Raw genomic sequence first — 71,703 nt, 5'->3', positions numbered from 1 at the left:
TGTGGCAAAAAATGACCTACATGAAAGATCTCTGTGAATGAGGTCCCGGTGGAAAGCAGGGGCCATCAAAGAAGGAGGTACCTTTCTCTGAAGGGAGTAGAGAACTTCCACTTTGATTATAGCCCTGTCTACATAAGGTCAGAGTTTGTGGACTCAAAAGGTTTCCATAGCCATGGCAGCTCATGACAAGAGCCTCAGGCGATTACTGAACTCATAAATAAGAGTGTTAATTGTTAAATCAAAAACAGGATTCACTGTGCACTTGTTCCCCATGTAGGATCTCTGTCCTTAATGTGTTGTACTATGAGAATTAACAGTAAAACTAGTCTTCAAGCAGTACTTTATACTTTGTGTGTCTGTGTGGGTGCAAACTGTTGAAATCATTGCTTAGTATAGAGTTGGTCTTCTGTATATAAAGATAATTAAAAATGAATCTTAATGAAGAATGGGATGGGAGAGGGAGTAGGAGATGGGATGGTCTGGGGGTGGGAGGGCAGGTATGGGGGGAAGAACCATTATAATCTGAAAGTTGTATCTATGAAATTATATTTATTAAATAAAAACTTCCTATAAAAAAAGAAAGAAAGAAAGGGCTCCCATAAAACGATTCTGAAAGCTCAAAAACACAAGACTGGAAAAGGTAAACCAGAAATACACCAAAACGACAAGCCATCAGGACTTGCAAACAAGGTTGAGTTCCAGGCAAAACATTTGAATAAGTTTTAAAAGAGCATTTTATAAAATGAAAACAAATTCACCAGAAAGAAAAAAATTAGGAAAATCTATGCACCGAATCACACTATAGGAGTAAATGAATAGAACAGAATTAATTGGTACCACTTTTGCCAGATTAAGGGCACAAAAAAATCAAATGAGAATTGAAAAGACTTCAAAATATAATCAATGGGGCAAATCTAATACATCAAACTCTGTGCCCTGAAACAAACATTGCATCTTTTCAAGTGTTCATGGGATGCATGAGAATAATCTTAATATTTCAACAAGTAGAGCCATCTGGATAATATTATCTGATCACAAATCAAAACTGGAGATTAACAATAAAACAGAAAATAAAACATTCCCACTCCTTGGAAAATTTTAAGTGTTGAGGCAACTTTTGGATCAATAAAGGAAACTTAAACCAAAATAGCATCATACCAGAAAGGATGAAAAGCACAGCAGAAATCATGCAATTTAGCTCAAAAGGTTTAAGAGGAGAGTTTATAGGTTTACACTTTTGTATTACTTTAAAAAGAAGAATTGATTACATGAACTAGGCACCTGTGCAAGAAGCTAGAAATGGAAGAAAATAAAATTGTGCAGAGTAGAAGGAAGTAATTTATAAAGGAAAAAGCAGAACACCGTGTTGCGTAGACACAAAAAGATGAAGGGCAAAGATAGAAAGTGTCTAGACGGAGTCTTGTCCCACCTGCTGATCAAAGCAGAAGTGGGTGTGCGAAGGTCTGATTCTGGGGCCCGGAGCCTGAGGGTCTCTGTCCACATTGAATCTGCTCTCTCTCTCTCTCTCTCTCTCTCTCTCTAACTCTCCCAAGTCTCCACTGCGGAGTCCATTTTCTGCCACTTTTCTCTCCCACTTTTGGGTGGAGTTGGGTGCATTCATTCCCAAATCATTCAGTTTACACATTCACAGACAATTTTGACTGAGAGACCGCAGATGCAGCCATGTCCATTGTCTGGGAACCTTTCTGGTTGGATTCTCCAGAGAAAAATCTTACTTCCCTCATCTCCTGGAACATGGAAGTACTTCTCTTGCCTCCATTTCCTATCGACAGTAGCAAATATCGCCTTTATTTCACCAATCGAGAAGCTGAGGCTCTGTACAACGGAGGAACCTAACCCAGATCATGCACCTGTTAGGCAGCATAAGCAAAAATGTCTGGAAGAGGGACAAGACCAAATGGTTCAGGGAACCGAGTAGGACTGAAGAGCAAGTGTGCATAGCAGCCCCTAGACAAACAAGTCAGGATTTTCTCCTGTAGTGCTTAGCAACCTGGAGGGAGGACAGCAGGAGGCAGATGGTAGAATTAGTCAAAGACCAGAAATCCAGGCTTTGATGTGGCTGCTAAGAGGTGGCATCCCATTCTGAAGTGCCTGGGTTTGAGTCCCAGCTCCACTCTCAATTCCAGCTTCCTGTTCACGTGAACCTTGGATGCAGAATCTTCTGAAGTTTTAAAAAAGTTTTCATTTGTCTCCCTCCAATTGGTCTTCCTTCTGCTTGTTTGACAAATCTCTCATCAATGTTTAAAATTGCATTGATTAGGCCAGCGTTGTGGCTCACTTGGCTAATCCTCCGCCTGCGGCACCAGCACCCCGGGTTCTAGTCCCGGTTGGGGCGCCGGATTCTGTCCCGGTTGCCCCTCTTCCAGTGCAGCTCTCTGCTGTGACCTGGGAAGGCAGTGGAGGATGGCCCAGGTGCTTGGGCCCTGCATCTGCGTGGGAGACCAGGAGGAGGCACCTGGCTCCTGGCTTCAGATTGGCGCAGCACACTGGCCACAGTGTGCCAGCCACAGTGGCCATTTGGGGGGTGAATCAACGGAAAAGGAAGACCTTTCTCTGCCTCTCTCTCTCTCTCACTGTCTAACTCTGCCTGTCAAAAAAAATTATCTGATTAGCTGAAAATTAATCTTTTCAATAAGAAATTTATTTTTATTTCATTCTTTTTGTTTTATTAGTATATTTCATTTTAAATGAGCACATAGTAATTATACATACTTAAGGGGTACAGGAAATTTACTTTTTTATTTAAAGATTCATTTATTTATTTGAAAGGCAGAGTTACACAGAGAGAGAGAGATGGGGGGATAGAGCGATAGAAAGAGATCTTCCATCTGCTGGTTCACTCCCCAAATGGCTGCAACAGTCAGAGCTGTGCCAATCTGAAGCCAAGGGCCACCAGCTTCTTCCAGATCTCCCACGTGGGTGCAAAGCACAAGCACTTGGGCTGTCTTCTGCTGCTTTCCCAGGCACATTAGCAGGCAGCTGGATGGGAAGTGGGGCAGCCAGGACTCAAACTGGTGCTCACATGGGATGCTGACACTGCAGGCGGAGGCTTAACCTCCTACGCCATAGCACAAGCCCTGGAAATTCACTTTTCCAAAACATAATTTTTGTGCATGTTTTGCAGCTTTCATTGGGACTTTTTAAAAAAACGCCAGGTTGACATATGCACACCTAAAGTAGTGAGTAAAATTATCCTTTTCCAACTCTTCAGGTAGTGAGACCAAGAGCTTGATTCTGAATATCTCCCCGGCGGGCTCTTGTCTCTCCACTGTGTCTTCTGGTGCAACCCCTGAGAATGTGGAGAGGCAAGCTTTGCTCCAGCACTTGGATCAGGAATACAGCTCTGAGGGCAACCTCACTGTGCTCCCCTGTGTACAGCAGATCGTCAACACAGACCGTGAGCTTATGCGGCACCACTGGGAAATAATTTTTGCTGTGACCTGAGGGTCTCTCTTATCATGGAGCTAAAGTCTTGTGAAGAACAGTGACAGTAATTCCGCACAGAGGTTAAACGACCCTAGGATGGTAGAGAGAATGACTGCCAATTGAATGCTAGCAACCCTTAACATCAATCATCTCATTCATTCCTAATTACTCAGTGAGGCAGGTGTTGTTATGCCCATTCTTCAAAACAGGAAATGAGGCTCAGGGAAGGTAAGAAATTTGCCCAGGTCACACACCTTGTAAACACCTGAATCGTGATGAGAACCTTGATCAGTCTGCCAGAGGTGATTGGGTTGGCACTGGACAGTTTGGTCTCCATTGTCTCACTGGGACTCTCCCATTAATCCACTCTGAAAAAAAAAAAGGACATTTATATACTTTTCCATGTCCCAGGTCCTGGGTGAGTGGCTTATGTATTTTATCTAATTTATTCCTCCCCAAGGTAGCTATCATCAACCTCACTACAGTGGAAGAAATGGCAGCTGAGAGAAGCTATTTCAGCAGAGCGCCTTGGCTCCAGAGTGCTTCCTGTTAGGACTCTTTACTCCAAATCAATGCAACACAGGCTCACAGAGACATCTGAGGCAATGCCTTAGGTTTATGGAATTCCATCTTGTTCAAGTTTCTTTGAAGCTCATACTAGGTCAGCATTCCAGTTACACAATGTTATAGAAATTGAGGGCCGGCGCCGTGGCTCACTAGGCTAATCCTCCACCTTGCGGTGCCAGCATACCAGGTTCTAGTCCCGGTTGGGGCGCCGGATTCTGTCCCGGTTGCCCCTCTTCCAGGCCAGCTCTCTGCTGTGGCCAGGGAGTGCAGTGGAGGATGGCCCAAGTACTTGGGCCCTGCACCCCATGGGAGACCAGGAGAAGTACCTGGCTCCTGCCATCGGATCAGCGCACCGGCCACGGCGGCCATTGGAGGGTGAACCAACGGCAAAGGAAGACCTTTCTGTCTCTCTCTCTCACTGTCCACTCTGCCTGTCAAAAAAAAAAAAAAAAAAAAAAAAGAGTGTGTGATGAGCAGAGAAAACTAGTCAAGTATATGTTATGATTTTTATATTTATTTTTATTATTTTCACTTATTTGAAAAGCAGAGGGCCAGAGACAAAGACACACACACACACACAGAGAAAGAGAGAGAACTTTCATCTGCTGGTTCAAATGGCCACAAAAAGCTGGGAGCCTGGAACTCCATCCAGGTCTCTCACATGGGTGGCAGGAGCCCAGATACTCGGGCCGTTATCTGCTGCTTCCCCAGGCACTTCGGCAGGGAGCCGGATCAGAAGCGAAGCCACCGGGACTTGAACTGGTGCTCTGGTATGAGATGTGGATGTTGCAAGCAGCAGCTTAACTCACCACAGCTCTAAAGCAAAGGCCACTTAAAAGGAGTATTCAAAGTAGAGATTTAAGGGAAGCTATGGTAGGAAAAGGAGGTGAGAGGTGGGCAAACAGTGGAGCAGAGCTCTGGTGGACACAGTACCTTCGAGAAGAGACTCAGCTGAAGACACAGGAAGTCCTGGTTGGCAAGACTGAGAAAACAGAGCAAGCCTGAATGGACACGATAGTTACAACGTTGGAAGACATCTAGGTCAGTCAGCAGAAGGAACCAGTGGAAAGGAACTCACTAGCTGGTATAAGGGATTAGGTGTTTGGAGAGGAGCACGGCTGATGCCATTGATCTAGGCAAGCAGATAGGATCAAATTGTAAGGTTTGTAAGCTGCAGGCCATGCCTTCATCCTGCCCCCTTTCATGATCTCATGCCCTTATCTGAGCTCACCTGGACACCCAGTTGTCAGACTACGTAACTGCTCCCGTTTGGAAAGTTTATAAAAGATTTGATGAGACCATGGCTCACTCTCTGCCTTTGCTTTTCTGCCTGCACTAAGCTAACTGTGGCTGCTCATAATCATATGCTTGCTCCACGTAGCTGCTGGCCTGCTCTCTGCCTGGTATGGCCCCAACTTAGCTTCTAGACTTCTTTCTCCTCTAACTAAAGCTCTCACTTTCCTGTGCATTTCCCTCACTGAATAAAATGCTTAAAAACTTACCACGTTGCCTGGTCTATTTTGAGCTGATATTCAGAATTCTTATCTAAATAGATGACAAGAACCCACAGGACTGTTAATATCTAAAATTATTAATAAGGCTGGATGGTATCACTGTGGCTTAGATGTGGGTTGTCACCACCAAAGTGCATGTTGGTTCCTCATGTAACAGTGTTGAGATGTGGTAAGACTTTTAAGAGGTAATTAGGTTAGAGGGGATCCACCCTCAGTACCCAAGAGTGGGTTAATTATCGTGACTGTGGGTTGTCATAGAGCAAGCTTGACTAACTCCATCACAAGTGTGTTTCTCTTCAGCTTGTGCTTGCCTCTCCTCCCACTTTCCCACACCCAATCCCTTGCTAGAAGGCAAGAAGATGTTGGCCCTACAATCTTGGAATTCTCAGCTTACAGAACCAGGAGCCAAAGCTAAACCTCTCTTCTTTATAAGTTACCAAGTCTTAGGTATTCTGTTATAGCAACAGAAGACAGACTACAACAGGTGGCTACTGCTAGGTTCCATCAACATTCGACAACAACAAGACAAAAACCTGCAGGTCTAAAGCAGGCAGCTGAAAGGTGAGAACCAGAGGAATTCCCCCACAGCTTGCAAAAGAGCTTTCATCTACTAAACAAGCAGCAGGGTAAAGCTGGAACTATGGTCAGCTGGTGTGGCCCTTTGTTTTAAGACACTGCAAAAGCCTCTTATCCAAAAGGACAATGGGGCTCTCCAGAATCTTTTCTCTCCTGCCCCCTGGGCCAGTAGACCTCTAACTAGGGTTGAGTAGCAGCATAATCTAGGCAGGGATTTTGCCCCTAGAGATTCAAATATCTATCTCTGTAACTCTGCAGGTCAAGCCCCCATGACTCTTACTCAGAGAAACTGTCTCCCTGTAAGTCAGAGCTGTTCTGGAAGAATCATCCCCATTGTTACCAGTGGATCTACGTGGGCAGCCAACAAATGTCCTTCTTAGCTTGTACAGATGAAAGATGTTAGCCAGATGGTTGAGGGAAGCAACACCAGTCTAAGGGTGTTATCAGTCCCAGAACCCACTGACAGAAGAGAGTCCTGGTTCCCCAGGAAGAAGGAACCTAAACACAACTGCAATTATACTCAAGAACAATTTCTCAGGCATCTACCCAAGGAGCCTGTGGTTCATTGCTTGGGCAACTATATTGGTGAAAGAGAAATAACCAAACATTCTGGGAATTATTATTGTTGTTGATATCTTCAGCCCTAAAGTGTCACTATGTCATCTCAGATAGCGTGGAGGTACACGCAGGCAGATGATAAATGGAGTCCTTGCCAGGGTCTGACTTACATGAACCCACCTCTTGGTTCAGTTTTCCAGTTTCTAAATTTACAATTGGGATTGGCATTTTTGAAAATGTACACATTCCCCACCATGATTCCTTGGCCTTTGGGGTGAGTGTATCACAGTGGGGAAAGCTAAAAAGAAGATTCTGGGGTTCCCTCCTCCAAAATCAAGGTAAAAAATCAAGCATAGTATCATCTTTCAGGTGCCAAGAAAGACAACAAAGATTAGTGCCTTGTTTAAGGACCTAAAGGAGGAATTGGTTAAGATTTTTGGCTTTCCCACGTGGGAGACCCAGAAGAAGCTCCTGGCTCCTGGCTTCAGATCGGCATAGTTCTGGCCATTGCGGCCATCTGGGGAGTAAACCAGCTGATGAAAGACCTCTCTCTTTGTCTCTACCTCTCTTTGTAACTCTGTCTTTCAAAAAATTTTTTTGGCTTTATGAATCATAATTTTTGTTACAACTTTGCCGTAGAAGCACAAAGATCAGTTGTAGACAATCTGCAAAAGAATGAACACTTCTGAGTCTGAATGAAACTTATGGACACTGAAATTTGAGTCTCATATGTTTTTCACCTATCACAAAATATTATTATTCTGAGTCTCCCCAACCATTAAAAAATACGAAAACTACTCCTAGCTCAAAGACTGTAAAAACAGCAAGTAGACCAGATTTGACTCCTGAGTCAGACACAGGACTGATTGTCTCCATTTTATTTATTTCCATTTCATCTGAAAGAGAGACAGAGACAGAGAGATCTTCCATGTGCTGGTTTAGTCTCCAAATGCTGGAACATCCCAGGCTGGGCCAGGCTGAAACCAAGGAGCCTGGCTTCTGTCCAGGTCTCCCATGCAGCTGGAAAATGAAAACTCTTTGCTTCTGCTTCCCTATCTCCTACCTGCCACAGTGTCTCAAGGTAAAGCAGCAGACTGGCAACCAACAGTGCCAACTGCATCTGCTCTATGCAAAAAGACACATGCACTAGAGAAGATGACTTTATCAAAACATCTGTGATCGTGACCTTCAGAGAAACAGAACAAGAAGTGCTAGAGAAATTTTTTTACTACCCCCAACACACAGATAATTTTTCTTCCTTCTTTTCTTTCCACCAGTTTTTTTTAATCAAAGACATCTTTGAGCAAAAACACATATATCTATTATGAAAAAGTTTGAGAATTCAAATTTAATTTGCTCCTATCCATATGCTTGCCTCTTCTATCATGGTTGATATTCCATGCTGTAATGACAGAATGTAGTTTTTCTGAACCTGAATGTCATCCCAGAAAACAAAGCAGATCTGAAACAACTTCCTCAAATCCCTATTGGGTTCTTCCCCCTCTCGAAAGCCAAAGGCGACTGAATTCTATGCTTTCTTCAGGACAGAAGGGGATGAAACAGAATGAGCCTAGGGTTGAAAGGAACTGTTGGGGTCCACACTTTGGTGTAGCACACAAAGCCTCTGCCTGCAGTGCTGGCATTCCATATGGGTACCGGTTCAAGTCCTGCCTATTCTACTCCAGCTCCTTACTGATGGCCTGGGAAAGCAGTAGAAGATATCCCAAGTGTTTGGGCCCCTGACCATTGTGGGAGAACCAGAAGGAGCTCCTGGCTCCTGACTTTGGATCGGCACAGCTCTGGCCGTGTGGCCATCTGGGGAGTGAGCCAGCGGATGGCAGACCTCTCTCTGTCTCTGCCTCTGTCTCTCTGTAACTCTTTCAAATAAATAAATAAATCTTAAAAAAAAAAAAGAAAGGAACTGTAAGCGCCATCACCTTACAGAATGCTTAAATCTTTCCTATTACACCCACAATATTGAGCTCTTAAGGCACCGAACAGTCCTCTTTCTTTCCTGTCTGAGCGCTGCACCTGCTGAGAAATAATACGAGGGCGTAGGGCCTATTAGCGTATGTTTTAACTTAGCCTCTGGGTGATTTTGATACATTCTAAAGCTTGGAAACCAAACTTCAAAGGATAAATATAAAAGACAGAGGTAGATGATTGCGCCATTTATCTCATTTTTTTAAAAATTGTGCAATGAGTGGGCTGGCATTGTGGCACAGCTGGTTACACTGCCATTTACATCACCAGCATATCATAAAGTAATGCGTGTTGAAGTTCCACCTACTCTGTTTCTGACCCTGTTTCCTGCTAACGCACTCAGGAAGACAGCAGATGATGGCCCAATTGTTGGAGACCCTGTACCCAGGCAGGAGACCACCATGCGGTTTTTGACTCCTGGCTTCAGTCTGGCCCATCCCTGGCTGTTGCAGCCATTTGGGGAGTAAATTAGTGGATAGAAGCTACCTCTCTATCTCTCTCTCCCTCTCTCTATTTGAAATAAATCAATAAACACATCTTATAAAAAATTGAATAATGAAATTTCTAAAAGGTTTTCCTCCATCCAGAATGTATATAGCATTTAAGTATTGCAATTTATTTTATGAATGTGGTTTTTCCTGACTACTTGTGTCCCTGGAGTGATGCATTTTCAAGCAGATAATGTCTTCTTCATGCAGCTCGGGCCCCCTCTGCTCCTTTGTGCTTTTTAGGATTAGGTGTAGTCTCTCAACACTGGATTGTTATATTCAGTGTTTACTGACTGATCTTCAGGCAGCTGCTTCAGTATTCTTCGCCAAGGGAAACAGTCAAGATAGAAGAAGGAGAAGAAAAGCTCCAAGCTCTAAACAATATTTGACATTCACCGAGTTAAGTAATTGGCATACAAGTCTGACTAGGAAGTCTTGGGTTTGGTCCAAAGATGGGACAGTGACCAAATGTCCAAGGCAACACTTTGCCTCTTTGTTAGCATGCTTCTCAATGAGAAGGCATTATTGGAAAACGCTTTTTGTAAAGATCTTTAAATCCCTCCTGGAAAATTGCAGGACAGAATGGATAAAGAGGTTCAGTTTTGGACCTCTGCTTCTCACTCCACAAGTCCAAGAGCCAAGGAAGCTCAGTTTATTCCAACAAACATTGACTGACCAGCGACTCCACGTTAATTCCAGGCCCTGGGACTTCATCTGGTGACTCCTGTTTTCACTTTGTTGTCCGTGAATATGGATTTCACCAGTTTCCCATTTTCTGTATGCAGACTTCTCTTTTATCAGGATTGTGAGTCTCAAACAGGTTACATGTGTGACCATCTCATTTCCTCAACAAAAGCTTGAAGCCTTGTACTTCACATCGACAGGTTGAAGTGGGGAAGACGTGTGTGGAAATGAACAGGGGAACAGTATTACAAAACAAAAACCAACGGCATCATCAAAGTGTCATAGCAATGTGTTTCCCAGTTTTTATTCCAGACTCCTGTCCCCACATGATACAAGAATTCAAAGCAGAGGCTTGCGATAAAGAGAGGAGAATTTAGGCAAAGGAAGAGAGGGCTGCTTCCGGGTTCAGTGGTTCCCTTTATGGGCTAAGGGGTGGTACCCTAACTGAATATACAAATGGGGTGGAGTTTGGGTGGGATTTAGTGTGAGTGAGGTTTCCTGGGGGCTTCCTGGCATCTCCATGTGGAGTTGAGTTCACACATGTTCATCATGGTGTCTCCTTCTCAGGGCAGGGGACACAGGTGCACCATGAGAAAGTGGGCATACTGGATTGTCATTTAAGGGGGTAGAGTTAGGGTGCAAGCCTAGAGACAGAAATTGTGGGAAAATCTTCCAGCTCATTTTTCCCCAACTCCTGGTCTATTCTGGGCCCCATAGCAAAAGTGTGTGTGTGGGAGGGGAGGTTGTAATATATATTTAAATCCATTATTTTGTGGAAGTTTACTTCTCTGTGTTCTTATTTTGCTACTCACTTTGAATTTTGTTCAAAATAATTGACTGCAAGGTGAGATTATAAAATAACTGTCAAAAATTCATCATACGTAGACTCAAGAGTTGATGATAATGCCACATATTCTAGTTGTTTCATTTTTTTTCAATTCCCATTTTTCCTTTTACATTTGCAGACTTGAACCTTGCAGAAGCCTAAGTCAGGATTCTGTCCATGCTGAGAAGGATCCTTCAGCTGGTTCCCAGCTAATGTCACTTCTTCAATCAACTGTCATGGTGAACAAAGGAACCTCATCCATGGTCAAGGGAAACACTTACTGCGTGTTAACAGAAAGTAAGTTTTATATCTTAGGACCATTATAGGAAAAGTGATTTACAGCACCATTGTTGCTTCCTTCAGAATAAAGACAACATCAATGTAGTGTATCCCTTTGTTAATCAATTATCAAGTCTGTTAACTATTACCAGGAGATCTTCAAATTTCAATGAGGTCTTTTTCAGTTTTTTTTTTTTTAAAGATTTATTCATTTTATTTTAAAGACAGTTACAGAGGGCCGGCACTGAGGCTCAATAGGCTAATTCTCCGCCTGCAGCGCCAGCACACCAGGTTCTATCCCAATCGGGGTGCCAGATTCTGTCCCAGTTGTCCCTCTTCAAGGCCAGCTCTCTGCTGTGGCCCAGAGTGCAGTGGAGGATGGCCCAAGTGCTTGGGCCCTGCACCCCATGGGAGACCGGGAGAAGCACCTGGCTCCTGCCATCGGATCAGCGTGGTGCGCCAGCTGCAGTGTGCCGGCCGCGGGGCCATTGGAGGGTGAACCAACGGCAAAGGAAGACCTTTCTCTCTGTCTCTCTCTCTCACTGTCCACTTTGCCTTTCAAAAAAAAAAAAAAAAAAAGACAGTTACAGAGATGGGGGAGGAGGGAGAGAAAAAGAGAAAGAACTTCCATCTGCTGGTTAAGTCCCCAAATGGCCACCAAGTGGGCCAACCAAAAGCCAGGAACTTCATCTGGGTCTCCCATGTGTGTGGTAGGGCTCCAAGAACTGGGGACATAACGCCACTGTTTTCCTAGTCTCATCAGCAGGAGCTAGATCTGAAGTAGAGCAGCCGGGACTTGAATCAGTGCCCATACGAAATGATGCCGTTGCAGGTGGAGGCCTAACCCACTGTGCCACAAATGCTGCCCCCCCTCCTTTTTTTTCAGGATTTATTCATTTTACTTGAAAGGTAGTTACAGAGTGACAGGGAGAGGCAGAGGGGGTGTGAGAGAAAAAGAACATCTCCATTTTCAATGCTCTTGATAGCTGCACATAAATCTGTATTGTTTTAAATCTGATTCAATGTATGAACTCTATTTTTTAAGATTTATTTTATTTATTTGAAAGACAGAGGCACAATGAGAAAGGGGGGGTGGAGAGAGAGAGAGAGAATGAAAATGAATCTTCCACAAACGGTCACAACAGCTGGGGCTGGGCCAGGCTGAAGCCAGGAGCCAGGAACTTCTTCCAGGTCTCCCATGTGGGTGCAGAGGCCCAAGCACTTGGGCAATCTCCACTGCTTTATCAGCAGGGAACTGCATCAGAAGTGGAGCAGCCAGGACATGAACTGGTGCCCATATGGGATGCTAGCGCTGTAGGCACGCTCAGGCCTGCTGAACAGCCAACCCATGTTGCAGTGTTTTTACTTGCTATTTATTTATTTATTTATTTATTTTTTGACAGGCAGAGTGGACAGTGTGAGAGAGAGACAGAGAGAAAGGTCTTCCTTTGCCGTTGGTTTACCCTCCAATGGCCGCCGCGGCTGGCGCGCTGCAGCCGGCACACAACGCTGATCCGATGGCAGGAGCCAGGTGCTTCTCCTGGTCTCTCATGGGGTGCAGGGCCCAAGCACTTGGGCCATCCTCCACTGCACTCCGGGCCACAGCAGAGAGCTGGCCTTGAAGAGGGACAACTGGGACAGAATCCGGCACCCTGACCGGGACTAGAACCTGGTGTGCCAACGCCGCAAGGTGGAGGATTAGCCTAGTGAGCCGCGGCGCCGGCCTTTGCTTGCTATTTAATGCCTTGTTCCTTACACAGGAGACACTTGCTGGGTTAGGGTTGTGAATCGCCAAACAGAGCACCTGTGCCCAACCTCTCTGCAGCCCCTGCACTGGGTCCAGGTCCCCACTGGAGGCAGAATGGCCAGGCCACCATCACTAGTTCAGTAATCTGTAGCAGGAAGTAGGGTCACATATGAATTGAGGCATCAGGCCCATAGGTCTTGCTCCACTGTCTCCTAAGACTTTCACTTACAAAACACAAAGTCAAAGACAAGATTACTAGGAATTTAAGAAGGCCACCACAGACCACTTTGCAGAGCCCCATCAGATCACAGGGTCTTGTGCAATGACATCGCTGCATGCCCATGAAGCTGGCTGTCTGTAGTGACCAGGATGAGGGCAAGAGTGGTGTGAGCAACACTTAGGGAACAAGAATCAGAAACGACCAAATCAAGAGTGCAGAATAACATGGGTTTATCTGGCAGGGGCAGCATATTGTGATCCAAGGGGATTCAAGGTAGGATAAAGCCAATGATGGAAAGGAGGAAGCAGGAGAAAAAGCTTTTGTGGTCTTGAGGGTGTTGCAGTTTTAAGCAAATAAACACAAAAAGGGGTTATTAAAAAGCAGAGCAGTCACCATATCTGCTCTCTGTGAGGGTGACAGCAGGAGGAGGAAGACAACACAAATCCTTAACAGTGTCAGATCTCAGGGGCCCCACTGCAGCCGGAGGATTTACGAGGTGTGAAAAGTGGGTTGTACAAAGCAATCATAAAAAATAGCCCCAGATGAAAGGAAAGGACTCCTTTTCTGTTTCCTGAATAAAACTGGCCCTTGAGACATGTGGTCCGTTAGCTGGGGGAGCTGCAGCATTGGTCTCTGGAGCAGGCAGACCGAGTGTTCAGAGAAAGCCGGAGGCAGATTGGCCTTGGCAAGTGGAGTCCTTGCTCTTGAACCTATGTAGCCATTGCACTCACGCACTCAGTGTGCCATTTTCAGGGAGGCTGATGACAAAAGCAGGCTGATTCATGTTGTCTAAAACTTCGTACGTTTTATCCACTCCCACACTTCACTTCAAAAGTCTTTGTCTCCAATTATGCAATATTTTTCCCTTCCAGGATCCTGATTAGGCAGTTCTCAGGCATCTACCTGTATTTTCATTTCCCTTCCACACATGATGATTGCTTTTGTTTTAAATTTCATTTTTTATGAGATTGGTTAATTTTTTTGAAAGGCAGAGTTCAAGAGAGAGAGGGAGAGAGAGAGAAAGAGATCTTCCACTTGTTGGTTCTTTCTTCAAATGGCCACAATGGCCAGAGCTGGGCCGATTGAAAGCCAGGAGTTAGGAATTTCTTCTGGATCTAGAAATGGGTGCAGGGTGTGCTGCCTTCCCGGGTGCTTTAGCAAGGAGCTGGATCAAAAGTGAAGCAACTGGGACTTGAACCAGCTCCTGTGTGGGATATTAGTGTTAAAGGCGGTGGCTTAACCTGCTGCACCCCAGCACTGGCCCCTCATTTTAGATTTCTAACCACAAGACTTAAATGGGCCCTCTGCTCTACCTGCTGACCCTATTACATCTTCACAGTAGACTCACTCTCTCATTCACGCTGTAATAAATCTGTATTCATGTCTAAGCATTCACGCTTCTCCTTGGAGTACATTACAACTCTTTCCTGGCGAGTCCCAACACTTCCCATGGCAAGAGTTTTTCTCTCCACCCTATTGGTGGCATCCTGTGCCATGGGGCTTGCTTCACTCAATGGCAGGTGATACAGCAAACCAAAAAGAAGTAAGAGCATTGTGTGCTTCAGGGGAATGTTCTCAGTTCTTTGAGTCACAAGACTGACATGTGCTAGACGGGCTGGTTTTTCTTCCCACCTGAGAATTAAGATGGTTGAGCTGGTGGAGAGTTTTATTCTACCTGCATTAGAGCCATGGCTCAGGGCAGAGCTATTCACTCTCAGTTCACACGAAGCAGGAGTGAGAAATAACTTTTTTTAAAATTGTAAGCCATTTGGGATTTGGAATCAGTAATGACTGCGGCAAAATTAATAACCACTTCTCTACCTCCTTAGATCTACCAGAATGTACAAATTTCATGAAAGTGAGGGCATGATTTTGTTCATTGCTATTTCCATGAGTCCAAAAATGGTGACTGGGCACGTAATAGTTGCTCAATAAAGCTTGCTGAATATGACCTTCTCCTCTAACACCCCTTGCCCTTGCCTCTCCTTGATTCTCATTTTACTGAGAAAATTAAGAAATCAGAAGAGATCCACCTCACCCCACATCAACGCATTTGCCAGCTGGCCCACGTCTGCCTCCTTAGCAGGCGAGAACGGTGCCTTTCCACCAGCTACGGGGAAGGATGATCTCCGGCTGATTCCTTCAGGATGCACCAGTGCTCTGGAGTCTCCAGCTCAAACGTTTTGCTCCTGCAGTTCTTCTCTCCTCAGTGGTTCTCCTCAGCATACCACTACACGGTAACAACTCCCTTCATAGAAAACAAGCTGTTTCTTTTTTTTTTTTTTTTTTTATCTTTTATTTAATGAATATAAATTTCCAAAGTACGTCTCATGGGTTACAATGGCTTTCCCCCCCATACCGTCCCTCCCACCCACCACCCTCCCCTTTCCCACTCCCTCTCCCCTTCCATTCACATCAAGATTCATTTTCGATTATCTTAGTATACAGAAGATCAAAACAAGCTGTTTCTTAAAAATTTCAGTGTTTTTTCCCCAGCAGGTTGGAAGGGGAAAGGGGTGAAAAGGCCGAGCACGGGAGAACTTTAGGGCAATGAAACGGCTCTGTCTGACACTGTGATGGATGATGCAGGTCATTGTGCATTTGTTCAAGCCCATAGAATGTGTGACCCTGAAAGTGAACCCTATTGTAAGCCATGGACTTTCGGGTGACGAGGATGTGTTCATGTAGGCTCATGGATTGTAGCAATGGACCAACATGGTGTGGGTGTTGTTAATGCTGGTGCCATGCATGTGTGAAGGCAGAAGAGATATGGGAAATCTACCTTCCACTCAAGTTAACTACACACCTAAAACTGCTCTGGAAAGAAAGTCTACTTTGTAAAGATTGATTGGTTGATTTGAAAGACAGAGTGATAGAGAGGGAAAGAGACAGGGACACCTTCTACCCACTGGTTCACTCCCCATATGGCTGCAACAGCAAGGTCTGGGCCAGGCCAAAGCCAGGAACTCCATCTTGGTCTCCCACTTGAGTGGGAGAGGCCCAGGTACTTGGGTCATCTTCCCTCTTCTTTCCCGGGTACATTCGCGGGAAGCTGGATCAGAAGTGGAGCAGCCAGCACTCAAACATGGGATGCCAGTGTCACGAGCAGCAGTTTAATCCATGTACCACAGCACCCACCCCCAAGGAAATCTGTTTTTTAAAACCTTCACTGGTTGCCCACAACTCCTCATTGAAGCTCCTGCCTTGTTTGTACAGTCCCTGCTCTCCTTAGGAACATAGTTCCTCAAATGAGGTATCTACCTAGCATCTAAACAATATCTCCAGTTATATATCAATTACCATGGCCAAAACACAATTCTTTTCGTAAAAAATACTTATTTGCTTGAAAGGCAGAGTTAAAGAGAAGGAGAGACAAACATACACACTTAGAGAGGGAGATCTTTCATCCCCTGGCTCACTCCACAATTGGCCGCAACGGTCGAAGCTGGGCTTTGGTGAAACCATGAGCCAGGAGATTCATCTGAGTCTTCCATGGGGGATCAGGGGCTCAAGTGCTTGGGCCACTTTCTGCTGCTTCCCCAGGGGCATTAGCAGGGAACTGGATCAGAAGTAGAGCAGCTGGGACTCAAATTGGCACCTAAATGGGACGCCAGCATCACAGGTAGTGGCTTAACTCGCTACACCATGTCATCTGCCCCAAAAACACAATTCCTAATTACACCTCATCACTCAAGCAAGTTTCTACTCATCTTCTCTATCTTAGTAACCAGCAACATCTTTCACTGAGTAGTCAAGCCCAACATCTGAGACAGTCTTGATTCTTCTCTCTTCCTTATACACATCATCCAATCAAATAAGCAAGTACTCTGGGCTCTAACTTTATATATACATACATATATTTATATACATAATTTTTATTTTTTTATTTTTAAAGAGAGAGAGAGAGAGATCTTCCATCTGCTGGTTCACTTCCCAAATGCCCTCAAGGCCAGAGCTGGGCCAGACCAAAGCCAGGAGCCAAGAGCTTCTTCTGGGTCTCCCACATGGGTTCAGGGGCCCAAGGATTTGAGCTATCCTCCTCTGCTTTTCCAGGTGCATTAGCAGGGAGCTGGATGGGAAGTAGAGCAGCCGGGCCTCGACCTGGCACCCCTATGGGATGCTGGTTCCACATGGGGCAGCTTTACCCACTACACCACAGTGCTGGCCCCTCGGCTCTACTCTTAAAACAAATCTCAAAGTGCCCATCATTTCCACGGCTGTAGTCTCTGACCACATGCCCAACACCTTGCTTGGACAACTGAAAGAACCCAAGTGCTTTATTCCTCTGCTCTCAACCTTCCCATAGCTTCCCATCAACTTAGAATAAAATTCCAAACTTCTGATCTGCTCAATTTTCCAGCCTGTGTCTCCTATTTGGCCCCTGGCTCATCCACTCCCATCAGCCTGCTTGCTCTTCCTAAGACTTTGGAGCTTATCCCCAGCTCAGGAATGCACTTCTTCCGAATAATGACCAGATTTGTCCCTCACTTCATCTGGAACTCTCTCCAAGTGACATTCCTTGGAGATTTTCCAGTCTTCTTCACCCAAAAAGGGCATCCTATCTAGTCCCTTCCAGGCATTTTTTTACTTACCTGCATTATTTTCCCTTTTAACAGTTATAATCACTGGACATTACCCTACTCATGTGTTTCATTACTTATTGTCTGTCTGTCCCAACTAAAAGACCACAATAATGGCAGAAAGTTTGTCTGTTCTGTTCTCACTAACACCAGTGCTGGCCACCTTGCACAGAGTCATGGTAATGGAATACCCATGATCAGTGCGGCAGAAAAGGAGGATTTGCCTTATTTGTGTGAAATCGGCAGGAAGGTCATCATCATGCAAAAATATGGGCCAGAACAGGAGAGAGCAGTGTTTTTCAGAAGAACAACAAGACACGAGACAACTAGAAATGCGTACTGTCTCCACCATGGATGAGATGAACCCGGTCTCAGCTCAATCTCTTCATCTATTAACAAGAAACAGGGGAGAGGCTGGGGAAGGGAAAATGAGGTTACTCAATCAAAAACTTTCAGAGTTCTCAGAAAAAATTAATTCCGTCAATTCAAGGTATTGTTAATATCTATCTGGCCATGTCTGATGAAATACTTGGATTCCATGAATTTAACCACTTGCTAATGTCACTCTTGGTTCTTTAGGCCTGCTGGCAGGTGGCTTGCTCCTTTGTTCTATTTTAATCCTCCAGCTGTCATGCGAAAAAATTTGCCTGTTACGAAACAATCTCTTGACCTCATTACCCAGAAAGTCCCTGTTTTGTTTTTGTTTTATCAAGCACATTAGAGGTTTGTGGTGAAAGCTGCATTTTTACGGATGGATAAAAGTTTACCAGAGGCTAAAATAAGGAGGATGTTAAATACTTGACCTCCTCACTTGCCCCCGTGTCTTGTGCTCAGGAGACAAAGCTGCTCCATTCTGTTCCTGGGGCCTGTCTGCTCTTAAGAAGAGGAAAATGCAGAGTGCAAGAGAATATACTGAGTGCCTAAGTGAAATAAATGTACATCGGCAGGCCAATAGCATCCAGTGCCTTGGGTCCATGGTTGAGCCTACTGACAACCCTGTCTCCTGATCCTGAAGATCTTCTCAAACATTTTAAAATTTATTTGAAAGGCAAGCAGATAGGCTTCACTTCCCAGATACTCACAACAACCGGCGCTGGGCCAGGCTGAAGCCAGGATCACAGAACTGAATCTTTATGTGAGGGGCAGGGACTCACCACCTTCTTCCCCTAAGGATGCCAGAATCAGAAGCAGAACTTGAACAAGGAGCCAGACGTTCTGTTACGTGATGCTGGTGTTCCAAGACTGTTCCTAACTGCTTTGCCAAACGTGCACCTCCGGCAAGAGCTGAAACCAACCCCGTTCTATTATGTGATTGTGGACTCTTGATTCAGCATTCATGGGATTCTTTCCTTCTCAAATCTAATCCCTTAAAGTAAAAATCTTATGAGATATAGTTAAAGCTAACATCCTTTTAGTTACATATCTCAAAGCCACACTCTTGAAAGGATTCTCCACACAATTCATTCAATGGATGCTTACTGACTATCTCTTTTGTGCTGGGTGTTACATTTAGCACTGGGAATAAAAAAGTGACTTAGAGGCATATCCTTTCTTTAAAGAGACATAAAGCTTAGCTGTAATGAGGAAATGTTTCTCCAGAGAGCTAAAACGCATTCATCAATCGACAAATGCCCTGAGAGTGATGGAACAGTGGTGTGTTTAAAGGTTATTTAGGCCTAGACATCACACCAGTCCTAATGAATTATGTGTGGGTGTTTTACAACCACAAGGAGATGCAATTACTTCATTTGTAAAATGGAAATTGTGATAGTACACCTGCTCCCTTGGACTGATGTGAAAAGTCAGTGAGATACTACATACAAAATGCTCAGCACAGTGCCTGCCATGTACTATGTGCTTAATAAATGCTAGTGGTTATTTTCAGTATTATTGAGATGCTGATAAGGTAACAGCTCAAAGGAGAGAAAAGACTTCCATTTGGAGGGATAAGGCAACTTCCTTTAGGAGGTAGTATTTCAGCTGTTTTTTTTTTTTTTTTTTAAGATTTATATTTATTTGAAAAGCAGGACTGAGAGAGAAAGAGACAGAAAGATGGAAAGAGAAAGAGATCTTCCATTCATGGATTCATTCCCCAAATGACCACAATGGCTTGGGCTGGGCCAGGCCAAAGCCAGCAGCCAAAACCCCATAAAGGTCTTCCATGCAAGTGGCAGGGGCCCAAGTATTTGGGGGCATCCTCTGCTTCTTTCCCAGGTGCATTAACAGGGAACTGGATTGGGAGAGGTTTTGCTGGCCCAAGCTGGATCTTAGAGTAAATCAGACTTGAGTGTATGAACTCAACATAGAGAACAAAGAGAAGGTTGTGTTGGGGGAATGATGAACAGTTGGTGATTTTTGTTGTATTGTGTGTTGTGTGTGTGTGTGTTTGTGTGTGTGTGTGTGTATTTGAGCTAGTTTTGTAGGAAAGACAGCATGAAGAATAGTGGAGAATTCATGTTGAAGAGATAGGCTACAGCAGATTACGAAGGATCTTGAATGCTAGGTTGAGGAATTTGTGCTTAATTTCAAAGACATTATAGAAATTCCTAAGACTCTAAGTTTGGGTTAGAAAAGGGAAAAAATAGTGTTATTCAGGAGGATTGAACTGGAGGTGATGGGTCAAGTGCTCAGCCTGTTTGTTAAGATGCCAGTTAGGATGCCTGTGCTGGACCTCAGCGTGCCAGGTTTGATCCCTGGCTCCAAATCAGGATTTCAGTTTCCTGCTAAAGTGGACCCTGGGAAGCAGTGGTGATGACTCAAGTGATCTGGTCCCTGCTGGCCTTGTGACATACTTGCAATGAATTCTTGGCTCCTGGCTTTTGCTTAGCTCAGCTCCGGCCCTCATGGGCATTTGGAGAGTGAGCCAGAACATGAGAAATATTCTCTTTCTCTCTCTCCTCTCGAATCAGTCACAGAGGAAAATGATGTGAGGGGATGCACTTGAATCAAGGAAGCCAAGCGGAATGCTATGTAGATGTTTAGACAAAAAGTGATGCTACTATGCTTTCCCCTCCCTCTGAATGACCACAGCCCACAGAGCTCATCTGGAGCCAAAGAATCTTTGCTGTAGGCAGTAGCAGTGTTAGAGATAAGCTTTATTGTTGCCCATCCTTGAACTAGAATTACCATAGAAGAGGTGAAAGAGTTGTTGATGGTATATATCCAGCAAACACATCCTGCACTCAAATGGAAAGGGGGACAGGAATCCGACAGTCACCATAAGTCACAAAATGGTAGCAAAGTCTATTGCAAATTGTCAGGGATGGAGGTCTCAGTTTATGATTCAGACAAACCAACTGTTCTCTCCCAGTATTTTGACTAGTGGGGTAATTCACAAGTCGAATGGTCCCTTGGGACCTAGATATTTGAGCAAGGGTGGGTTATATGATTCATAGTGGATTTTGGCTTTCCACAGGACTCCTGTGCCTCATCTAGTAAACTCTGATGGAAATTACAAACTGTAGAAATTCAACCCAGTGCCACAATAACAGGATGCACCTGTAGATTTCGTAGAATTAGCAGCAGCATTCTACCAGCACCAGGTTGACAAGAAAGAACACCGCTGGCAGAGTGCCTACTGAAGCAGAACTTGAAATGTCCAAAGTTTAAAACCAAAGGCCACTTTTAGTATCATTCTTTAAGTCACAGGAGTGGTGAACATCTGGCTCATGGGTCATATAAGGCCTGCGAAATCATTTGTTCTGGCCACGCTAAGGCAACCACAGGTAGAACTCAAAATTCAGTAACTGTATAGCAGGCTAACTCTTTAGTCGATGGTTTTGTAAGGCCTGCAAATGATGTTCTAAATACCCAAATGGTTCCCCATGCCTGTGAGAGAGAGCCAAGCTTGGGGGTAATATTGCTTACAAAATGACAAGGCCCCTTCAGGAACCCAGGACACCATGGTTAAGCAACTGATTCCGAATCTTAGGTCACTCACCACTTGGCCTCTCAGTCTGTTGCTTCGTTCTTACCAATCTGAATATTGGAAACTAACCCTGAAACCACTAGACTATTGAAACAGATCTAGAGTCTGACAACTTTAGGAAATGCTGGTGAATTGCCAAGGATGTCCCTCCACACTCCTGCTCAACTTGCATTTATAGCTCCTGAGGGCTCTGCTGATTCCCCAGGGAGCTGCAAAGCTGCTGGGCGTGGTTGGGGGGCTGCAATTTACAAAATGCTAAATGAGCCCACTGCCAAGAAGTGCTTGCTCACCCCTCCTTCAACGGCAGGGGGAATCTCCCTTTCCTTTTATGGGTGAAGCTGAAGAAAGGATTCATAACTGAAGTTTAATCCTTCTCACCAAACCCAGCCCACACCTCCCAGCAATTGAACTTGAAAAAAAAAAAAAACTCGTTTGAAAAATTACCACAAACTATATTGTCATCAAAACACACACACACACACTCACTCACACACACACACACACACACACATACACTTCCTATATTTGAGATCAGAGACCAGAGTGCTAGGCACAGTTTCCTGGCTGAACACACCAGTCTAATACTCACAGGGTACAACTCCTGTCACGGAGACTGGTTGGAACGGCAAAGATGACAGCCCTGGCGGGTTGATCTTTTCATCCCATATCCTCCCAGCGTAATGCAGTAAAGAGGCTGACGGACAACCCAGTATTCTGCAACGAGACGGCCTCAAGCTGATTCCCAGCGCCAGGGAGATGGAGCCACGCTTGCTGCTCTGGGGATTAGTCACGTTCATCATGGTGCCTGGCTTCAGGACAGGTAAGGTCATGGGTGCCCTCTGAGTCTTGGGAAGGCCAGTGGACATCACCTTCCCCGGACTTAGAACCAGAGGGGACTCCTAAGTAGAAAGTTCCCAGAGGGGTTGAATCTTGGGTTCCACAGCTTGTGTATGATTCCCTGGGGCCTTCCTTTATGCCTCAGGGGTCACCAGTCTGTAAAGAGAGCTTGGGATGGGGTTAGGCTCTCCTGTCACTCACAGTCCTTGACAGCTGATTCTGGGAAATATAGAATGGCATGATGTTTGGAAATCAACAGGCCACTGATGAACAGATTCCTTAAGAAGTTCTCTTTCATTTTCCAGTGAAGTTGATTTCCCACTGCAAGTCCCTACCCCCCAGTCCCAGCAGTAAGATAACACTAAAAAGTTATTTGGAATCTCAATTGGCCTGAGGCATAAGTAACTTGTATATGGAACACTGGGATCATATAAGAGCTCAGAAAAGTTTACCTTCCAGAACATGTACTGTGCTTTGACTGCTTCTGGAAATTGTACTTAGGAAGCTCCTTAAAACTGCAACTTAATAGAAATGTTAAACAATAAACATACTTATGTCCAGACCATTACTTTTTCCTAGGCTCCTACAAAAATGTACATTGTACATGTGTGCTCATATATATATATAATATATATACACATATATGCAAATTTTGATTCATCCTGGGTTTTCTCAAAGACTATTGTAAAACAGAAATCAAAAAACCACCAACTCATACCTCAAACCACCTTTCCTAATTGAGTGTAAATTCTCTAATAACATCTTCCCTTGCTAAACCAGAAAGACAGATATGAAAGTATAAGGTCTTTTTTCTGAAAGTCTATAATTTCATATCACGAGTTTCAATCAATTTAATGCTAAGTGACTATATTAAAATGTGTCAAGAAGTGCAACATGATCATGCATAGGAAGAGCTTGTTTCCTTGTTTGGTGAAGTGGCCAATTTGTGGAGTGCTGTGGGTTGCCTCAGGCGTAGGAACTTCTCTGCTTTGGATTTAAAGTGGACATGATTCTAGGAAGGTTTACAGAATAATTTCTGCCTCAGTAGGGATGTTGTCAAATCAATCCAAGCCACAGCAGCAAAATCTGCACAATTACTCTCGCCCTATCTTCGGGAAGCACATTTCAGGCAGTCTTGGCGCTGTTACCAGCACTGGTGACTCCTCTGAGGATCTGAGCAGTCTCATTGGCAGCGAGCCCAGTGGAGTATCGTGCAGACACTTTCTCTCAGTTCTCTAGAAATCCATCCCCCACCACCTCTCAAGCCCCTTTTCAACACCGCTGAAAATACAAAGTCCTGGCCCTTAGGAGATTGATGGCCTATGTGGTAAGATCTACAGGAGAGTGAAGGCTATCAGAGAAGGCTTCATGGAAGTGACAGGCAAACAGAGCCTGAAGGGGCTGGCGCATGTCCACAAGGGTGTCAGGGAACAGCACGTGGTCTGCTGTATAAGCTCCCTGCACTGGACAAGCGTGTGGAGAAGCGGGAAGTAAGACTGGAAAAGCAGAACTGGGTCGAATGAATGATCCAAGGTCTTAGATAGCAGGCCAAGACTTTTAAACCTCACATCATAGCCAATAAAGAATTAATAGAAAAGGCTGGCGCCGCGGCTCACTAGGCTAATCCTCCGCCTTGTGGCGCCGGCACACCTGGTTCTAGTCCCGGTCGGAGCGCCGGATTCTGTCCCGGTTGCCCCTCTTCCAGGCCAGCTCTCTGCTGTGGCCAGGGAGTGCAGTGGAGGATGGCCCAAGTGCTTGGGCCCTGCACCCCATGGGAGACCAGGAGAAGCACCTGGCTCCTGCCATCGGATCAGCGTGGTGCGCCGGCCGCGGCGGCCATTGGAGGGTGAACCACAGCAAAGGAAGACCTTTCTTGCTGTCTCTCTCTCTCACTGTCCACTCTGCCTGTCAAAAAAAAAAAAAAAAAAAAAGAATTAATAGAAAAATTTTTAAATTACTCTTTATGGAAAACCTTTTATGTGCCAGGCATGTAAGTCATTTATTTTTTTTAAGACTTAGTTATTTATTTGAAAGGGAGAGTGACAGAGAAGGCGAGAAAAAGAGAGAGGAAGATTTTCCATCTCATGGTTCACTCTGTTAATGGCCCCAACAGCCAGTGTTGGCCAGGCTGAAGCCAGGAGCCAAGAACTTCATCCAGGTCTCTCACGTGGGTGGTAGGGGCACAAGCACTTGGGCCATCCTCTGCTGCCTTCCCAGGCACATTAACAAAGAGCTGGATCAGCAAAGCAGCTGAGACTTGAACTGGACTCTCATATGGAATGCCTCCATCACAAGTTGTGGCTTAACCCACTGCACCACAGTGCCACCCCTAATCCTTACTTTAATTTTCATAACCACTTTGCATGTGGATGTCATGAGCCCCTAGATAAAGAAATACCCTAAACACAAAACCTCAGAGGCTGAGGCAGTGCCAGGTCTCAAACTGCCTTCCCTAGGTTGTTCTCTTTCCTTTCACTGAAAACAGGGTCAGAGCTTTTTTTTTTTTTTTTAACTTTTATTTAATGAATATAAATTTCCAAAGTACAGCTTATGGATTACAATGGCTTCCCCCACCCCATAACTTAACTTCCCTCCCACCCACAACCCTCCCCTTTCCCTCTTCCTCCCCCCTTCCATTCACATCAAGATTCATTTTCAATTCTCTTTATATACAGAAGATCAGTTTAGCATATATTAAGTAAAGATTTCAACAGTTTGCAGGGTCAGAGCTTTTTGAAGATGACTCTAGCATAGATTAGAGAGTGATCAGGTTCAGGGAGACCGGTCATGAGACTCTGAAATTGTTTGATCCAGAGGTAAATGAGAACTCAAAGGCTGAAGCAAATGAAATGGATTGAGTTTCTGGAATGAACAGAGGGGCTTAGGGCAAAAAAACCTCACTCAGGCTTTTTCCTCCAATAGGAATCTGGTCTTAAAAGCTATTTATCTTTTAATTTCTCAGGTGTGAGAGCTCTCTAATGAAGTCAAGCAGACTGTCAACAGATGCAATTTCTAGCTGATTCATAAGGGAGATTTTCATTCTGAAAATTTCCAAAGCCACCATTTCAAATCGTGATGGAGTATGGGGGAGGTATTAGTCAATCTGGGTGTTTTTAGTCTCTATATTACTGGGTCCTGGGATGTGGTTAAAAAGAGAATTCTCCAGATGTTGCCAACACAGAGTGTTATTAAAGGCACCTTTCATAGAACTGTGGAAATTCTGATCACCAACATGTCCCCTGGCCATCTTTCTTTCATTCTAGGAATTCTGTGATCAAAGCTTCATCTCCTAGACATTAAAAAAAAGTGCAGAAAGAGATATGTTTGTCTAATTATCCCTTTTTGTAAGACTCCTGCTCACACTGGAATTTCCCATCTTGACCTTCATCATTCAAACACAAAATGTTTAACTCTTCACATTTAAGCCTTTACATAAAGCCTTCACATAAAGCCTTGCTTTAGGAAGTATCACCAGTCTTACCTTGCGCATCTTTAAGATAGACTTTGGAAGATAGGGCTTTGGTAAGCAAAGGGCATATTGTATAAAGCAGCAGCTGTTCTCTATAAAATGGTGTGCTTTTACTAGTCTGATGTATCACCCGTACATATACTCCAGTTCAGATTTTAGAGTTGATAAAAGAATTGACTTTATCATTCTGTCCAGAAAGAATTGACAGTGGTGAAGAATGGCTAATGTGCTCTACAGCTGTCCACCACCCCGTCCACCTCAGAAGTATTCTCAGACTTTTTTGTTGTTGTTGTTGTTCTTAAAGCCTCTGGTATTCTGGATAATTCTGTGCAATTTCCTGTTGCCATAATCCTTGTAACATAGCAATAGACATCAGTAAGGCAGGTGATCTTTCAATATAGTGGCCATTCGAGTTAATTTCCTGCTCCCTTCATTGTTCAATGTGCAGTAGAAACTTTATAAATAATTCCCACAGAAAGTGGGACATGTCACCTGCACTCAGTGGGAAATATAATTAGGAAGAAAATGAACTTTTCAGGAACCCAAAAGTGGACAAAGGTATCTCCTAGTGACACTGTTGGAGAACCAAAGAGGAACCATGGAAAAGGACACAGTGTCTGACAAACTTCTGTCCACAAAATGAAGAGATTGAAATTTCTGACCATAAAATGAGGTCTTGGAATGCCCATTTCTATCACTCTATGGCAAGAAATCTGAAAAGGAAATAAAATAAATTCTGCTTCATAGGTACTTCAAACTGGGGTACTTTGGGTTGGAAAACTTTCCCAACTGAAGACAGACCCATCAGGGTCAGGCTTGAGAGAATTCTGTCATCAGACAAAAGGCTGACATCTCATTGTAGGTTATTTCCAGCTCTGAACAGGTACTGCCCTGCACTTGAGGGTGGCCCACTCACTGCTTCTGCAATTTCTGTGGTTGTAGGTGTCAGGGCAAAAGCACCACTAATCGGTGATGAGGCCTTCTGCTGTTTGCTTGTAGAGGGAGTTTTTGCCTTCTGACAGTGTCCTTGTTCTTCATAGGAGAGGTTTTACATACACAGGGACCTGTTTCTCTTCTCTTTATTCCAGGTCATTCCTTGCGAGAAAACAAAAGACGATCTAAATTCAAACAATTGCTTCCAAAAAACTGTTATCCCTTCATCCCAGAAAGCATTCAGATAGAGGCTGGATCAGAATCCAGGACCCTTAAATTTCAGTCCAGTATTCCCTACACATCTTCACGGTGATGCTCAGTGATATACCTTCAACTATCCACTCATGCACTGGTATTAGAGGGATGAAAAATGAACAATCCTTGTTCTCAAACTACTCATCATTTAACAACAGAGATGTAACATCTGCTAGGCAATTTCTGTCTTGCAAACTGCCAAGGAGAAGCCAACAGTAGTTGCCAATGAGTCAACATCATCAATGAGTCCCCCAACATGGTTTCAAGTAAGTCACTCATTTAGGGGAAAACAATAATATAATAATCTCTTGGATTTTTGGGTATTTTCCACTCTTAGGTTACTCAGATAGTGTCTGGCCAGCTGATTGATTTTAAGGTTTCCCTGGGATTAGCCTCCATCAAGAGAATACAAGTTACACTGGGAAAAGTCTTAGTACAATGGTTCCCAACACCAGTTGCACATAGAAGGTACATCTAAAGATTAATGCATTAAATGATGATGTCAAGACTAATGAAGAATTAGCTAGTGAACCAGCGCCATGGCTCACTTGGCTAATCCTCCACCTGTGGCGCTGGCACCCTGGGTTCTAGTCCTGGTTGGGGTGTCGGACTCTGTCCTGGTTGCTCCTCTTCCAGTCCTGCTCTCTGCTGTGACCCAGGAAGGCAGTGGAGGATGGCCCAAGTGCTTGAGCCCTGCACACACATGGGAGACCAGGAGGAAGCACCTGGCTCCTGGCTTCGGATCAGCTCAGTGCGCCGGCTGTAGCGGCCATGTGGGGAGTGAACCAAAGGAAGGAAGACCTTTCTCTCCATCTCTCTCTCTCTTACTGTCTAACTCTGCTGGAAAAAAAAAAAAAAAGAATTAGCTAGCCTCTCTGGGGGAATAGAACAGGCCATAACAACAATATTTTGTCTAAGTTCCTCAAATGATTTAAGATGCAGTTAGGGCTGGCACCACGGCTCACTAGGCTAATCCTCCACCTTGCGGCGCCAGCACACAGGGTTCTAGTCCCGGTCGGGGCACTGGATTCTGTCCCGGTTGCCCCTCTTCCAGGCCAGCTCTCTGCTGTGGCCAGGGAAGTGCAGTGGAGGATGGCCCAAGTGCTTGGGCCCTGCACCCCATGGGAGACCAGGAGAAGTACCTGGCTCCTGCCATCGGATCAGCATGGTGCGCCGGCCGCAGCGCGCAGGCCTCAGCGGCCATTGGAGGGTGAACCAACAGCAAAGGAAGACCTTTCTCTCTGTCTCTCTCTCTCACTGTCCACTACTCTGCCTGTCCAAAAAAAAAAAGTCTATCACACTAGAGATAGAATAGATTCCCATTGCTGTCTGATTCCATCATTTCATTTCCATGCACTATGAATAGTTTCCCTGGAGAAGCACTTCTCCAACTTGAATTATGTACAAATCACTTGTGGGTCTTGTTATAAAGCACATTCAGATTCAAGACATCTGGGATTCTGGTTCAAACACGGGGTCTGTGTTGTTGGTGCACAGATTGCATTCTGAATAGCTAGACTATCATATGAGAGAAGAAACATATGTTACTTCTTTTGTTTTTTATAAAGATTTATATATTTGAAAGACAGAGTTTCAGAGAGCGGGAGAGAGTAGGGGAGGGAGAGAGAGGGAGAAAGAGAAGAGAGAGAAGGGGGGAGAGGGGAGAGAGAGAAAGAGAGATCTTATATCTGCTGGTTTATGCCCCAAATGGCCACAAGGGCTGGGCCTGGGCCAGGCCGAAGTCAGGAGCCAGGAAGTTCATCCTGGTCTCCCACACACTGGGGCCATCTTCTGCTGCCTTCCCAGGGGCATTAACAGAGAGCTGGGTTGGAAGTGGAGCCTTCAGGACTAGAACTGGTGCTCTGATATTGGATGCTGGCATTGCAGACAGCAGCTTAACCTACTGTACTTCAATACTGGCCCCAATATATGTTACTTCTATCCTCACAGAACTCGAAATTAAAAAGGGAAAAGCGGGACTGGTGCTGTGGTGTAGTAGGTTAAGCCTCCACTTGTGGTGCCGGAATCCCATGGGGGTGCCATTTCATGTGCCAGCTGCTTTTCTTCTGATCCAGCTCTCTGGTGAGGCCTGGGAATTCTGATCTAACCTCTATCTGAACAATTTCCAGGATGAAGGGATGCAGGGAAAGAACAAATGTGGACGACTGGACTGGCAGCAATGGAGTCGCTTTGCCCAAGAGAAGAAACAGCCAAAGTGTCTTTAAAAAATAAAAAGAAAGTTAAAAAGAGGCTGTGGCTTCCTTTATCTTAATGAAATAGATGGATCTCAGGGCCACAGTGAGAGAGAAAGAACAGATTGATCTAAATTGTTCTATATTGAACTATATTCTGCCGCTGTTAAGATTTGCCAAAGGGATTCAAAACTCCGTGGAAAAAATGAAATTAGAAGATAAGTTTATTTTGATGAAAAGATTTTGAAATGTACACATTTTTTTTTTTTGATGATACACATGTGGAAGATGGCCCAAGTGCTTGGGCCCCTGCACCCACATGGAAGACCTGGAAGAAGCTCCTGGCTTCAGATCGGCCCAGGCTCGGCTGTTGTAGCCACTTGGGGAGTGAACCAGAGGCTGGAAGACCTACCTCTCTGTCTCTCCTTCTCTCTGTCTTTAATTCGCTCTCTCAAATAAATAAATAAATGAAATTTTTTTAAAAAAAGGAAAACCAAGATGATTAAGATAAATATTGATCGAACATTTCAAAAGATATTCAGCAAAGCTAGTGAATGCCCCCAAGGAACTGGCACACGGAAGCAGCATGCGGCCTGGAGAGTTAGGGGAAGCTTTGTAGAGATGGTGGCCTTGGGACGGATTGGCTCTGCATGGTGCTTCTGAGTATCTGGGTGGGGTTGGCAGGGTGGCATTTTGTAATGATTGCACTAGAAGTGTGCACTTGATATTCCTGCATCTATCCATTCATGCGGTAGGATTTCCAGGGATGATAGCAAACTGGAGACTGAGGAGTTTGCCAGGACAACTACATAAATGAGTCAGATTGCATTCCTATATGTGAGTCTATGCATCTTCCTGGTGTGTGTGTTGAGCAAAAAGGGTCTCAAAAGTGGCTAGTGATTTTCTGACATGAATGAGTACTTCCACTCAAAAAGGATCTGAGTGTTCTTCACCTCTAGATGTCCCTGGTCTCTGGTGACTTCTTTGCCTTGATGAGTTGCTAATCAGCACCACCAGTCCCCTGGAGAATAGTTAGCGAGGTCCTGCGTCTTATTCCCCTATATCTAAGTTTTTCCCCAACTCAGCCCCTGCCACCTGCATTCTACAAGGCCAGAGTCCCAAGCCGCCTGTCCTGACAGCTCACTTTTACACTCCTCTTCCCCACCACACCCATTCATAGGACTTTTGACCTGCAGCTTATGCCAGCACCAGGCATCCTGCCTACAGAAGATTTCAGGCAGCAGAAGTGTGGGTGGCATGGGCCAGGGTTGACCAGGAGGTCATCGTGCTGAAAGGAAGATGAATGGAAGCAGGGGAAGAGGCGAGATACTGATTACGAGTGTTCACATCCTGTGGCACCAAGTCGGCCTGCCCTGTGTAGACTGTGTGGTCAGATGTTCCAGGCTAGCCTGCCTTCTCCCCTTTTCCAAGGCTCCCCCTGCCCCATGATGGATGCAGGGAAAGAACAAATGTGGACGACTGGACTGGCAGCAATGGAGTCGCTTTGCCCAAGAGAAGAAACAGCCAAAGTGTCTGTAAAGAATAAAAAGGAAGTTAAAAAGAGGCCATGGCTTCCTTTATCTTAATGAAATAGATCTCAGGGCCACAGTGAGAGAGAAAGAACAGATTGATCTAAATTGTTCTATATTGAGCTATATTCTGCCGTTGTTAAGTTTTGCCAAGGGGACTTCAAAACTTTGTGGAAAAATGAAATTAGAAGATAAGTTTATTTTGATGAAACGATTTTGAAATGTATGCATGCTTTTTTTGATGATACACATGTTCATGATTGTTTTAAAGACTTTTATGCATAGATGTCAAAATTATCCTGCATCAAAATGTATCTTTAATTCCATTCTCCACAGACTTTTTGAAATACCCTTGCGTATTATAGCATGGCATTAATCTAGTGAATTCTGAGAACGAGGTAGGTCCTATCTATAACCCCATCATACACATGGCAAACTGAGGTTCACTAAGGTCAAGTGGATTGCCCCGTGTACCACAAATAGAACAGAGCTAGGATGTGAGCCAGAAAACCTAATTCTAAAGCCTGCACTCTGTACTGCTGTTCTAAACTGCTGGTCAAAGACAGGTGTTCCATGTCAACAAAAGTCTCTTTTTACTTTTTTAGAAATCGAAATACATATGCCATGAAACATGTCCTGCTGTTCTTGCAGCTCGGCATAAACTAAGAGTTCCTGTGGCTCCAGAACCAGAATGTCTGATGCTGGGTAGCAGCTCTGCAGTCTCCTCACTACAGAGCGGCTGGCCTCTCACGGGATCTCTTAGGGGCCCAGCTGGCCCTTGGAGTCTCGGCTCCCAAGACTGTGATCCTCACCCATAGTCCTCCTTCCACCTACAAAGAGCAGCTTGGGGTGCCTTCCTTGCAACTGACTATGCTTCAAAGAAAAGCATCTCACTGAAGTCTGCCCAGCAGCCCACAAAGCAGAGGAAATTCTGAGCCCCTGGGGCATGAGTCACCACGCCGTGTTCAGGAATTGCCATTTCTGCTCGCGGAATCACCCACTCTTTTCTGTTTGGGACCAAAATAGATCCTCCTTCAGAAGCCGGCTGCCTTGTGCGCTCTTGGTGACGAAGAGCAGAGGAAGGATAGGTGTGTGCTCCGAGGCGTGGTGGTGGGAGTTACTGCTCCGCGAAGCTTTGCAGGGTGGAAACCTCGCTGCCTCAGGAGATGCGACACAGGGGCTGTGGGGCAGGCACGAGAAGGAAGTGCTAGTCCGCTGAGGGCGAGCTCCTGCTTCTGCTAGGACGCCAGTCCTGCGCCGGCTGCTGCTTCCACTCATCCTTCAGCGAATGCTAACTGAGCAGCTGGGGGGATGATGCCCGACCTGGGGTTGAAGATGCAGCGATGAATAAAGCCCAGCCCGTGGGCCTCCACAACCAGCCTCTAGGAGGAGAGAACCACATTGCCCCAGATGGCGACATCGTACCAGCTGGGTTCTGAGATTCAGGTTTAAAGGAAATCAATGAAGCCAGTCAGGTGTTCCCTCCAGCAAGCCCTTGCAGCTCCTAAGTAGCCGTCTGTTATGTGCGTTAACAATCGGAACAGAGAAGAGCATGGAGGGCATTGTTTTTAAATACGAAAAATTATTAAGCTCAAACACCAATGATTTTTTTTAAAGATTTATTCATTTATTTGAAAGTCAGAGTTGTACATAGAGAGGAAGAGAGAGAGAGAGAGAGAGAGAGAGAGAGAGAGAGATCAGTCTCCCATCAGCTGGTTCGCTCCAGGAGCTTATTCCAGGACTCTTACGTGGGTGCAGGGGCCCAAGGACTTGGGCCATCTTTTACTGCTTTCTCAGGCCATAGCAGAGAGCTGGATCAGAAGTGGAGCAGCCAGGACTAGAGCTAGTGCCCATATGGGATGCCAGCATTGCAGGCTGCAGCTTTACTGGCTAAGCCACAGCAACAGCCCCAACTGATTTGGAATTTAGAATAAATTAAATGGGATTGCTGTTTTGTTTTAGCTCTGGAGATTCCTTTACAGAGATGGGAACACTTCAGATGGGAGCATTCAAATTCCTTTAACAACACACTCTGTGATTGCTCCCACAGCCCCCCAGTGACCTAGAATTATCATTTATAGACAGCTCTGATCGATTGCTACACTGCCCAGCAGCATGCAACCCACTCTGTGATCCTAAAGCCAATGACAGAACCTCAAAAGTCCAGTTTAGGGGCTGGCGCCATGGCACAGCAAGTTAATCCTCCGCCTGCAGCGCTAGCATCTCGTATGGGCGCCAGTTCTAGTCCCGGCTGCTCCACTTCCAGTCCAGCTCTTTGCTGTGGCCTGGGAAAGCAGTAGAAGGTGGCCCAAGGACTGCACCCACGTGGGAGTCCAGGAAGAGGTGCCTGGTTCCTGGTTTTGGATCAGGGCAGCTCCGACTGTTGCGGTCATTTGGGGAGTGAACCAACGGAAGGAAGACCTTTCTTTCTGTCTCTCCATCTCACTGTCTGTAACTCTAACTCTCAAATAAAATAAAATATTTTTTTTAAAAAGTCCGGTTTACATTACTATACTTTTAAAAGCAAAATAGTGGTGTTTCTTTAAATAAATGTGTGTGTGCATTTTCATGAAATGAACCATTTTAGGGAACTGGCCCACTCTTCCAAGACAGAGCTGTTTATCACGTTATTAAGTGTTCATTTCTCAAAGTTTTGTTTGAACTCCCCACAGACTAAGTTGACGTCAACCTCTTCCTGCCGCAGGGCTCTGAGAGTTTCCCGGGAGTTTTGGGGATGGTGACTTGACCCCAAGCTGTGTGCGTGACACTTGGCCAGTTGTGGGTAGGCTGTCGCGGGCGTCCCCAGCTACTGAGGAGCCTGTGCCCCAGCTGAGCGCCGGTGTGGTATCTGCTTCCGGCCCTTGTGGTAGTAACACCTCTGTTGAGAACCTGATTTAGAACAGAAAGAACCTTTGTGAAGTGAACACTCCTTATTTTAAGTGGAAAGCAAAACAAACAATTACCATCCCCCCTATAAAAAAAAAAGCCTTTTTAGAATACAAGGGCAGTTTCTTTAGACGTCCTGCTGACACCCAGGCAGCACTGGCTGCTCAGTTGTCAAGGCGTTTATTTCACTTCTGGCTTTCGCTGCCTCTCATCTGCCAGACCATCACTTTCACTTTCTCCCTCCCAGAGTTTCTCAAGTTCGCTTCTCGGGCTCCATTTGCAATGGCAGGTGCAGTGGAACCGCATGCCTGGTCGCCCCCTAGGGCATCCAGCTGGCATCATCCTCATGCCCTGCGATCACAGGTCCAGGGCTACACGCTCTGCTCTCACTCACGGAACTCTCACGACCACCCCAGGAGGGGAGTGTCATTATCACCATTCCCATTTCACAGATGAGGAAACTGAGGCTGCTCTCGCTCTGTACACAGGAAGCAACGTGTCACCTATGTCACGGGCTGCTTGGGCAAGTCTTCAGTCTCCTGATCTAAGTCACTCTTGGATCCGTCCCCAAATCAATCACTCCTGCAAGCAACTTTCAGGGAGATCTCTGGCCAAAGAGCTGCACTCACTGCCCACTGCCCATTTCCTCTGCTGGGCATGCCATATTCTTTCCAAGCTGCCCTGTCCCTCTGTGTCCTTGGCAGTTAGTGCCCCCAACCAGCATATCTCCTCCTCTCCTTAATATGAAACATCCTAATTTGTGACTTCAGAGCTTGATTTCTAGGGGCAAGTCCCTTGTTTCTGAGGACACCTAGAATCTGTCACCTCTCGTGTGCCTACTGGAATTCCTCCCAACCAGGAAGCACTTGGGGAGAGGGGAAAGGTCTCATGACTTTGGGAGTCTGACAGGCTTGAATTCAAACCCTAGCTAGTACCTGAGAAGTCCCACTTTCCTTTATGAAAACCTCAGCATGTCACTTGGTGCAGGCAGTCGCCAGGCCATGGGGATGGGAGGGCTACGGAGCCGGAAGCACTGTGTAAAGAAATGGCAGGAGAACCTGAGGGTGCAGATGAAGGCTGAAGGAGGGTGCAGAGGCTTCTTAAAGAAAGACGACACCTAACAGGAGGCCCTGCAGGGCAAGCAGGGCTTAGGGAGGTAGGAACTAGTCGTTAGGCACTGCAGGAAAGTGATTGCGAATTCTGCGCACTGGACTGCACCAAGGGACACCCAGCTGGTCTGTGAGAGTGTCTCCAGAAGAGACGGGCATTTGAATTGAATACACAGGAGTGAACTTTGAACTGTAGATGGAGTCAAGAAAATCACCCTCACCTGTGTGGGGTGGAGGTCATCCCATCCATTGAGGGACTCAACAGAACACCAACATGGAGGAAGGGTGTATTTTCTCTGTCTCCCCGGATTACAGCCATCTTCTCCTGCCCTTGGACTTGGGAGTTTCTGATTCTCCAGCCTCCAGACCCAGGATTTCCACCAGAGCCCCCACCCCATTCTCAGGCTTTCAGCCCCAGTCTGATTGGTGCCACCAGCTTCTCTGGGTCTCTAGCCTGCAAATGGCCCTCTTAACTGCATGAACTAATTCCCATTGTAAATCCCTCCTTTTTAAATATCAATATGCAAGTATCCCACTAGTTCTATTTCTCTGAGAACCCTGATTAAGACAATGAACAAGGTCAAAAGCAAAATCACGTGCACAGGTTCTTCAAGGCTGGAACGCACATTTCTGTGTGGTAGGAAGTGGAGGTTTTTTAGGGCTGAGTGTGAGTTATGTCCTGCAGCCTTCCATGTGCGGGGATTTTGACTGTGCTCTGAGTGTCACAGAGTGGTCTCGGGTAAGGAACACATGAGCATTTCCTTTAGAGAGATGGCATTTAAGAATAAGTGAGGAAGCCGGTGCTGTGGCTCAGCAGGTTAAAGCCCCAGCATGGAGCGTTGGCATCCCATATGGGCACCGGTTCAACTCCTGGCTGCTCGACTTTTGATCCAGCTCCCTGCTGACGTGCCTGTGGAAGCAGCAGAGGATGTCCCAAGTGCTTGGACCCGAGTAACCACGTGGGAGACCCGGAGGAAGATTCTGGCTCCTGACTTCAGATCTGCTCAGCTCTGGCTGTTGTGGCTATCTGGGGAGTGAACCAGCAGATGGAAGACCTCTCTCCCTCTCTGCTTCTGCCTCCCTCTGTAATTCTGTCTTTCAAGTACATTTTTTAAAAAATAAGAACTCAAAACAATGTTGAGTGGTCTAGGTGGGAGCTGCTGGTTGGCCAGTTTTAACCTCTGTGGGCCACAGTTTCTGTTAGTATAAAGTGGGCAGTGGGAGTGATGCAGTGCCCCACTGGTTGCTGTAAAGCTACACAAGAGAGTCTGCCTAGAGTATATATAATAGTCGCTCAATAAAAGTGGCTCCCTGGACTTCTCATCCACAGGGCCAAAGTCCCCCCAGTGTCTCCATGTGGATACTCACAGGCTGGAAAAAAATACCACGTTCAGAACTGATGCCTGTCTTTCTCATTCTGATTTCAACTAATTGAAAAACTACCATCCATCCAATCCCCAGGAAGCTCGGGCAGAATCCTGTTTCTTCCCTTTCACTCCTTCTGTGCACCCAGTCAAGCCCCATTTTCTGATGATTCCAGCTTTCAAAGTCTATTCTAATAATTAATATTCTCTAATATGTAGTATATTTTCATTAATTATATTTATGATACATAGTATAGGATGAAATAATAATTATATGTATACTATTCTATATGTTAATTTTGTACCTTTAATTATCTTATTATAATATAGAACACATTTCTTCAAATAATAATGACATTGATCATGGCATATGGTATATTTTCCTTTTTTAAAAGATTTATTTACTTATTTGAAAGGGAGATAGAAAGAGACAATCTTCCATCTGCAGGTTTACTACCTAAATGGCTGCAATGACTGGAACCGGGCCAGGCCAAAGCCAGGAGCCAGGAGCCAGGAGCTTCCTCTGAGTCTCCCCTGTGGGTTCAGGGGCCCAAGCACTTGGGCCATCTTCTGCTGCTTTTCCAGATGCATTAGCAGGGAGCTGGATTGGAAGTGGAGCAGCTGAGATTTGAACTGGTGCCCATATGGATTGCTGGCATCACAGGCAGTGGCTTTACCCACTATGCTACAATGCCAGACCTTACATTTTTCTTATTATGTATGTTTATATTATGTATTTAATTGTCTTCTTTTTTTAAATTATTTTCCTTTTTAAAATTGTATTTAAGATATACGAATTTCATGTATTTCCTACATACAGGTTCCGGAACATAGTGATACCACTCTAGCCTGCCTTCCGCCCACACTCCCACCCTTCTTCCTCTTCCTTCTCCTGTTTTCATTCTTGATTTTTATGAAGATCTATTTTCAGTTAACTTTATACTCATAAAATTAACCCTACACTAAGTAAAGAGTTCAACAAATAGTATGAAGAAAAATACACTGTTCCTCAACAGAAGAGACAAGAGCTGTAAACAATCACCAAATCTCAAATGTCAAGTTCACTCCTATACATTACCTTTTGGGTACTCACTGTTATCACAGATCAGGGAGAACATATGGTAGTTGTCTTTTTGGGACTGGCTTATTTCACTGAGTATAATGGTTTCCAGTTCCATCCATTTTGTTGCAAAAGAGAGGATTTAATTTTTTTTTACCACTGTGTAGTAATCCATGGTGTAGACATACCATAATTATATATCAATAATTATATTGATTATGGCAATTTATATATTTTCCTTATTGCATATGCTTATGGTATGTCTTAATTATCTTCAAATGGTGGCATGCTTTATACAACTGTAGTCGTCAGCTATCGTTAATATTCATAATGACCTTGTTTGTCAGGTGGCTGTGAAGGCGAGAGTTAATGCCAGTGCTGAATCTCAGCAAACTTGATTGGTGGCATCAGTGGCCCAGAGGAACAGGAATGCATGCTATTGTCAGGCACAACTTGGGAACAGGGTTGACCCAAGGGCTTTTCTTGGGTGTTCAGGCTTCTGCCACCCTGTGTGTGACACACCAGCCTTTGCCAGCCTTTTGTTTCCCTTTGCATTTGTCCTGTGTGCTGGTGGATAATCCCACTGGGCATGGTGAAGTCGGGAGAAGATGTTGTCAGCCGGCCCTGAACTTGTGTGCCAGATGTTTCTTCCTGCAGGTCACTGAGGGTCCTGGTGCGGGCATCCATGCATTTTTCAGGATTTCCAGCACACAGAAACATACACAGTGCACCCAGAAACTTGAGAGACCTTGGACACAGCTGTGCTGTCTCTCTGCAAGTGGACAGGTAGATACGGAGGGTCTTTATGCCTCTTTCAGCCCTCACATTCTGTAGTTTCATCCATACCCACTCAATGGCTGAGTAAAAGACAACACCATGCTGAAGAGGACACTGAACCTCCTAGCAAGGCTGCAGGCTGCATCTTAGGTTCCCTTAGCCACCTGGGATTTAAATTCTATGAGGTAACATTAACGGCCACTGCAGGAGCAGCCTGAGGTCACACCTACCAACTTTTTTTTTTAAAGAGTTATTCATTTATTCGTTTGAGAGGCAGAGTGTCAGAGAGAGAGAGAGGGAGAGACAGAGAGAAAGGTCTTCCATCTGCTGGATCACTCCCCAAATGGTCACAATAGCTGGAACTGGGCCAGGCCAAAGCCAGGAACCAGGAACTCCATCCAGGTCTCCTGCAAGAGTGTTAGGGGCCAAAGCACTTGGCCTTCACCTGCTGCCTTCCTAGGGTTGTTAGCAGGAAGCTGAATTGAAAGTGGAGCAGTCAGGACTTGAACTGGCACTCCCGTATGGGATGACGTGTGTTACAAGCAGTGGCATAGGCCGGCGCCACGGCTCACTAGGCTAATCCTCCGCCTACAGCGCTGGCACCCCAGGTTCTAGTCTCGGTTGGGGCACCGGATTCTGTCCCGGTTGCCCCTGTTCCAGTCCAGCTCTCCGCTGTGGCCCAGGAAGGCAGTGGAGGATGGCCCAGGTGCTTGGGCCCTGCACCCACATGGGAGACCAGGAGGAAGCACCTGGCTCCTGGCTTCAGATCGGCACAGCGCTCCGGCTGCAACACACCAGCAGTAGCGGCCACTTGGGGGGTGAAGCAATGGAAAAAGGAAGACCTTTCTCTCTGTCTCTCTCTCTTTCCCACTAATTTTGCCTGTCAAAAACAACAACAACAACAACAACAATAAAAAGCAGTTGCTTTAACCCACTGCACCTTGACGCCACAACACCAGCCCCACATCTATGGACTTTGAGGTACCTATTGAAAAGAACAGAACTTACCCTCCGAAACCATCAGAGATCAGGATTTTGTATGTTACTTAAGTATTTACAGAAGGCTGGAGTAGTTTAGAGCCAATACCTTAAGGGTATCTCTGGGGAAACTTTAAGTCTGTGTTTCTTTTCAGCACTGGCCGCGGGAGAGGGGCCTGGTTAACAGATGAGATGTTAGAGCAGCCCACACAGGCTGACCACATGGACTGCACTCAGCAAAAGCCTTTAGGTCACATGGGTGTTTCCGAGCACAGGAAGGGGCTTTTGTTGCTACTTAACCTACAGTCTTAACATAACCCAATTCTGTGTCACCCATCCCAGAAATGCCACCCACCAGACACGTCATCGTCCTTCCTCTCCAAACGAGGTAGCACCTGTCGACACAGATTTAAGGATTACTTGCCTGCTGCTGGATGTCTGTCTGTCTGTGCAAACCCATCTGAAGCAAAATCAAAGCAGACAAGCAGGTCGAGGTAGTACCCCAAGCCCCCAGAACCCTGGAAGCCACATCAATGTTTCTTCCTCCCCAGGGTTTGTGGCAAACATTTCCGTGTCTAGATGGCCATTCACCATGAAAGGGTTTGGTCCGTTTCTAGAATGCATAGTTATCTACGAGCGGTCTTGCCTAAAATTGTGAATCTGGGCGAGTAGGAAGGAAAAGGGGTACAGGGGGCAACTCTGGGAGATAAGTGAAGCAGTGAGAAAGGGCGAGAGAACGGCTGGGAATGTCTGAGGGACATGCAGGGCCCGGACACAGGGACCTGGCGTTCCTGACACGGTGACGGTTTGAGTCAACAGGACTGCCCTTGGCCTGATGTCTACCTCGCTGGGCCACAGTCCTAAGAAGCCACCCTCCAGCCACAAGATTTTCATGTTCCCTTCTTCTGGTCTTCAGTCTCTACCTGGCGTCACAGCTAGTTATCTGGTCTTTCTTTAAAATCGCAGGGGAAATCCCACTGAGATCCAGTTGCGAATCCCCTCACTCTTGGGTCTCATTTCTCAGAAGGCTCTCATCGCAGAGGCTCTCTGTGGGCGGGGCTGACCAATTTAGCCTATTTCTGCTAAAAATATGACTGTCCCAAGAAATCGGTTTCGAAGAGTGGAGGGAAAACTGCTTTTTAGATTTCAGAGAAAGAACACGAGTTATTTCTACCTCCTCTTCTTTCTCGTTTGATAACCCTTTAATTTTAATCAGGGGGACATTCTGCGGTAAACTTGTGGTTAACTCTTTCACGTACGGAACCTTGTTACCGACTCAGGAGACTCCCAAGGAGAGGAAACCAGTTTGTGCAGAAGTGTTGCAGAACCCCACATGGCAGTTCAGACTGAAAGAGTTTGTTGGAGGAGTATTTTTGGTTCTCTACCATTTTTCCTTTTTTAAAGTAAGTAGAGATTAACTAGATTAACTCCCCACTCTGATTTTGATGGATTGATTTTTTTTCCGGTGACACATATTAAGGCACAAGCTTTTCTCCAAAAGGATCTCACCCCGTGAATCACTTATCCTTGGCTTGTGTAAACTCTGGACTGTTTAAGCCAGCCTGGGACAGCAAAGCCTCAGAACCTGCCAGCCAGAAAATGCAAATAGGCCCCAGATGGCTGATCTAATTGCTGGAGAACCCTGCCCAGGCGCCTGGAGATCTCCTCAGAGCTCGTGTCCGTCCCTCTCCTTCTCCCTGGGAATTAGGCGTCTGTCTCTGATGCTATAGGATACCTTCCCTCTTCAAGCCCCAGGACAGCACTTTGCTTCTGTCACATTTATGCTTGCAGCATGAAAGAACAAAGGTGGACGTTTGGGTAAATTCGTGGGTAGTGTCCATGTCAATGCTAAAAGGCCCAAGTGTTCATTCAGTGCCTACCACAGCCCATTCAGAGGGAGCTAAGAAGCCAAACAAGGCTTCTGCCCTCTTCCTTGACACTGATCTCGCCAAAGACAGTGATGGAAGGTGGTGCAATGTGAAGTCCCCATACCACCACTTGCACTCTGCACGAGCTCATTTTTGTTCTGGTCCATGCACACACAGAAAATACTAGATTGGTGGAATCATTCCATCTTAAGAGTCTGCTTTCCAACTCCTCTAGGCAGGTGCTAAAGCCTTAGTCATTTTGTTGATTTCAGCTTCTGAGGACTGAGAGAGGTGACAACGACAGTCAACATGAGAAATAAACCTGGGACTCCGACCTCTCTGCTCTGGGTGTGTCACTGAGTAGGGACATAGCTTTTTCTCTTCTGATAAATGCCCGCAACCACAAACCAAAGGAAAAGGCCCTGAGCTCGTCACCTCCTTTGGAAGACACTTTAGAAAAGAATTAGTTATCCCAGGAATAGGCAGTTTGGCAGGAAAAAAAAAAACACTGGTTTTCTAAATACTTTAAAATTATTAAAATGTCAAGGGCTGGCGCCGTGGCTCACTAGGCTAATCCTCCGCCTTGTGGCGCCGGCACAGCAGGTTCTAGTCCCGGTTGGGGCGCCAGATTCTGTCCCGGTTGCCCCTCTTCCAGTCCAGCTCTCTGCTGTGGCCCGGGAGTGCAGTGGAGGATGGCCCAAGTTCTTGGGCCCTGCACCCGCATGGGAGACCAGGAGAAGCACCTGGCTCCTGCCATCGGATCAGTTTGGTGCGCCGGCCGCAGGGCACCAGCTGCGGCAGTCATTTGAGGGTGAACCAACAGCAAAAGGAAGACTTTTCTCGCTGTCTCTCTCTCTCACTCTCCACTCTGCCTGTCAAAAAAAAAATTTTTTTTTCTCCTTTTAAATAGTGAATTACATCAAGAGATTTTCAAAGGTTAAACCATTTGTCATGGAATACATTTTTTTTTTTTTTTGAAAAGCAGAGTGGAGAAGAGACAGAGAGAAAGGTCTTCCTTTACCGTTGGTTCACCCTCCAATGGCCGCTGCGGCTGCACTGCGCTGATCCAAAGACAGGATCCAGGTGCTTCCTCCTGGTCTCCCATGCGGGTGCAGGGCCCAAGCACTTGGCCCATCCTCCACTGCCCTGCCTGGCCACAGCAGAGAGCTGGACTAGAAGAGGGGCAACCGGGACAGAATCCAGAGCCCCGACCGGGACTAGAACCTGGTGTGCCGGCACCGCAGGTGGAGGATTAGCCTATTGAGCCACGGCGCCGGCCAAGGAATACATTCTAATATATAATATAACATATAATATAAATTTCCCAAGTATAGCTTTTGGATTACAGTGGCTTTTCCCCCCCATAACTTCCCTCCCACCCGCAACCCTCATTGTGTCAAAAGTATTCTTAACTTTAAAAAGTCTGCACTAATAAATGTGTTTTCCAGTTTTAAGCTCTTGTGTTCAGAGCTTAGAACATTTCTGGCCACAAAGAATTAACAGCTGGTTTTTGAAAAGTATCATTTTCTGATTGGCTGTTGCTGATTTCTGGAAAATACTGAATTTTTAAACTGATTTTGTATCTTTCCACCTTACCGAAATCTGAGCAGTTCTAGTACCTTAACCATCCTGGGTCTTCTAAGTATACAATTAAATTGTTCAGACAAAATTGTTATTCTGTTTTCACTTTTCCAATAGTCATACAACTTATCTCTGCAGCCAGTTTTATAGAATCATCAATAATGTAGGTCCTTTTTAAAGTTTATTGGAATGAAAAAATCCAGATACCATTAGGTCTTTGGTGGTGGGGGTTGGGGGGACAAGAGGTAGATTTAAGAAAACAGAGACAAAAGACAAAGTGAACAGCTCAGATATTAGTAATTTGGTATAATGTAGTACTGGCAAAACAGAGAAAACTTTATACATGTCTGCAATAGTTTCAACCAATAGTAGATGATGTAGGCAGCCAACAGCAAATAAAGATGACATGAAGTATTCAAACTCAACCAATATCATCTGGTTAGTAGTGACCAGGTAACTGTTATATTTTAGTGGATTTGAGGTCCATTAGCATCCAGGTCTCCCACGTTGGTACAGGGGCCCAAGCACTTGGACCATCTTCTGCTGCTTTCCCAAGTGCATTAGCAGGGAGCTGGATTAGAAGTGCAGCACCTGGGACGCCAATATGGGATGCCAGCGTTGCAGGCATCTTTGCAGGCGGCTTCTTAACCCATTACATCACAATGTCAGCCCCTCCATTATTTCAACTGATACATTTCTGTCATTCATGCTCTTATAACTCCCATTCCAGCAAAACCACTTTGTGGTCCCCTGAACACAGCACACTGTTTCACACATTCCCTGCACCAGATGGCCTCTCCTGCCTCCCCTTCCAAAAGGCAATGACTTGGCATGTCTGAGAAGCTCCTATGGCCTTCATGGCTGGCTAATGGCTCCAGGGAACCTGCCATCTGCTATTTGATTGGCAACTGAATGCCCAAAATAAAGCAACAAAATGCAGTCAATACTTCCCAACTAGAAACTTAATCCATGTTGTAGACAAACCCACCTCCTGGATCAAGAGAGAGCAGAGCAAGGCTTTTGCTTCTTCTTGTAATCAAAGACAAGTCACAAGGTTGGATGGCCTACTGGACTTCACCTGTAGGCTGTTAGTAGGCCACCGGTGCAGCCAATTCTGCGTTTTAACGTAGTTGATTTGTTGGTGTTTTAAAGGCATGCTGGAGGGTGTGAGGAGACAAGTAGATGCAGGTGAGCAGTCAGAATGCCTGTAGTCATGCCTTGCAATTCAGTGGAGGGGCTGGCACTGTGGTGTAGTAGGTTAAGCCTCTGCCTGCAGTGCCAGCATCCCATATAGGTGCTGGTTCTAGTCCCGGCTGCTCCACTTCTGATGCAGCTCTCTGCTATGGCCTGGGAAAGCAATAGAAAATGGCCCAAATGCTTGGAACCCTGCAGCCGCGTGGGAGACCTGGAGAAAGATCCTGCCTCCTGGCTTCAGATCAGCCCAGCTCCAGCTCCAGCTATTGCAGCCAACTGAGGAGTGAACCAGCTGATGGAAGACCTCTTCCTGTCTCTCCCTCTCTCTGTAACTCTACCTCTCAAACAAATAAATAAATCTTAAAAAAAAAATAAAGTCATTAGAGTTGAAGGGAGTTGCCAATAGGGAAGCAATGACTCCTGGGACATGAGGCCAAAGGGGAAGTGGAATTGATGAGGATGCTGGAGGTTCTAGCTTCAGTGACTCTGACAATAGGAACAGGAGAGTCATCGAGAGAAAGGGACAGGAAGAGAAACAGAACTGTGTATTTGTTTCTAACTTTTTATTGCAAGATCCTTAGATTCACACGTTGTCTTCTTTGTCCCAACTTCTTCCGGGTACCTTTTGTATTTGCTATTTAAAAGAATTTCTTAAAAGTAGCAGTGACAGTTTTTACAAGGCAGAAATGAGAACAGTGAACAATCAAAGACTTTCCTGTGGCTCCAGTCCCATCATCCTGAGCCGTATGCTGTGGGCAACTCAATCACTCTGAGCGTCAGTCTCCTGGGATGGGAAATGGGGATGACAACCTCCATCTTCCAGGGTAATCGTGGATATCATCATTGGGGGTAACAAATACCATGCAGCAGCAGGGCTGAGCAATCACAGTGATTATTATACAAAGAACCCCAGATAGAGAACCCGGGGCCTCTGCCTTCTGAATCAAAACCACCACATCACACAGACATGCCCCTGCACCTAGACAGTTTAGACATGGCTCCACCACTAAGTGAGAGACAGTCAAGGACAGAGGGGGTGAAAAACCCACTCTCTTCCTGGAGGCTGTGATTTTCTGTGATGGAGAAGCATTGGCCTGGGGCTCAGGGGACCTGCCTGTGATCCCAGGATTGCTGCAAACGTGAGAAACGACCACAGCTTGTTCCCTTTTCTATGCTCTTCCAGTTTCAGCTCCTGTGAGCCTCTTCAAAGGGATATTCACTGTGTTCTATGGTGTGTTACTTTGCACTCAAACCATAACATCTTACAAAGGAGGCAACATTTGACAGTGTAGTGGCAGTTCTTATTGGATCTGGCACAGAAGATAAATGACTTTAGGGTAAAAATGAGTTCATGTCTTTACCAGGTGACCAAGCTCTTCTTATTTTTTTTTAAACTTTTATTTAATGAATATAAATTTCCAAAGTACAGCTTATGGTTTACAATGGCTTCCCCCCCCATAACTTCCCTCCCACCCACAACCCTCCCCTTTCCCGTTCCCTCTCCCCTTCCATTCACATCAAGATTCATTTTCATTTCTCTTATATACAGAAGATCAGTTTAGCATATATTAAGTAAAGATTTCAACAGTTTGCACCCACATAGAAACACAAAGTGAAGAATACTGTTTGAGTACTAGTTATAGCATTAAATCACACTGTACAGCACATTAAGGACAGAGATCCTACATGAGGAGTAAGTGCACAGTGACTCCTGTTGTTGACTTAACAATTTGACACTCTTGTTTATAGCATCAGTAATCTCCTTAGGCTCTTGTCATGAGTTGCCAAGGCTATGGAAGCCTTTTGAGTTCACCGACTCTTATTATATTTAGACAAGGTCATTCTTCTTATTTTTTTTAAAAAAAGATTTATTTATTTATTTGAAAGCCAGAGTTACAGAGAGGTAGAGTTAGAGAGAGAGAGAGAGGTCTTCTATCTGCTGGTTCACTCCCTAGATGGCTGCAATGACCAGAGCTGTGCTGACCAGAAGCCAGGATCCAGGAGCTTCTTCTGGGTCTTCCCACATGGGTGCAGAGGCCCAAGCACTTGGGCCATCTTCTTGTGCTTTCCCAGATCATAGAAGAGAGCTGGATGGGAAGTGGAGCAGCCAGGACTCGAACTGGTGCCCACATGGGATGCCGGCACTGCAGGTGACAGCTTTACCCACTATGCCACAGTGACGGCCCCCCAAGCTCTTAATGTAGTCACTTTTTTGTCTTCTAGTAAATTTAGGTTGGTAAATCCCCCATGTAGAAATTTCCACACTTCGCCAGTTATTCTAGTTTTTGTTCCTGATATCTATTTTCCAAGTGGCAAAGAGCAGAGGCACAACGCTGAAGCCATTTACCCAGAGCTGGCTGGGCTCTGGGTAAAACAGCTTGACCTTGATTCACTTACAAAGCAGTCTTAGCTCAGGCTCAGTCCACATCCTTTTGAAGCCTCTTCCTTTTCTGTGCCAACAAGGGCCAGATGAGTTCTCTCTTGTTTTGAACATCAGAGGAAAAACAACAACAAAATCATCACGGAGCCCACAAACGTTTTTCACCCACCCACCTTCCCTCCAGCCAACAGAGTTTCATTGCGCCCTGTTAGGTACTGAGTCAAGTGCCTGGGCACAAAGCACTCTGCTGTGCAGATTCAGCAGTAACTGAGGGCCCCAGTTCCCCATGCACTAAAGTGCTCTCAGGTCCTTAAGAAGGGGACAGACACAGAAAGAGGATGATGAGCCACCAGGGCTTCATTCTGTCTTAACCTTTTCTCCTCTAAACCTGGGCTCCAATTGGCTTTGCCTTCATCTGTACCGGGAACTCCTGGGAGGCAACCAATCTACAAATTCACCAAAGGGAAGAGGCACCTGTGATGACAATTCAGGGACAGAGATGGAGGTGGGGGGTGCGAAGGATAGGAACACGGGGGATCCTGCCTGTGGCTTTCAACTGACCACAGGCAAACTCGGACATGAGATGTGAGACAAGAGCTTGGTTTAATTCTCTCCTAGTGCAAGCCCCAGGCAGAGAGGCCCTTGGCATGTTCAGGGTTAATAATAACTGCTGACTGACTGTTTTTCCCTCTGCCCACATAAAAGGTGCACAAGCTATAAGGCAAGGCCACATCAATGGCCTGTCTGTGGTAGGACTCTCCTGCTGGGGGCCCCACCACTGAAGCTCTGAGCATTTACCCTGCTATCTCTCATCTCCAAGTCAGTTATGCCAAGCTTTCCTGCAGCCCGTAGGCACCAGACACTTCAATACTCTCAAAAAAGGAAATGACAAAGCAATCAGAGATTTTCTGAAGAGTAATGATAGCTAAACAGTGAATAGAAGAACACTGCAACAGGAATATTTACGCATCATGAACTATGAGAATATTCAAGGAGGAGGAGGCAAGAGGAAATTTTTTTTTGACAGGCAGAGTGGACAGTGAGAGAGAGAGACAGAGAGAAAGGTCTTCCTTTGCCATTGGTTCACCCCCCAATGGCCACCGCAGCCAGCGCGCTGTGGCCGGTGCATCGCGCTGATCCGATGGCAGGAGCCAGGTACTTATCCTGGTCTCCCATGGGGTGCAGGGCCCAAGCACTTGGGCCATCCTCCACTGCACTCCCTGGCCACAGCAGAGGGCTGGCCTGGAAGAGGGGCAACCGGGACAGAATCCGGCGCCCCGACCGGCACTAGAACCCGGTGTGCCGGCGCCGCTAGGTGGAGGACTAGCCTAGTGAGCCGCGGCGCCGGTGCAAGAGGAAATTTTTTTAAAAAGATTTATTTATTTGGAAGGCTGAATTACAGAGAGAGAGAGAAAGAGAGAGAGAGATCTTCCATTGTTAGTTCACTCCTCAAATGGCCATAAAGGCCAGGGGTGAGCCAGGCCGAAGCCAGGAGCCAGGAACTTCATCCAGGTCTCCCACATGGGCACGGGGGTCCAAGCACTTGGACCATCTTCTGCTACTTTCCCAAATGCATTAGCAGGGATCTGGATGGGAGGTGGAGCAGCCAGGACTCGAACTGGTGCCCATATGGGATGCTGGCAAGGCAGATAGTGGCTCAACCCACTATGCCACAGTGTTGGCCTCAAGAAGAGATTTTTTTAAAGGCAAAATACGGAGGATTTTATAAGATGTTTTTGGTTGGAGATTTTGTACAGCTGTTGATGTCATGACACTACGCTGAGAAGGGCTGAAAGACATCCCAGCTTTCTCCCAATCAGACTGAAGAGAAACAGCTGCAGGGCCTCCTATCCCACACATTCTTCCACTTTCGATCTCTGGAACACTCTTGGCGAGGCCTCTCAGGGAAAAGGAGTATAGCCAGTTCTTTACAGGTTACTCAGCTCCAGACCCGGAAGCATCAATGTTTCTAGATTTCAGGAAAGATTCTTTTATACATGGGAAGTCTGTAGGAGTAGAACTTTCTGAAATTTCCCCTTGTCCCCAGATGACCTCAGACACTCAGGATAATTTATGACTCTGTACATTTCCATGGCCTTATTTAGAGAAACACACCATCATATACTGGAAGAGTTTCTAAGGACACAAATTTGTCTCAAGGACAATTCATCTGCCTTTTTATTATTTGAAAGATTTATCTGTTTATTTGAAAAGCAGAGTGACAGAGAGAGACAGACAGACAGACAGGATTTTTCCATCCCGTAGTTCATGCCCCAAATGCCCGCAACAGCCAGGGCTGGGCCAGGTCAAAGCGAGGAACCAGGATCTCCATCCAGGCCTCCCTAGCCCCAAGCACTTAGGCTATCATCTGCTGCTTCCCCAGGTACACTAGCAAGAAGCTGATCCATCCCAGGCATTCAAATATGGGATGCAGACATGTCTTCATCTACTGGGCCACATCTGTCCCCAACTGCCCCTTTTCAAATGTGTATGCTTAGAAACTTTCTTGGTTAGTAGTTGAGAGACAAATTTCCAAATGCATCTGAGGTCAAAGCTTGACTATTTGTGCCAATAACCAGTGACCAGAGAATTGTTAATTATACTTCTCATTGATTTTTCTAGATGAAAAATTACTTATAAAAATGTATGGAACTGAAATATATGGATCTGATGAACTTTGGTAAACATGTGTACCTACTTAAGCAATGTTGTCATCACCTTCCTGCCTCCCTCCAATCACTCACAAAGAAATGAGAAGCAGGGACAGGCTCTGTGGACAGCAGGTTCAGCTACCACCTGAGATACCTGCACCCCATGTTGGAGTGCCTGATTCCAGACCTAGCTTAAGTAACTGCTTCCAGTATACAGAATTAACTATGTGTGATTTCTGTAGATTGAGCTTACTAAACTTACTAAGTTTTAGTAGCCATTTTGTAGAAGTAATTTTATATAAAACAGCCATCTTTGAACAATGTTCCTTATCTTGAAAGATACTTTCTGACATTAGTAATTCACAATAGTTTTTACTGATTATCTTTGCATAACATATCTTTTTCTATCCTCTTACTGCTAACCTATCATTGTCTTTGCATTTGTAGTGTGCTTTCTTTTTTATTTTATTTTATTTTTTGACAGGCAGAGTTGACAGTGAGAGAGAGAGACAGAGAGAAAGGTCTTCCTTTTGCCATTGGTTCACCCTCCAATGGCCGCCGAGGCCAGCGCACTGCGGCCCGCGCACCGTGCTGATCCGATGGCAGGAGCCAGGTACTTACCCTGGTCTCCCATGGGGTGCAGGGCCCAAGCACTTGTGCCATCCTCCACTGTACTCCCTGGCCACAGCAGAGAGCTGGCCTGGAAGAGGGGCCTGGAAGAGGGGCAACCGGGACAGAATCTGGTGCCCTGACCGGGATTAGAACCCGGTGTGCCAGCGCCGCACTAGGATTAGCCTAGTGAGCTGCGGCGCTGGCTGTAGTGTGCTTTCTTGTAGACAGCAATGTAGTTGAGGCCTGCTGTTTTATCCAATCTGAAGTTTCTTTCACTTTATATTTTTTGTCCATTAGTGTTTAGTTGTAACTACTGGTATAGTTGCCTTCTACCATCTTGCTATCTGTTTCCTACTCTTCTCATTTGCATTTTTGTTACTTTCTTTCAAGTAACCAAAAAAAAAAGTTAATGCTCTATTTTAATGCTCACTTAATACTCTATTTCTATTGCCCTTTTAGCTGTATTTTGCAATACTATTTGGTGGTTTCTCTAGGCTATTCAGAATATATTCTTTATAGTCAAATTGTACCATTTCATGATATAAAAACTCAAGACAGTAAAATTCCATTCACTCCAGTATATATAACTTTACTGTCTTGAGTAACAGTTGTTATATATATTTTACATTTACATATGCAATAACTCATTATACAATATTATTTATTTTAAACCATCATCTTTCAAACCAGGATCTCCAGGAAAATATGGTCTTTTCATTTTTGTAAATATGTAAAAATATTCTTCATCCTTTCCTATAGGTCTGTGTTTCTAGCTTGTATGGTTTCCCTCTAGCCTGGAGAATTTCCTTTAAGAGTTTCTTTTAATCTATACAAAACGCAGATTCACTGGTGACAGATTCTTTCAGATTTCGTTTATCTGAAATCATTATTTTCACTCTCACTTTTGAACAATATTTTCTCTGTGTAGATTCTAGGTTCACAAGTCTTTTTCCTTCTGAATATGATGTATCATTATTTTCTGGTTTCTCTTGCTTCTGTTGAGAAGCCGGCTGTAACTCATCATAGTCCCTTGCACGTGTCACTTTCCTCTCTGATCTGGTTTTCAGAATCTTGGCTATGCGGTGTCTAGGAGTGGTTTTCTTTACACTTATCTTGCAGAGCATCGTGGGTCTGTAAATCAATGTTTGTCCTAAGAATTTGGAAATTTGGGGCCTTGTTCTTTCAAATGTTTTTTTCTTCTCATGATATCTCTCCTCTCCCTTTGGAATTTCTATTAAATTTATATTAGACTATTATGTGACATTATCCCATGGGCCACTAAGGATCTTTTCAACTTTTTAAAAAAACCTTTTCCCTGTATTCATCAGCTTGGATAAGCTCGACTGAGATTTGTCATCAAGCTATAGTCAAGCTAATTTTTTTTTTTTTTTTTTTTGGACAGGCAGAGTGGACAGAGAAAGAGAGAGAGACAGAGAGAAAGGTCTTCCTTTGCCGTTGGTTCACCCTCCAATGGCCACGGTGGCAGGCGCGCTGCGGCGGGCGCACCGCGCTGATCCAATGGCAGGAGCCAGGTACTTATCCTGGTCTCCCATGGGGTGCAGGGCCCAAGGACTTGGGCCATCCTCCACTGCACTCCCTGGCCACAGCAGAGAGCTGGCCTGGAAGAGGGGCAACCAGGACAGAATCCGGCGCCCCGACCGAGACTAGAACCCGGTGTGCCGGCGCTGAAAGGCGGAGGATTAAAGCTCATTTTTAAACACTATACATTTTGTTCTAGAATTTTCATTTGGTTATTTTAATAGTCTTCAATTCTCTATGGAGCTTATTGGTTCACTCATTATGACCGTTTTCCCTGTAGATTAGCTGTTAGCCATTTTTTTCTAAAAGGGCCAGAGTAAATATTTTAGATGAGGAAGCTCTGTATTCTCTGTGGCAACTACTCAGCTCTGCCATTATAGCAGAAATGTCTACGAATGGTCATGACTTTGTTTATAAGAATGAATGGCAGGCCGGCGCTGCGGCTCACTAGGTTAATCCTCCGCTTTTCGGTGCCAGCACTCCGGGTTCTAGTCCCGGTCGGGGCGCCAGGTTCTGTCCCGGTTGCCCCTCTTCCAGGCCAGCTCTCTGCTGTGGCCAGGGAGTGCAGTGGAGGATGGCCCAAGCACTTGGGCCCTGCACCCCACGGGAGACCAGGAGAAGCACCTGGCTCCTGCCATCAGATCAGCGCGGTGTGCCGGCCGCGGCAGCCATTGGAGGGTGAACCAACGGCAAAGGAAGACCTTTCTCTCTCTGTCTCTCTCTCACTGTCCACTCTGCCTGTCAAAAAATATATATATATATTAAAAAAAAAAAAGAATAAATGGCGGCCGGCGCCGTGGCTCAATAGGCTAATCCTCCACCTTGCGGTGCCAGCACGCCGGGTTCTAGTCCTGGTCGGGGCACCGGATTCTGTCCCGGTTGCCCCTCTTCCAGTCCAGCTCTCTGCTATGGCCCGGGAGTGCAGTGGAGGATGGCCCAAGTCCTTGGGCCCTGTACCGCATGGGAAACGAGGAAAAGCACCTGGCTCCTGGCTTCAGATCAGCGCGATGCGCCGGCCGCAGTGCGCCGGCCGCGGTGGCCATTGGAGGGTGAACCAACGGCAAAGGAAGACCTTTCTCTCTGTCTCTCTCTCACTGTCACTCTGCCTGTCCAAAAAAAATAAAAATAAAAATAAATAAATGGCAGCTTGGGGCTGGAGTCGTGGTGCAGTGGATGAAGCTACCGCCTGTGAAGCCAACATCCTATATATGAGCGTCAGTTCAAGTTCTGGCTGCTCTACTTCCAATCCATCTCCCTGCTAATGTGTCTGGGAAAGCAGTGGAAGGTGGACCCAGTGCCTTAGTCCCTGCCACCCAAGTGTGAGAAGAGACCCAGCTGGAGCTCCAGGCTCCTGGCTTTGGCCTGGCCCAACCCTCACCCTTGCGGCCATTTGGGGAGTGCAACAGTGGATGGAAGTCCTTTCTCTTCCTCAGTTTTTAATTCTGCTTTTCAAACAAATGAAAAATTTTTAAAAAACATATAAATAAATGTCAGCCTCTCTGCAGGCTCTGGTTTGCTGCCCCTTGTTTTACATCATTGAGCACAACGACTTTAAACTCCTTTCTTGGTAATTCTGAATCCTGGAGGATTTTTGGGTCTGTTAATATTGACTGTGTTTTTAGGTAGGAAGTATTTTTCTGTTTCTTCATGTGTCTAGAAATTTTTTATAACTTGCTCAGTATTATGAATTATACATTAGAGAGTGTCACAGAGAATTTGGATTGTGGTGTCCTTTGAGAGTCAAGGGCTTTGTTTTTGTTTTTAAAAGATTTCTTTATTTATTTGAAAGTCAGACTTACACAGAGAGAGGAGAGGCAGATAGAGAGAGAGAGAGAGGAAGAGAGAGAGAGAGAAAGGTTTTCCATCTGCTGGTTCACTTCCCAGTTGGCAGCAATGGCCGGAGTGGTGCCGATCTAAAGCCAGGAGCCAGGAGCTTCTTCTGGGTCTTCCCACATGAGTGCAGGGGCCCAAGCACTTGGGCCGTCTTTACTGCTTTCCCAGGCCACAGCAGAGGGCTAGATCAGAAGTGGAGCAGCCGGGACTCAAATGGCGCCCACATGGGATGCCCGCACTGCAGGTGAGGGCTTTACCCGCTACGCTACAGCACTGGCCCCCAAGCTCTTAATGTAGTCACTTCTTTGTCTTCTAGGAAAGGTTGGTAAATCCCTCATCTATAAATTTCCACACTTCGTCAGTTATTCTAGTTTTCATTCCTGGTGTCTAGCAGAGAGCTGGATCCATAGAGGAGTAGCCAGGACTTAAACCGGCGCCTGTATGGGATGCCGGCACTGCAGGCGGAAGCTTTAGCCACTATGCCACAGCACCAGCCCTCGAGGGGCTTAATTTTGTTTTAGGAGGCACTTAAATGCCTGGTGCATCATTTTGTCTGTCTGGCTTGGTTTTGTTTTTCTACAGGCAGATCTGCTCTGGATCTGAAATTCATCTTAAGAATGTCTTTTCCACTGGAGCGGGATGAGAAAATCTGTAGTGCCCCAGGTCATGTGCGCATTCTGTAATTGAAGTTTGGTGTGACTATTTTTCTGTCAACCCCTACCATGGGCCATCCGTGCTCAGTCTCACTGAGTCCTGCCCTGTTTGTGTTCAGCCCCGCTCTTGCCACAGAACCTGAGTTGGTCTTCCATGCTCTCTATGGGGCCTGCTTTGTGCTATGTTCCCCTTTCCAGAGCTCCTCGCTGCAAATGTCAGTCCTTGCCGGTCAGTAGACCACCAGTTTGCTTGGGATTTACTTCAGTGCTGCACGGGAGGGAAATTCCCTAGGAAGAAAGCCGTGACCACTGTGAGCTCATGTCATGCTTTCTCTCCTCCCAGACGTAGCTCTTGTTGACCTGTTGTTCCATAGCTGCACACATTTTGTCTGGTAGAGGTGTTTCCAGCAGACAGACAAGTTTGTGCCCAGTTACTCTGTCATGGCTAGAAGCAAAAGTCCTCATTGGTTTTTCTCATTATTATTATTATCCAAATCTTGGTTTAGCAACAGATTAACCTTCTGGCACTTAAAACATTTGTTGGTGTTAATATAAGTAGCAGCAAATTGTACTGATAATGCAGGCAGCAGGCAGAGAGAGAGAGAGAGAGAGAATGATGACCTTTTCCAAGAGTTAAATGTTAAGGTAAACTTGAGCCTAGTCTCTCTCTGAATTTCCATTTTCTTTTTCCGACAATGAAAAATAATGAAGGCAGAAAAACCAGCAGTTACTATATACCTATATTTGCCAGGCACTCTGCAACTTACCCTAGTATGCTATCTCACCATCAAATCTGTAAAATTATGATAATTACACCCGTTTTACAGAAAAGGAAACTGCCCCCAGGAGGAGTGAAAACAATAAGGCTTCGTAGCTAGTAAGCTGATAAAGCAAGAATCTAGAAACCCATCTTTCCTCCCCTCGTCACCATTCTGCCTTTCCTGCCTTATAATGATTATCAGAATTTACTGAATCTTCCTGTTACCTGTTCTACTGTAATTGCTGGCCCCCTGGACTCATTCAAATTGCTTTTGTTCGGCCCCTTCTTGGTTAGAGCGGGCCAAGCTGTCCAAGTCCTACCCACCTTCGGTTCTTGGCGGGAAATCAGGAGAGTGCTGAGCTGCTCGATATGGGTTGTCTCCATGGCTGAGAAGCTGCTGGGCGGGTCAAAGGGCACAGAGAAGCTTCCCTCCGACAAAAAGATGTTCCCATGGATGGCATGCTCACTGCTGGCGGCTTGTGTTCTCCCAGCTTTTCCTGCCCTGCCTCCCCCATCCATGTGATTAGGAGGGAGAGACATTTATAGACAGACATGCATGTGCTCAGCCCCTTGCTGGGTAAGGTACTGCCCCCCCCCCCCCGGACTCTGCCAGCTAGAAGACCACCACCAGATGAGGTGCCAGATTTTATACCCTTAGAATAATGTGCCTAAATAAATGTTTTCCTTTGTCAAGTTAGCCTGCCCCGAGTATTTCACTAGAGTAGGGAAAAGCTGACGTCTGTGGTCATCCTGGTATGACAAGGCAGCTGGTGGACTCAGAGGCCAGCAGGTGGGTGGGAAACACACATTTGCTACTTTCAGATATTGAGCAAAAGCACTTTATGTACATTTCTCAAATGTGGTACAGAATCATTCGTTAGCGAATGCCTGGCAATCCTTATTTCTGAAAAGCATTTTACACACACACTTTTCTTCCCTCACATGAATTTCCACAGCGTCCCTCAGATTCCTGGTGCTCATCTCTCCCTATGCTTGTGCGACAGGAAGCACACGCAGAAGAAAAGCTCACTGCTTTGTGCACACATTTGATTTGAGCTGTTCTGTACGTGGTAGAGGAACTTGGTTTGAACTAAACTTTTGAGCCACCTCTGACACAAAGGTTTCCAAAGAAAGACCATTAGCAGACTCAGTTCTTTTCTAGGAAAAGTAGCGCGTATACAAATTCACTTTAGAAATGAAGACATATGCGATTATGTTGCTCCGCGACGAGACCCGTACCTGTGTGACTGGGACTTCCCAAACTCTCGACATGCCTCTCTTTCCTTCGCAGACTTCTGTGACGATCCGCCACAGCTCAGCAAAGCCACCTTCAGGGCCCTCGCCTACAAGATCGGCACCATGCTAACCTGTGACTGCGAGGCTGGCTTCCGCCGAGTTAAATACGGGTCATCCTACATGCTTTGTACAGGAAACTCCAGCCACTCTTTCTGGGACAACAAATGTCAATGCACAAGCAATTGTAAGTCATTCCTTTTGTCATGGCCTGAGGAAAGGGAACCTGCTGTGAAGACGGAGGCAGAGTCCAGCTTTCATTCACTCCGTCCTACAGGCAAATAGTAGCCTGTTCAGTCTACAGAGTACGTGGTTTCAGTGGTTTCTAGAATATTCACCCATCAAACAAATATTTAATGAGTGTCTACCAGTTCTAACAATGGTTCTAGGCACTGGGGATATAATCAGCCACGCCCTCAGTGAATTTAAATTTCCTTTGGGGTATAGTTGGGGGTGGGGGTGATGGACATTGCACTGAACAGTTAAAAACAACTCTAGCTCACAATATTATGAATGTATTTAATGTCATGGAGTTGTACACTTAATATGGTAAATTTTTTGTTATACATATTATATAAAAATATTTCATGAGAAATATTCTTCATGGAAGAATCTTCACTTCCCATAAAGCTGAACATACTCTCTTGTAGGCTTATTTGTTTCCTGATTCCTAAAGCTCACACATCATTTTGGGTTGAGGGAAGGCAACATTGTCAAGGAAAGTATTGCCAGTCCAGTGTCAGGAACCAGCGTCCAGAGCACCAGGAATGTCCCCCAAGAGACTGGGATACTGGGTGTGGAGGGATGAGGAGAATGAGGAGCCCACAGGTAGATCAGACTGTTATTGGGTAATACTACAAATCAGCCTCAGGGAGAAAGAGAAGGTTATTCTCATTGAATCTTTTCATTTCTGGACATCAAAACATAGCTTGAGAGTCTGGTGGTTGGCTGGCACTGTGGCTCAATAGGCTAATCCTCCGCCTTGCGGCTCCAGCACACCAGGTTCTAGTCCCGGTCGGGTGCCAGATTCTGTCCCCATTGCCCCTCTTCCAGGCCAGCTGTCTGCTGTGGCCCGGGAGTGCAGTGGAGGATGGCCCACGTGTTTGGGCCCTACACCCGCATGGGAGACCAGGAGAAGCACCTGGCTCCTGGCTTTGGATAAGCGCGGAGTGCTGAGGGTGAACCAATGGCAAGAGAAGACCTTTCTCTCTGTCTCTCTCTCTCTGACTGTCCACTCTGCCTGTCAAAAAAAAAAAAAAAAAAAAAAAAAAGAGAGAGAGAGAGAGAGTCTGGTGGCTCCCCAAATCACATATGGACTAAGTCCCCCAAACTACATCGGTACTGGTGAAGAAAGCTGAGATGGCAGAGCCATTGCTGGAGCGTTTGCTGGAGCCTGGCCTCCCTGAAGTGCAAGTTGAAGTCAAAGTCCCGCAGAATGCTCCCTAAGCCTAAGTTGATCTGGTCACGTGACTTCTGCTGTTGAACATGGTTCCTCTAGCTCCAAAGCCTGCCTTACACAGCTCTTTTCCCATCCACTCTGTGATTTTAGAATGCAAACAGTGTTGGGCTCATTCATCTTTTTTTTTTTTTTAATTTGACAGAATTATAGACAGTGAGAGAGAGACAGAAAGAAAGCTCCTCCCTCCGTCAGTTCATTCCCAAAATGGACGCTATGGCCGACACTGCGCCGATCCAAAGCCAGGAGCCAGGTGCCTCTTCCTGGTCTCCCACGCAGGTGCAGGGGCCCAAGCACTTGGGCCATCCTTCACTGCCTTCCCGGGCCACAGCAGAGAGCTGGACTGGAAGAGGAGCAGCCGGGACTAGAACCCGGTGCCCATATGGGATGCCGGTGCTGCAGGCGGAGGATTAACCAAGTGAGCCATGGGGCCGGCCCCCTCATTCATCTTCTTATCCCTTAACTCTACGGATGGTGTCAGCTGGCATGTCTCAGTGTCATGTGTTCCCCCAATCTATGTCTGGAGACTAAAGTTTGAACCCCATGGCTCTGTTAAAGCACCTCACTGTTGTTCCCCACCCCCAGGGAGCCCTTCCTTTATTCTAAGCTGGGATTCTGAGCCCACCCCCCAGGGGTGCTCACACGCAGGCCATCCATCTACTCCACCATAGAGGCAGGTGTTACAGAAGTTCTCTTTAAGATTGCTTCTTTCTATCTTCGAGAGTTCTGAACTGCTTTAGGAGAGCACAGGATTCAGAACTCCTAACTACCGTCACACATGCACACACAACATTGACAGAACTGAGGGCAAGAAAGAAGTCCCTTTAGATGAGACACACATAGAAAAGATCTCCCACCAGAAAATGGGTTCATTTCTTTCAGAAATGTGTAGTAGACCATGTCATCGAGCACATGAAAGCAGAGAGGCCAGGGCTGCCCGGCCAGGTCTGGTAGGCATCACCCAAGGGGAGGGCTCACCCACAGTTTACCTTTGTACCCTAGCACCCGGGCATTGCCGGGCACATGGCAGGCACTAGAAGGGTTTTCTTGCTGAGTAAATGAATGGTGTCTTCTATTTGAAGCGTTTGTGAAGCTATTTCATCCCACACAGCTCTTAGGAACCCAGAAAACGTTACAACTCAACCTGAAGAACAGACAGAAGGAAAAACCACAGAAATGCAAAGTCAAATGGAGCCTGAGGACCACGTGGACCTTCCAGGTAAGAGGTGACTTGCAACAGCTGTCCTCTGACTGACTCCTGGGAGCCAACCCTTCCCTTGCACCTGCGTGATGGTGCTCCCCAAGGAGAAAAGTCTGTGCCCCGCATGCACAGCCATGTGCGTTTCCTTCTCTTCTCAGAGATCTTGTGGACAAGAACTACTGCTGTTTGCTCAGAAACTCAAACCACAGTTAAAGCACCCAACCTGGGCTCTGCTTTGGGAACTGTCTAAATAGTACTCAACTATTCAATTTAATTCAAAAGCATGTGTTGGGATTATGTGCCAGGCACTGCCAACCAAAATGCAAGCATGTACAGGACAGCCATCCCCAACCTCAAGGAAATCCTTGCTATTTTCATCCTAAGTATGATGACAAGTTACAAATAAAACAATGTATGATAAAGTATTTTTTTTTAACAGGATGGGGCTGTAAAATGGGCTGGTGGTTCTTCAAACTCCAGACAAGCACCTCCTCGTTAACAGAGTGTACATGATTGCCCACAGCTTGTCCAAATGAAAGATGCTACAGTTAAGTCACAACGTTAGGAAGTATCAGAGCCTGCTAGGAAAGCCTGACCTTTTGGAGGAACCAGATGACCTTAGAAGAACCCCATAGTCCTTGCTAATTTTAGAATCTTATGAGTAGCGTTATCATTTCATATATAATTTCATTTGAACCTCACAACCCAATGAGTCAGGAGAAGGGAGGATTAGTTCAAGTCACTAAAGCAACCAAGACACAGAGAAGTTTAAAGACTCATGTAATAGGGGATGGGTGTTTAGCCTAGCAATTAAGACACCACTTGGGGCCGGTGCTGCGGCTCACTAGGCTAATCCTCCACCTTGCGGCGCCGGCACACCAGGTTCTAGTCCCGGTCGGGGCACCGGATTCTGTCCCGGTTGCCCCTCTTCCAGGCCAGCTCTCTGCTGTGGCCCGGGAGTGCAGTGGAGGATGGCCGAAGTACTTGGGCCCTGCACCCCATGGGAGACCAGGAGAAGCACCTGGCTCCTGCCATTGGATCAGCGCAGTGCGCCGGCTGCAGTGCGCCGGCCGCGGCGGCCATTGGAGGGTGAACCAAAGGCAAAGGAAGACCTTTCTCTCTGTCTCTCTCTCTCACTGTCCACTCTGCCTATCAAAAAATAAAAAATAAAAATAAAAAAAGACACCACTTGGGATGCCCATGTCCCATATTTGAGTGCCTAGGTTTCAGTCCTGGTTCAATCACCCCTCCCCAAACCTGGAAATTAAGTAAATTAATAAATAAATCTATAAATAAACTAACACATAATAGGACTGGAGTAAGACTTCAGTCCTCTTGAATTAGATGAGGGATATTTCTACATATTACTTATTTTGATATAGTTTGCATTCATTTACAATTTCTTTTATTTAAAAAAATTTAGGGGCATTGTTGCATCATCATGTTTTTATCGCTTTCCCCTCCAACGTTGTCCTGGAATGGTGTTTGTGTTGCTGTCTCCTCCAGCTTACCCACCCACAATTACCAAAAGGTTTTTGAAGAGCTCAGCTTGTTGTCCTTACTCAAGAGATCAAAAGCTAGTTCTGGCCGAGGGATATTTCGCCAATTGCCTTAGTTTGGACGCTTTCATGTGAAAGAAGCAAATCCAGTTCAAACACAGTTCAGGCAGTCACAGATGGTGACTATAAAACAACACTTTTTACTGTGAGATGAAAACACAAGAGCACTCATTCTCTCAAGGTGCTGCATGGCAGAAGACAGCTCGGCGTGTGCACTCCAGCTTCCTGCTCGTGCAGGTTACTGGTAGAGATCATGCTGGGTGCCCAGGGCGGCAGAGAGTCTGGAAGTACAATTTCACAATCAGTTTCACAGCCTGAGCCTGGAGGGTACATGCAGTTCCACAGGTGCAGACAGGGCCAGAGGTTAGAGAATATTGAGAGTAAGTCGGAACAGAACATGATCTCTGAGGTCAAGATCAGTCAGGGCCTGGGTTGTAGTCAGGAGGAGTGGAACATTACTGGGCATGGGGGATTTTCGGAGGTTTTGACAGGGCTCCTGGGGACCCAGCTTACTCATGGACCATGCACCATTCCTAGCAAGAAGCTGCCTTGGTTCACTCACAAGGCCTTCCGAATTCTCTTCCCGCCTCCCAGGTCACTGCAAGGAGCCTCCACCTTGGGAACATGAAGCTAAGAAGAGAATTTATCATTTTGTCGTGGGGCAGACAGTTCACTACCAGTGCGTCCAAGGATTCAGGGCCCTCCAGAGGCATCCTGCTGTGAGTGTCTGCAAAATGGCCTGTGAAAAAACAAGCTGGACCCTGCCCCTGCTCACCTGTGCAGAGGAAAGCCAGCACCATCAATTTCCAGGTAGGTGGGCTCCTTCTTGGGTCCACTATGTTGTTGTTCTCCATGGAGCTGACCAGGATAGGCTCGCTGACTCTACCTGCTATGTGACCTTGGGCAAGCCACTTGACCTCCTGGACCTCAGTTTTGTTCCTGTTACAAGCAAACAGATGGGGGACCAGTGTTGTGGCATAGTTGCTTTAAGCCACTTCCTGTGACACCGACCTCCCATATGGAGAACCAGCTGCTCCAATTCTGACCCAAGGCCCTGCTAATGTGCCTGGGAAAGCAGCGGGAGATGGCCTAAGTCCTTGGGCCCCTGCACCCACATCAGATCCAGAAAAATCTCTAGTCTCCTGGCTTCAGATTGGTCCAGCTCCGGCCACTGCGACCATGTGGGGAATGAACCAGCAGATGGAAGATTCCTCTCTCTCTCTCTCTCTCTGTAACTCAACTTTTCAAATAAATTTTTTAAAAAAATCTAAAAACCAAAGCAAGGCAAAAAAAGGTGGATAAACCCTAAGGTCCCTTCACTTAAGGACCCCTGTACCCAAGGGGGACAGTAGGAGACAGAAGAGGAAGAAAGACCTCTTGAGTGCTCCAGAGCACCCTGGATGCTGCCTCAAAGCACCAATGCGCTACCCCTTTCCTTGCTGATCCTGAAATTTCACTACTTCCTTAAGCTACCAAAAGAGGAAGTCTAGCCACCCACCCACTTGTGTCTTCCGTCTACCAGTGTGTGTTGTAAATCTATCATTTTTATGGTGCTCTGTGGCTATCATGCTCCTTCCCCTTGTATGATTCCCTACCTGTACACTCATAAAAATGTGCAGGGAAGGAGCCTACTCAAGTATGTGTACACAATCATGCTCTTGCACCCATGCAACCCACCCAGGCTATCTTCTGCTATCAGCATTCTGAAATCTTATTTCTACAATCAGAGTTGCTCACCCTGAGCCCTAAGTCCCTTTTTCCTTGCCCTCCCCTCCATTTCCCATGCCCTGTGAGTTCCTCTTGGGTTCTCTGGGCTGTAGTTCCTTCCCCAGAGCTGGCCCACCATGAGCCACATGGATTGTCCAGGTGTGCCAATCCCTTCGTTTGTCAGAGGCTGAAAAGGCAGGGCCCTGAGGTCACTAACCACAGCCAGGAGGCATGGAGAACCGCACAGACAGAAAAGGCTATCCCTCTGTGTGTTTCTACTTCATTTGGTGGTTCAAAGCTATCGTTTGCTTTATTTTCATGTACTCAAAATGCAGCGTGAGAAAGAGATATCTATTGTCTGCTGGTTCACTCCCCAAATACTTGCAATAGCCAGGGCTGGGCCAGACTGAAGCCAAGTGCTAGGTATTCCATCCGCATCTCCCCCAGGGGTGGCAGGGACCCATATACTTGAGCCATTATCTGCTGCTTCCCAAGGGCATTCGTAGGAAACTGGATCAGAAGCAGAGGTGCCAGAACTCAATGCCCGCACTCTTATGGGATGCAGCTGTCCCAAGCAGCAGCTTACCCTGCTGAGCCACAGTGTTTGCATTATCATGACCCATTTTCAAGTCGCAGATGGGATCCAGGACTGAGTTCAGGATGCCTAGGGTAAGAAAGAGTTGCTCGGTGTCACGAACAGCCAGGGCCAGGGTTAGAATTCCCTCTCACCTGCTCTGCTGAGGCTACTCAACCACTTCCTACTGGTCCTGAGGTAGAATGTGTGGTGTGGTCTCCCAAAGATATACCCAAACTAGGGTTGATGCTTCAGCAGGTGTACCTGGAGCCGTCTGTGGAGGACAGGCTGGGGAAGAAGGGAGACTCCCGTCTCCCCATTTGGCTCCATAAGCATCACTTACTCTCTTGTAGGTGAAGAAGAGCCTCAAGCAAGCATGGATGCCCCTCCTGAGAGCAAGACTTCCTGCCCTGTCACCACCACAGGTGCATGAGAGTTTCCATGGAGACAGACACGCAGCCATTCAAGCCTCCTCGGGAAAGGGCACACGTCTGGCTGCAGGCCTCTGCAGCAGATGGGCGGTACAGGGCGGATGAGCCAACTCCACCAGCATCCCCTCTCCTCCAGAGCAGGGGCTTGGCACTCATCAACCCACATGCCCCAAAGCCAGAGTCCGAAGGACAAAACACAGGGCCAAGACCGGCCGCTGCTGACACAGCAATGTAACACTGGCCCTGTTCCCCTCTCCTCTCACATCTCTTCCACCTGTCCCCAAGTTTCCCATCCGCTGAGAAGGCATCACTCTCTCCAGCCTCCTCTGGTCCCATATTTGGCATACATTGAGAGTATTTCTCGCCCTTCTCTTTGCCACAGATTTTCAGAAACATACAGAAGTGGCCACCACCGTGGAGACGTTCCTATTCACAGAGGAGTATCAGATAGCAGGTGAGTGGGCTCGCTTGCCTTGTGGACAAACTGACAAGTGCCAGGTGGGCTTCAGTGACTGCCTTCTTAATGCTCATACTATCGAAGGGGCAAAGATGAATCCAGAGAACAACGTTATCAAAATGCCATGAATCACTTCTAGGGTGCTGCGAGCTGAGTCTCAAACCAGCCCCAGCCCATCCTCCATGAGCTGACCTTCAAGGACAGCATTCTACGGCTGAGAGAGGGGAGTGAGGCCGGGCAGGAGGAGGAGTGGAGAGGAGAGGCAGTAGAACCCGCCAGCGAGAAAACATGCTCCACCAGCACTGTGTGTTTCCTTGGGGGGAGGGAGAATCAGGCTTTGAGGCTACATCTGCCTGAATCAATAAGTAAGTGACTCCAGGACCCCAGCAAGGCAGTATTTAGAAACCAAGAATGTATTTAGGGATGTGAATGCATTTAGCATCATCTTCATACTTCCACATGTCTTTACCAGACACAGGCCTCCCCAAGGAGAGCCCTAGCTTCTACACCTTCCTGCATTCCTGGTCTCAGTCTGCTCCCCCAGAAAGAACAGTACCTCTTGAGGAGAGGCACTATCTCTTCTCTCTTTTTTTTTTTTAAAGATTTTTATTTATTTATTTGAGAGATAGAGTTACAGTGAGAGGGAGAGACAGAGAGAAAGGTCTTCCTTCCGTTGGTTCACTCCCCAAATGGCTGCAATGGCTGGAACTGTGCCGATCCAAAACCAGGAGCCAGGTGCTTCTTCCTGGTCTCCCATGCAGGTGCAGGGGCCCAAGGACTTGGGCCATCTTCTACTGATTTCCCAGGCCATAGCAGAGAACTGGATGGGAAGAGGAGCAGCCGGGACTAGAACCAGCGCCCATATAGGATGCCAGCACCGCAGGCGGAGGATTAGCCTACTGTGCCATGGCACCAGCCCCATATCTCTTCTCTTTAGTCAAAGGCCAGCCTTGCACACATCCCTCAGCCCTGTCCTGCTTCGTTGAGCCTCCCAAATAGCTCCTCTGCAGAGCCTGCAGTGTCTCCCTCAGCAGGAAGCCCTCGCTCACCTAGGGGGCTTGCCCCGCCTGCTCTGTGGACCAGCGCCAGGTGGCCGCCATGCCCAGGCACCCCTTTGCTGAACTCCCTCTCTGTCGACAGTGGCCGGCTGTGTATTCCTGCTCATCAGTGTCCTCCTTCTGAGCGCGCTCAGCTGGCGGCGGAAATGGTGAGTCGGACGTGATCAGGGAAGCCCTGGGAGGAAGAGTAGAACCATTTCATAGCAGAGGCAGGTTCTTGTTGAGAAAGGCCAGTTCCTGCCTCCCTTTAAGAGTAGATTGTGAAACTCACTACATCACTCTCTTAACTCCAGGGAATCTCCTATCCCTGCCAGGTTGGATTAACCTCCACAGTCAGATGCTGAGAAGACAGGGATCCAGCCCCATAAAACCGAAGCCCTTCTCCTTTAGTCTACCTAGCCAAAGAGGAAGAAAAATGAGATGTCTTCCAACTTGACTCTGGTCATCAGGCCACAATGTACTCCTGATTTTCCTTATGTGAATGGAAAAGTACAAATTCTTGCAATGCAAATCCTGAGCCCCCCCAGGGATTTCGTGTTAGGGATTACCCCTAACGCTGGCAGTTCAGCCACTTATGTAAAGTGTGGTTTCAGGATTACCTGAGATGAAGTCTGTGAGTGCCCAACATACTATCACAGGCACACAAAAGTTCTTAGAGCTTCTCTTTTGTTCAAGTTGAACAGCTGACGGGCCTTAATTTGGTAGCTCAAAGACCAGTTGTCGTGAGACACAGAGAGCAAGGCTTTCTGGAGGGGTGATAGCTCAGAATCTATGTTGGAAATAAAGACCTCTCCGAAGGTATAGGAGTTCCACAAGGTCTTCCAGAATTCCAGTCTTCAAGAACACTCAAACTTAAGTCTCAAAACGACAAGGAGCTTGTCTAGAATCTTGTCTCTTTGAATCATCTGATTGCGCCCTCTTTTGGCCAAACAGAAATCCTGCATTTGAATCACTAAAAGTTCATTTCTTAGTCAGAGATTTGGGGTTTTTTTAAATTTGCTTTTGTTTGTTTGTAATTTTGAGCAGTTACTAGGAGCCAGGGATGTGCTATAGCAGCTAAATTTTCAAGAACATTATTAACCAGTTTTAAAGCACGGTTATCAATAAAAGTATATGAACTTACAATTAAATAAGTTATATTAAAACACAGGCAAAGATACACAATACTAATCACTTCCTAATTATTTCACCACATTTTACTATAACCTTTGTTCTCAGGATTATGTACATCTGTGATATGTGTTCACATATTATGGAAATAGTCTGTGCTGGTCCAGCTACAAATTGGTAGCTGGAAACTGGGAATGGGTAGAGAATTTATAAATCTATAAAGTGAAATTGTTATAAATTTATAAAGTGAAAATAGGCAGCTGATTGCAGAGAGCTGGCTGCTAAACATTACCAGCACGCCTCTGCTTGGAGCCTGGCTCTACGGGAGCTCTGAGCAAGGTAGGAAGTATCCAGATGTTTCTGTGAGCTAAGAAAGGATTGGGAAGACTCTAAGGCCACACTGGCCAACACAGCAACACTAGCCACAGATAACACTTAAGCTTAAACTTAAATAAATTAAATGCCATTAGAAATTTAGTTCCATGGGTGCACTAATCAGATTTCAAATGTTCACAAGCTACCCGTGGCTGCCTTAGCAGACAACACAAATTTCCACGATCCCACAAAGTTCTACAGGACAGTAGGAGTCTTCAGCTCAGGCAAATCACTCAACACCATCCATTGCCGTTACTATTCCCATTCGGCAGCTCTAGTCCTTCGTAGAGTTAGAAGAAGCTTACAGAACACCTGCTAAGTGCCAAGCATTGCAACTGGGCCCAAAGATGAACGCAACATGCTCTTAGGAGCTTACAGATTAGTGGAAATGGGGAAAGAAAAAGAACAACTGACTTGAAATAGAAATTGTGGAAGCTCAAGGTTGAGGGCTTCCCTTAGGGGCAAAGAGAACAGACACTTAGCCCCCACGTGGGAGTTCAAACAGGCTTTCAGGGTTGATGGTGCCTGAATTGCCCAAGGCTGAGCAAACGCTGGCAGGAAAGAGCTTCGCAGCAGAGGCAGAAGGAGAAGTAAAGAAGTGTGAAATCGCATGATAATATGTTTGGGAGAAGCCAGCAGTTCAGAACAGCACAGGTAGGGATGGACAGAGACCAGCTTATGGAGGATATGGCTAGATGAGGGAGCTTGGCCTGTATCCTGAAGGCGACAGAGGACCACAGAATGCCTTGCTTGAGACCAGTGGTCTGACTACAGTGGATTTTTGGTGGGCAGTCCAGGTGGCAATCTGATCACATTACCATGGGATGGATTCTCACAGGAGATGATGACAGCTTGAACTAGGTCAGTGGACAGAAGTTTAAAAAGGAGGAAAAGGATCAAAATATAACACAAAAGAGGGCAGATTATCAGGACGTGTTGTTGAGTGAAAGTGAGGGTGAAGGAAGAGGGATGAGTTAGAGGTGCCCCCTCCCCCGCCCAGGTTTAATGTGTGTTATTGTGAGACTCTGTGCAATGGAATTTCAAGTGAGGCTCCCAAGTAATGTATTTCTTGGACATTAGCCACAAAGCTGAGCCCACCCTGTAGTTTGTCCCCTCAGACCCACTCAGTCTCCACATGCATAACCAGTCAGCCCTGGAGTAGACAGGGAACTGGGAAGCTTTTCTTGGGCTTTTTTTCATACCCACTGACTGAGCAATGAATGAGATCATCATGCTGTAAGACCATAAAGCAGAGGTGAGGAGGGGGCACCAGTCTGGGCCTTCAGAGGGGCAGAGAGGCCTGAGGTCACACTTTATCATGTGGGGTAGAATCTAAAGTTAGCAGGTCAATTGGGACTTATGTTGAATGACCTAAAAACATCGGATTAGGGTGGAGGCCACATTTTTCTTGGTCCAGTATTACACCTATGACTTAATTATATCACTACAGGAAGAAGAGTAGAAGAACAATCTAGAAAAGAGTGGCAAGAAGACAAGAACAGTCAAAGAAGTTATGAAGCACAAGCAAAAGCCAAGATGTTAAACACTCACCCAACAGGCATCTCTGTGATTCCTTGAATTTTGGAAAGCTCTGAGGTCATAAAGGACACAGGGCAACTGCTATCGAAGAGTGAGCTCTACTACTTCTAAGCAGCAATTCTAAGGTCTTTGAAGGAGAAGGAGGAACAACCAGAATGCTCTGTCTTATTTTCATGAATATGTGTTTATCAGAGCTTGAATGGTATGGAACTCTCCATGCCACATACAATGTAAAGAAAAGTAGCTTTATGCCAATTTCATCCAACTTCCCAATTTAGAAATCCTAGGTAAAACCTAAGCACTAATGACTAATATAAATAACACACACACACACACACCCTTTACCCTACGTAATCAGACATCCTCCACGTAGATTCTTTTCCTGCCTCTGGTTGACTAGCCCATTCTCCAGATCACATCGCTTAAGGAACATTTTTAAAGAACTCTGGACTGGTTAGAAGAATCATTTTGTCCTTAGCTCAGTATCCTGAGCTAACACCTTCTATTGAATTTCTGAAAAACAGAAACCATGGCAGAATAATCTTTGGGCAACACCAAATAAGGACAACCAAGCCCTTGGAATTGTAGAGCTTCAATATTTGAAAGAATTTTACTGGAGTTCATGTTGGGAGCAGAAGGATAAGCTAGGTTGCAGGTAACGAATTACACTTAGCAAAATGCTTTACATGTACATTACTAATAGATCCCGTTAAGGGTTAGTTTTTTGGGAATTCTACAAGTGGTACTCTGAATTTGGCCTGCACTAATTTGATGTTTACAGATAGACACGCGATGTGCAGATGTATATGTTTCCCACTAAGTGTCATAAAAACATTGAAGAGAGATCAGTGTATTAAATGTTAATGGGAGGAAGGAAGGAAAGAAGGGGATAGAGAGGGAGGAAAAGGGGGAGTCATCCTGACAGAATTCAGCTCTGGAAAAGGACGCACCAGTGGTCCTCAAAGGTTACCAAACAGTTCAGCAAGTCAGAGTCAACTGAAGGCAATGTTGAAACACAGGTTGCTGGGCCTACAGGCGGTGCTTCTTAGTAAGTTGGTCTGGGGTGGAGCCAAAGACTTTGCAGTTCTTACAAGCCCCCAGGTGATGCTGATGATGCTGGCCCCAGGACCACTGTTTGAGAACCACTAGGTTAGGCCTCTGTGCACCCACCCACCCTCAACTACTGAAAATTCCAGGTGCGGAGACGTCAGTGAAAGCCCTTTTGAGTAAGAGCTCTCCTCTCATACCACTTGACTTAGATGTCCAACATGCCACGTGATTAAGGAGATTAATGCAACGTTTAAACGATCAACCATTTTCATTTCTGAAAGGGCAGAAGAGTGTTACGATAGGCAGGTTTCAGCAGCTTTAGACACAGATCAGAGGCCATTTTCTGTCCTGTCTGCAGCCAAGCAAGTACAACCCAGCCTTTCTTGTCCATACTCCACCCTCCCCCAAATATATGCTTTCCTGGGTAAACTTAGGTTGAGAGGAATTTCAGACCAGAAAAAAAGTTGTCAAATCTGGCTGGAGCAAAACTGAATTGAATTATTATTCATTTTGTGGGAGGGAGACCCATGATGTCAAAAATTGTTTTTGTGATAATACTACGATGCTATTGATTTGTTTTATTCTCCTTCTCCAACAAGTATATGGTGGAATTTTCCAGAAGCTACATGATATGTGATAATGTCACCTTCTGACAGTGACATATAATGGGTTTATTACTGTTGTTTATAAAAAATTAATAAATAATATTTCTAAAATTTCTTATTTTGATTTCTCAGTACTGTATTTCTAGATATAAAATTTCATAAACAAAAGCACTCAGTAGTTTTCATGGTTTTTAATCAGGTACAAAGAGCCTGACAAATCGCCAGCAAGCACATCGACATCCCTGGCTGTTTCAGAGATGCAAATCAAAAGCACAATGAGACGCCATGGGGTATCCACTGAGCTGTCTCTGAGAGAAGGAACCGCATAGTTAATATCCTATTGGTGTAAAACGGTGCAACCACTGTAGAAAACAGGTTGGTGGGCCCTCCAAAAGTTAGACACAGACAAGAGGACCCAGCGATTTCATTCCTAGGCGTGTTTATAATGACATTGAACCCAAATACCCATCAACAAATGGCTGCACAGCAATGGAATATTATTCAGCCATAGAAAGAACGGGAACTTTGATCTATGCTACAAAATGGATGAGCCCCAAACACATTATGCTGAGTGAAAGAAGCCATACACACAAGGGTACATATTGTATGATGCTTGTTATGTGAAATATCCAGAACATACAACTTCACAGAGCCAGAAAGCAGATCAGTGGCTGCCAAGGATGGGGAGTGATTACTCAGTGGGGTTTTTCTAGAGTGATTTGTATTTATTATTTTTTACATGATTTGTTTTTACTTGTTTAAAAGTTGGCTGAGGAGGTAGGGAGAGATTTTCTATTTGCTGGTTCATTCCCCAGATGGCTGCAACAGCCGGGGCTAGGTCAGACCCAAGCCAGGAGCCAGGAACCTCAAACCTCATCTGGTCTCAAATGAGCCCAAGGGCTCAGATCATCTTCCACTGCTTTTCCAGGCGCATTAGCAAGGAGCTGGATTGGAAGCAGAGCAGCTGAGGACTCAAACCCATGTGGGATGCCGGCATCGTAGGCAGTGGCTTAACCCATTACACTACAACGCCTGAGCTGTAGAGAGTGAATTCTTCCACCCAGTGGGGCATCTAATATTGTGAACAGTTGTATCTATTTAGAGGTAGCCTGTGACCCACCAGCCTGTAGCTTATTTGTCCTGTAATAGGATTGTCTCACAGGATTCCTCTGAGCTGCCACAAATGATTTGTTGATTCAAAATGACTAATCCTGGCCGTCGCTGTGGCTCACTTGGTTAATCCTCCATCTGCAGCGCTGGTATCCCATATGGGCACTGGGTTCTGTGGCCGGTTGCTCCTCTTCCAGTCTGGCTCTCTGCTGTGGCCCGGGAAGGCCGTGGAGGATGGCCCAGGTGCTCGGGCTCCTGGACCTGTGTGGGAGACCGGGAGGAAGCACCTGGTTCCTGCCTTCGGATTGGCACAGCTCTGGCCATGGTGGCCATCTGGGGAGTGAACCAACGGAGGGAGGACCTTTCTCTCTGTCTCTCTCTCTCTCTCTCATTAACTCTAGCTGTCAAAAAACAAAACAAAAAAAAAAAAAAACAAAAAACTAACCCTGAGACATCTCAGGGGAAGATTGTACAGCCCAAAGATGTCATTTGTGGAGCAAAACTGCCGTTGGGGTCTTCCAGGGAGCCTGGGCAGACAGTTCAATGAGCAGCATATTTTAGAAGCGTGACAATTAATTTCGGGTTTTAAAGGCTTGGTCTGTCAGGTGCCTTCAATGGAATCTTATTTACTCCCCAACCGCACCAGTTATTAACTTGATTAGAAGTTAGTTTAACATTCTGCCTCAGGGTCCTATTTCCCTTTTATTTGAGCACCTGCTCTTATGGCTGTGGCAGCCAGGGCCTCTAGGGAGAAGGACTCTGGTCGTTCCCATCAGCCACACACTGGAGGTGCGGAGTCTCACTTCTGTTCCCACCCCAGGTGTCTCTAGGTGCTGAAGATCCCCTGGTATGGGTCTGAGTGCACAGCAGCCTGCACATCTGTGGGTGCCCACCCGGTCCCTGGCGTGGATGTCCACCGGAAGTTCTGACCTCAACTTGCTGTGGGTCTGTGGCAGGAAGCCCGGGCTCCTTCCTAGTAACCCCCCTGGGGAAGTTGCGCCTGCTCCTGCCCTCAGTTAACTGTGCCTCACCAGTTTTTTTTTTTTTAATTTTTTTTTTATTTTTTACAGACAGAGTGGACAGTGAGAGAGAGACAGAGAGAAAGGTCTTCCTTTGCCGTTGGTTCACCCTCCAATGGCTGCTGCAGCAGGCGTGCTGCAGCCAGTGCACCACGCTAATCCAAAGCCAGGAGCCAGGTGCTTCTCCTGGTCTCCCATGGGGTGCAGGACCCAAGCACCTGGGCCATCCTCCACTGCACTCCCGGGCCACAGCAGAGAGCTGGCCTGGAAGAGGGACAACCGGGGCAGAATCCGGCGCCCTGACCGGGACTCGAACCTGGTGTGCCGGCGCTGCAAAGCGGAGGATTAGCCTTGTGAGCTGCGACGCCGCCTGGGACTTTTTTTTTTTTTAAAGGCTACCTCATGCCCATTAGTCTGGCTACTATTAAAAAATCACAAACACTGGTAAGGATTGAAATAAACTGGAAACTTGGTAAACTATTGGCAGGTTTGTAAAATGGTACAGCCACTGTGGAAGACAGTATAGTGGTTTCTCAAAGAAAATTAAACATAGGAGTATGGTGCTGCAGCATAGTGGGCTAAGCCTCTGCCTGAGGCACCAGCATCCCATATGGGCACCGTTTTGTGTCTTGGCTGCTCCTCTTTCAATCCTGCTCTCTACTAATGGCCTGAGAGAGCAGTGGAAGGTGGTCCACAAATTGGGCCCTTGAAACAACATGGGAGACACGGAAGAAGCTCCTGGCTCCTGCCTTTAGACTGGCCCAGCTCTGGCTGTTGTGACCATTTGAGGACTGAACCAGTGGATGGAAGACCTCTCTTTCTGTTTCTCCCTCCCTCTGTCTGCAACTGTGCCTATCAAATCAATAAATGAATCTTAAAAAAAAAAAAGAAAATTAAACAGAATTACCATACAGCCTATATATATATATATATACACACACACACACATATATATATACTCCAAAGAATTGAAAGTTTAGTGTCAATGATATTTGTTTATATAAATAAATTCATGTTTATTGTGGTATTATTCACAATATCCAAAATATGGAAGCAACCCAAATGTCTAGCAACAAATCAAATAATAAAATATGGTATATACACATACAATGGAATATTTATTTAGCCCTGAAAAAGGAACTCAGATATATGCTATAGCATGGATGAACCTTGAGTCCATCATGTTAAATGAAATAAGAAATAAGACAGTAAAAAAAATGGGAGACAACCTTGTGGTGCAGCAGGTTAAGCCATTGCTTGTGACACCCGAATTCCACATCAGGGTGCTGGTTCAGGTCCTGG

General features: G+C 46.0%; 1 protein-coding gene across 1 annotated transcript; it reads left to right on the top strand.

The window, feature by feature from the left end:
- Positions 1–21,941: 21,941 nt before the first annotated feature.
- LOC127487073 (interleukin-2 receptor subunit alpha) lies at positions 21,942–68,385 on the top strand. Its single transcript, XM_070055803.1, has 8 exons — positions 21,942–22,217; positions 55,149–55,337; positions 57,718–57,825; positions 59,961–60,176; positions 62,001–62,072; positions 62,461–62,532; positions 63,676–63,742; positions 66,529–68,385. The coding sequence occupies exons 1-8, from the start codon at positions 22,154–22,156 to the stop codon at positions 66,551–66,553; spliced, it is 813 nt and encodes a 270-aa protein (XP_069911904.1). The 5' UTR covers positions 21,942–22,153; the 3' UTR covers positions 66,554–68,385.
- The last annotated feature ends 3,318 nt before the right edge of the window (positions 68,386–71,703 follow it).

This window comes from Oryctolagus cuniculus, chromosome 13 (genome assembly GCF_964237555.1).
Source record: "Oryctolagus cuniculus chromosome 13, mOryCun1.1, whole genome shotgun sequence".
In the NCBI taxonomy this organism is placed as follows: domain Eukaryota; kingdom Metazoa; phylum Chordata; class Mammalia; order Lagomorpha; family Leporidae; genus Oryctolagus; species Oryctolagus cuniculus.
This window is presented reverse-complemented; position numbering and strand designations above follow the sequence as displayed.

Excerpts from the sequence above, each read along its gene's own strand:
- LOC127487073 (XM_070055803.1), top strand. The coding sequence starts at position 22,154 with ATGGAGCCACGCTTGCTGCTCTGGGGATTAGTCACGTTCATCATGGTG. Across the intron at positions 22,218-55,148 it reads GGTGCCTGGCTTCAGGACAG|ACTTCTGTGACGATCCGCCA; the intron begins GTAAGGTCATGG and ends TTTCCTTCGCAG. Across the intron at positions 62,073-62,460 it reads CTGCCCTGTCACCACCACAG|ATTTTCAGAAACATACAGAA; the intron begins GTGCATGAGAGT and ends TCTTTGCCACAG.